Genomic DNA, 72,089 nt, shown 5'->3' with positions numbered 1-72,089 from the left:
GACCCGCTGAGGGGGTGTCCCCATACTGAGGGCTCCCCCACTGCCCTTTTTGCTCTTGGATCCTCTGGGTGGGGAGATTTTCCTGTCATAAGCCTGGGAGCAGTTTTTTTTAGGGGTCACCAACCCCCAGCTGCTCCTCTGTGGGTCTTTTGTGGGTGTGAAGATGAATTTTTCAAGGAGTTACCAATGGAATATTCATATGCACTTATGGGCTGTCCTGAATAGAGCCCGAAATTAGCCACTTTTACGGGGAAAATAAACAAAAAACCAAACCAAACCAAACCAAAACAAAACAAAAAAAAAAAAAAAGGAAAACTAATTTTACAATTTATTTTTGGCTTTCAATTGTCAGCTGGCAAGCCACTGCCCCTGCGCTTAAGAAATCTCAACCAGCTGTTATTTTTTCATCCTGCACAACTTCTACTTTTGCTGTGACAGGATGCAGATGTAAAATAACTCTCAATGATTGTCATATTCCCCTCAGTACCCCCAGTCCTGATTTTCCCTCCTCTGTCCTGCCTGGTCTGTCTCCAACTGGTGCCACTTCTCTGCCAGCTGCAGCTCCAGCGTGTCTGTGGACACTTCAGGAGATCTTTTGTGTCTCATGAACCACAGAAATGAACCTAGAAAATCCTGAAAGTCTCTACCCAGCATCACTCCTGAGGCATACCAAGCCAGAAATGAGGAACAGGGTCATGGAATAATCACAGAATCACAGAATTGTTTGGGTTGGAAAGGACCATAAGGGCTATCCAGTTCCACCCCCCTACTGTGGGCAGGGACACCTTCCACTACCCCAGGTTGGTCCAAGCCCTGTCCAACTTGCCCTTGAGCACTTCCTGAGATAGGGCAGGCACAGCTTCTCTGTGCCAGGCCTTCACCACCCTCACAGGAAAGATTTTTTTTTCCTACTATTTAACTTAAACCTACTCTCAGTTTGAAGTCATTCCCCTTCATGCTGTCACTCCATACCCTTGTCCAAAGCCCCTCTCCAGCTCTCCTGGAGCCCCTTTAGGCACTGGAAGGAGCTCTGAGGTCTCCCTGGAGCCTCCTCTTCTCCAGGCTGAGCAGCCCCAACTCGCTCAGCAAGTCTCCAGCAGGCTGTGTCCTGGAAATCCACATATCAGCCTTGTAGGTTTAAACAAACCTGGAGCAATGAATGCATCTCCAGGGCTGTTCAAGTGCTCCCAGGCAGGAAAACACTTTGCCAACATTATCCCCTGTAGCTCACTTCCACCTAGGATTGAGGGAAGGAGAAATGCTTAGCTCAGGAGTGTTTTACCCAGAAGGGAGTGCATAGCTGGGTCGAATTGGATATATTTCTGATCACGGGGGAAGAAGCTTTGCAAGGTTAAGGCTTCATTGTATTGCCTGGGACAGGGGATGTCAGCAGTTTGTTCCTGAGCATGGAGTCTCCTCCATCCTTTCTCCGGAGGGCGATGCTGCCTCCGGTCGCACGCAACGTCAGCGCTGAGCGCGAGCTGCCTCGTGATCTCCTTCTCAAGGGCAGGAGGGCTCCTCTGGCAGAGCAGCCCTCCCAGAACTAATCCAGCAGATGTTTAATGCACTTAAATATATATGAGTTCACCAGGAGCTGACAGTGCAGTCACACCAGGCTCAGCCCTCACAAAGGGACTCTGTGTCCTTTAGCAGCAGAGAAGCCAAGTCAGGAGAAATTCCTGGGCAAGATTGTCCCACTGAGCAGCCTCTCAAACTGCTTTGACTTCTATCCAGCTAATTGCTCAGCATTGAAAAGTTATTTGTCATTGTCACTGTACCTCTGTTAAGAAATGTGTGTGAGGATGAGAAATGTTTTTTTCTAAATCTTTAACAGTAACACCCAAAGCAGAGACAGAAGACAAGTCCACAGCACCTGGAAACAAACCTCAGTGACAGGAATTGTGCTGGAAAAAGCAATAAAATCCATCTAAATTACATTTGGCATTTCCTTGGCTTGAGTTATTTGCAGAGAACCTGTTCTCTGACCCTTGGGTCTTCTGGTTTTAATTTGCCACCACTGCTGTTGTCTTTCTAATCTTGTGCCTTTCTTCCATAAAAAAAGGCTCAACCTTCAGGAGTTCAAGTGCCATGAATTGGAAAAGAACCACATCAATTATTGTCACTGGAAGTGTCAATGCTTCCCTCTTTTCTCCCCCTTTGTCTCTGCAATCTCTTGGCCTTCTTTGTGTGGCAAGCTTATGACATGCACAAAACTATCTCAAAGTATTCAAACCCTTGCTTGTCACAGATTGCAGTTCCCAAATACCCTTTCTGCTCCAATCAGATTAGTATTTGGCTGCATTAATTACACACAAATCTTAAAATAAAATTTCCTGGGAAATCAATCACCATCCTGAGAAACTCATCTGCTTTTACCATCAATGTTTTATGCAGGCAAATAGGCTCCTCTGATGTGTTTATTAGGAAATAATTATTTAACAGATCTGGACATTAATCAAGCATGATGATGGAATAGATTGGATTTTGCTGTGATACAGTTACATTTTTTTCACATAACTTGTATGGATTTGTGGTGATTTGTTGGATAACTTGCATTTTGGATTTGTGGTGAAAAGTTGTGTTGGTGCTTTTATGATGTCAAAGCCTCTTCTGCCTCTCACTGGAGGGGCACAAAGAAATCTGACGGGCACATCCAGGGCAGCTGGATATTCCAGATATTCCAGATATTGCTGGAATATCCCAAGTGACCAAAGGGATATTCCAGCAAACCATGGCATGCTCAGGATATGAAGCTGCACGAGCAGGAAGGACGGAGGGATGTTCTCAGTGGAGGATTTGTCTCACCAAGTCACTGTCACACATAATGAAGCTCTGCTTCCCTGGGGGTGGCTGAACAGCTGCCTGCCCTTGGCAAGTGGGGAAGGAATTTCTTGGTTTCCTTTGCTGGTGGGCACAGCTTTTCTTTTCTTTTGTCTTTATCTCAACCCACAAGTTTTCTCACTTTTACCATCCCATTTTTTTCATTGCCCCATCCCAGGAAGAGGGGAGGGAGTGAGACCTCATGTGTGGCTCAGCTGCCCACAGGAAACAAACCGTGACATGGGAGAAAAAATTGTATAATCAAAAAGCAAATATTATTGTGTACTTTAGTGCAAGGTTCAAGTATGTCTCAATTTCAAATAACATTATGCAGCACTGTCAGTTCTGTGTCCCAGGAAAATTTTCTGCTCTCCCCAGAGTACTGCAAATGGGAGCCTAGGGCAGTATATTTATTTGTGGGAGGAAAGATCACCTATCTGAGCATCAGATGTAAGTATAGATGTACATGTGGCAGAACAAAAGAAAAGCTATCCATCAATAAGCCTGACTGAAATGTTGAGCTCTTTGGATACGTGGAGGTCGACCTTGAAATTTGAAAGTTATGGAGCTTTTATGTGCACAGAGATTCTGCTGCAGATGAAAACAAAATAAAAGGCTTGAGGATATAACTGAGTAGTCATCTGGGGTTTAAAATTTTCCTCTGATGCCTCTTTGGCTGAGTGAGAGAAAGAAGAGTCAACTCAGAATATCAGGTAAATTGATAAATCAATCAGATATCTTTATGCCTAATTGCTAATGACAGGTTTTCCAAACAAAGTTGTAGCTTGTATCCAATGGTTGCAAAGGACACAGAGATCAGCATAGGAATAAAGCAGGGAATTCAGAGAGACTTTTTGAGCATTTACCTCTCCAAACTGTGGCATTTGAACTGCCACTGGGGGTGGGTGAATTGCTGGCAAAGGGCAGTGGTTCCAGGTTCCAATGTAATCTTTTCCTATTTCTTTTCACTGAAAAACAAAACCACAGCTGCACCTGGAGGGAAAAAAAAATCCTGCTTAGTGCAATAAGTTCAAGTGCCCCGTTTTTCTCCTGGAGTAGAAATCACTTCATCTTACAAAGTCAAGTGAGACCTTGAATTTAAGGGTTTGTAGCTCCTCCAGACCTCCAGTAACCTGACCTGAGACAGCCCTAACAAGACAGGATGCCCAAACATCTAATTCTGTCAAAGTTACCACTTCACTTGGAATCAATATCTTTAGAAAAAATGTACTTTTAGTCACAGACTTGAAGGGTAAGACTCAGAAACAAATCTGATAAATTTGGCAGTCCATAAATGACCTGTGGGATGCCACCTTTGGCTGCTACAAAGTCCTTCCAGCCCCATTTGCTTCAGTATCCAGTACACTCTGATTCTTAAGTTCACATTTTAGCTGGCACTAAAATTAGAAAATCATTCTGTAATTCCCAAGCTAAATGCAGACTCGGTTTCAAGCAGCAAGAGGAAACCATCGGCCTTCAGAGAGCTCTGATTGACAAGAATTATGTGACAGCGCAGGGCAAGATGATTTCGTGATTTGCTAAAGAGGAGAAGAAATTACTGAACTGTAAAAGCCATGAACTGCCAAGCAGACATTAAACCAGAGTAAATGTGTAAGAACAGACACCGAGATCTAACACTGCAGCCTCATCAGATTCTCCCATCACAGATGGTGCTTCACGACCTTCCTACACAGACAAGCCTCACCAGGAGAGACACCTGAGCCAAGAATTCCTGCTGATAAATCCCAGATAGTCCCTCTCCCCTTTTACTTGTGAGGTAACTGATGGGCTGAGCAGGGGGAAACACAATTCACCCTGCTGCCTGTAGGAATGCCTTAAAAGGCAGATAAAATGCCAAATAATGGAGGTTATCTGTTGGGAAGTGCCATGAATAAAACATGTTTTGCTGTCTGTGTGCATTTGTCCTCCCTGCCCTTCAGTGAAAGATCCCTGTTACACATCACAATTTGGAGAGCAGAAAAAAGGACCTGGGTGACTTTGCCCTGACTCTGCCAGGGCAGGAGCAGACACTCCTTCCCTGAAATAAGACAAGACAATTTCTGACCCATGGGCCAAAGTTCAAAGGCAGAGACGTTTAAGCACATTTAAGCTGACAATTCCTATCTGAATGAATAAGCCATTAAAATTAATGGGACTTAATAGCAATCAGATTTTTAAATATCTATTACCTACTGAACACTTATGTGGTTATGGACTTTATTTTGAAGGTCTTTCTATGTTGCCCAACCCTTAAAATCTCTTCATTTAATTTCTGGTCACATTATTTCAATGGAATAGAAAAATATAAATGAAGAAAAAAGTGTTGAAAATTTGGAGACTTTTTGGTTTTTTAAGCAGAAGGAGGGTAGATTTAGATTAAATACTAGAAGTTAATTTTTCTGCCAAGAACAATGCAGCAACTTCTTGTTCCTTCTTTCCCTTTTTTTTTTTTTTTTTTTTTTTTTTCTCAAAAAAATCTGCAGGTCTTTCACAGGTGGTTTTTTTTTGGTTTTTTTGGGATTTTTGGTGGGCTTTTTTGGTTTTTTGGTTTTTTTTTTCTGAGGGGGAAGCTGGGGAATATTTTTAGTTTTCTTCATTTGCCTGTTTCTTTTTTCAAGGAAAAAAATAAGCCCTCCACATCATTTTATCAATAAGAATAAGATATCTTTATCATTTATCACACCAGTTTAAGGTTTGATCCTCTCTTGTGTATAAATAATACACAGAAAGAGATAAAACTGGTTCATTTATTCAGTAATTTATTGTGTCTTTTGACATGGACGAAACAGGTCATGTAATCTACAGCATGAGAAAGATAGAGGGAGGGAAAAAATATGTACCATATAGATGGCTTTAAACTGAAAGAGGGTAGATTTAGGTTGCATATAAGGAATAAATTGTTCCCTGTGAGGGTGGTGAGGCCCTGGCACAGATTCCCAGAGAAGCTGTGGCTACCCCATCCCTGGAAGTGTCCAAGGCCAGGCTGGATGGGGCTTGGAACAGTCTGGGATGGTGGAAGGTGACCCTGCCCATGGCAGGAGAGTGGAACAAGATGAATTTTGAGGCCATTTTCCAACCAAACCATTCTATAGATACTGAACTATGCACCAAAAGACAGAAAATAACCATTGTAGCAAGCCTCTGTATTCTGCCTGTTCCTGATAAATCACCTTAAACCCAGCCACGGTGTAAGCACCCCTGAGAAAGCTTTCAATATGTAATATAACCCAGGAGCATCTGTTGATTTTGGGACAACAAACCAGTTAATTTGATAACTCAGAGTGTCTCCAAATGTGGAACAGTACCTTACAATATTTCTAATGTATTTAGAGACTGTAAGTCTGAGCCAGCTGAACACTCTTTTATCTATTTCTACGTTTATGATCACATAAAACTCAAACACAACACAAGATTTTGCTCTCCTGAAATGGCAGGTTTCTTTATTTGCTATTTTTGTTGTGAAAGTTTTGCAAAGGCAAGGCTTGATTTGGGACTTTAGGTATGAAATAAGTAAATCAAAGCTTAAAAGTGTTTTCTATGACCATTTACGTCCGAGGCCACCAGAGTTCCAAAGATGTCATAGGGAATTAAAATTGTCTTTAGAAAGGTACAAGACATGGGGTTTGTAAAATGTGAAAATTATAGGGGTCACACAAGGAAAAGTGTTTGGAAAAAAACAGCACAAATTAAGCAGGGTGTGCTTTTTTGAGAAAATTGCTCAAAATATTTAATTATGAAATGTTTCTTCTTCTTTGAAGTGATCCAAAACCAAGTTGTTTTTTTTTTTTTTAATACATAATTAGCCTAATCAATACAATAAAGTGCTTTGTTTTTCTACAAAGAGTCTTTAATTTTTACTTCATTGGGTTAATTTGTTTCATCAAGATATATGTGAGTTGAATATCAACAATTGGACCCAAAATTATTTATTTTGTCTTGTGTGCACTGGGAGAATGTGGCAGGTTGGTGGGTTTAGGTGGGTTTTTCTCCATTTTGTCCACCAAACCTGATATTCCATTAGCTGCACAATTCTTATCTTGGAATCATGCAGAGGTTTGGGATATATCACTTCACCCTCTCTGTTTCTGCCTCTTAATCTCCTTAGACTGTAAATTCTTAGGATCAGAACTGATTTTTTAAGAATTTGTACCAGCTCCTGAAGAAATGGTTCCCCAATCTCTAGTAGAATCTTTAACTACTTCTGCAACAGAAATAGTAAAATAGTGAGAGGAGCAATAATAACCACAGTGCCTGGGAACCAAAACTGATTAGGAGGCATCACTCAGTGTCACCTGGCAGTTGACCTTTATCTCAAACAGACACAGATTTTTTAATATATTTTTTTTCTCCCACTCTCTGTTATTGCTGTGAGGCACAACTGATATGTGAAAGCTGCTGCTGGAAAGCTACTCATTAAATTGTAATTTCAGTGTGCTGACATTTCAATGGGAGCTTTGCTCCCTGTGTGGCTCAACAATTTAGATTTGCAAAATATCATGCAGGGCTTTATAAGCTTGGCTGTGGAGTACAGCAGCAGAAAATATGGAGAAAAATGAATGGCTAGAGGTTGTTGTAGGGCTCTGTGTTCTATCAGTCTTCAAGTGAATAGAATTAAATTATAATTTATGCCTCTGATCAGAAAGAAAAAAGTTGCCTTTTCTTCCAAGTCTGAAAATCTTTGTGGAGTTTCCTTCACACATCCTGTGGATTTTGTGAGGATGAGGATGCAGATCCACTGCCACTGAAAGAAAGGATTTCTTGAGTAACTGGTAAAGGCACCCTAACTAATGGAATGCTTTTTATGAATCTTCTGAACTAGAAAATGTTTCACCTCAGTCCCTGTCCTGAAGACAAGCAGGTAATAAGGGCAAGGACAAAATCAAGATTTGGGCAGCCTTGGGGCAATTCCTGCTTGACTCTGCAGAGGGAGAAAGGTGCAGAATGGTTTGTAAGGGTATAACAGAGGGGTTACACTTCCAGTGACTGATCAAGCCTTCAACCTTGCCCACGTGGGGGGTATTAAACCAAGCTGTACCCCTTCTCTTTCATTACAAACCAAGGGTCTTCTATTAAAAATTAAAATTCATAGTGATCCCATATGACAAATGCCACAACGTTCCTGAGCATGGAAAAGGAACTTCTTCACATTTGCCCATATCTTGTTAGGTGTTTAATTGATCTTTCTCTGAACAGCAAATTCCAGAGCATCTTGCAGTTTTCTGCACAGCATTGAGAAGCAGATTGTTAAACAGAGACCATCTCTAACCTTGATGGCAGCAGCTCCAGGGCACAGAAGAAAAACTCTTTTGAATTAAAGTTGCAAGCAGCCGTATTAACAAGCATATGATTACAGTACAAATTGCCCTGAATAATTCAGGAAGAGGCCTTTCCAAAGTTTGATGGTAATCACAGCCTGGGAGAATATTATTAAAAATGAAACCTGCTATCAAGGGAAAAAAATCTCTCTTCTCTTCTCTTCTCTTCTCTTCTCTTCTCTTCTCTTCTCTTCTCTTCTCTTCTCTTCTCTTCTCTTCTCTTCTCTTCTCTTCTCTCCTCTCCTCTCCTCTCCTCTCCTCTCCTCTCCTCTCCTCTCCTCTCCTCTCCTCTCCTCTCCTCTCCTCTCCTCTCCTCTCCTCTCCTCTCCTCTCCTCTCCTCTCCTCTCCTCTCCTCTCCTCTCCTCTCCTCTCCTCTCCTCTCCTCTCCTCTCCTCTCCTCTCCTCTCCTCTCCTCTCCTCTCCTCTCCTCTCCTCTCCTCTCCTCTCCTCTCCTCTCCTCTCCTCTCCTCTCCTCTCCTCTCCTCTCCTCTCCTCTCCTCTCCCCTCCCCTCCCCTCCCCTCCCCTCCCCTCCCCTCCCCTCCCCTCCCCTCCCCTCCCCTCTCCTCTCCGATTCAGCCAGGAGAGAATTGGAAAATCAAGCACTCTTCACTCAGTTCACTGCATTTTTCCTGTTGCTGCTGCTTGATAAACCCAAAATAGATGAAACAAATTTTGTCAGCCACCAAATCCATTGCTTGTCTTAGAAAATAAGTGTTCATTTGTGCCTGTGGATATGGACCAAGGATTGTTTTAGCAATCCTTGTCTGAATAGCAGAGGTGATGCTGGAAGTGCAGGAAATCTCTTGGGTATTTATGGTGTCCTCCTTTACTCTTTTATTTTTCCTTTTTTTTTTTTTTCTTGTTTGTTTGTTTGCTTGTTTTTGGTTTTTTCTTTTCAAAAAAGGACTAAAACCAAATAAACTCTGGAGGGAGGGAGGGAGGGAGGAGCCTTTATTTCCCCATGGCACAAACATAACACATTGCACAGCTGCCCCTTGCTGCCATGGGGCATCTGCTCACACCAGTGGCTGAGATGCAGAGCAGCACAGTCCCCACTGTATAAAAATGGCAATGAGGGCTCCCCAGTGCAGAGCTGGGGGGCTGAGGGCACCAGGAGGGCTGAGATATGAGGGGATGGTGCTGGCTGGAGGTGAAGAAGAGGCCCTGGTGTGCCCAGGGTGGGACATTGAAGTGGTGCTTTGAACACAGCTCTGTTTTCTGCTCTGCTGCTTCTCAGTTTCCAGGACTGGGCTGAGTCGTGGTGTCAGCCTTGTCTCTTCCACCATCTGTGCCTCTCTGTTTGCATTGAACGAGCTTTGGGGACAATCACTATTATTTTTTTTTTCCTTTCTCCTTTGTGCTGCACTTATCAGCAAAAAGCCCAAAAGCTGAAAGAGGATTCTGGGGGAACGTCTGTAAGTATAAGAATATTCCTTGTAAAAGGCAAGCAAGCCACAGAAATGCTATCTGACAACCTGCACAGACCCGCCACTGCATCTTGTCAGACCTCTTGGGCAGCAAACGTTATCTTAGGAGAGTCTTTTCTCAGTCACAGAAACTCAAAGGAATTCCCAGGTCTCCAGATGCCTCTTCACAGGCAGCCAGGGCTCAGCACAGCTTGGACACTTTGCAGAGCTCAGACAGTGCCCAAAGACTTTCTGGTGAGATGTTGCTTTTCCTGCAGGGATTCCTGTGACAACTTTTTGTCCTTTCTACCCAGCAACTCACTACAAGTATAGGAACAAGATGGGTTTCTTTTTTTTTCTTTTTTTTCAGGATAATGACTGACAACTCCAGTGACAGATTTTTGAGTTCCTGACATAAATGTGGAAGGGGGTAAAGGAAGTGAAGCATAAAGCAGTGGAATGTGTGTGCTTGCACAGAAAGTGCCAAGCACCACAGCCTGAAACTAAGTTTTGACAGCCTGAGCTGATGGAAGGGAGATGGAGACAAATGTGTCTGTGTTGGTGAAGGGTGAGGGCTGCTGTAAGCAGAGAAGCAAAACTCAGCAGGCTTCACTCAATGGTTGAACAGGATTTTTCCCTCTGCTCTGCATCCACATGTACAGCTGTGTGTTTTCATGGCCAACAAGGCAATACACTAAAATAATGAAGCTGTTAGAAAAGAAATACTCTAATAATTCTAATTCCTTTTCATCTCCTCAGTTTCTCATTTCCATATTGAAGTTTCACACAAGACACTGTCTTGTTAGCTTTGGGCTTGTTTTGTGTCCAGTTTCACTTTCAGGTCCTCAGATCTCAACACTGCAGTATTGGGTTGTCAAGGCTGAGAGAACCATCTAAATTACCCTTATTCACTGGTCTGCCTTGAACAGAAAAACCCAGATTGATCTAATTTGCTGAATTTTCCAATTAAAATTTAATTTTACAGAAACCATTTTTCTTGCCATTACTCTCCACCAGATTTAATGTCAATAGCTCAGTTTAGATTAGCTTAGATCCCTGCATTAAGAGCACCTTGTCAGACCCACTCTGGGACTCATAATATTTACCAGAATTGCAGGATCTCTCCCACTCAGCCCTAATTTACCAACTTTTAAGCAGAAAGCACAGCTCATACTCCCAGTCAGAGGGCAAAATTCAGCAGAGGGAGAACAAAAACTACATGACCAATTTTAAATGAAGTATATTGAACAAGTGTTTCATTTAGACTAGAGGAATCACTCACTGGGTTCTGAATTACATTAAAAAAAATTAAAACATGACTATGCAAGACTGCCATCAGATTGTATCTTGATTAAAAGTCAATAGATTTGTTTCAACAGCCATTACCATTTCTGGAATGTGAAATAACTGTTCTGGATGTATGGACACAGTGGATCCAATGCTGGATTGAGCCCAGCATCAACCTCAGCTGCTGCCCAGTGCCTTACTGGGAGGGGCAGGAACTCTTGGACTGGCATTTATATGGAAAATGTCCTGCAGAGATATTTGTAGCCAATATTTCAGACCAGTTTTGCTCCTGACAAACAAAGTTCCTGCTCCTGTGATTCATCCACCCACTATGGAAAAGCAGCCCCATTTTCTACTTTTGTTACAGGCCTGCTGTTTGGTCAGCATGTATTTTATTTAGCATGATAGGGTTTTTTAAAAGGTCATCAGAAGATAAAATGCAATTCCAGATCAAGTCTCAGGGGAAAAAACAACACAAACAGAACCAAACCAAACCAAACAAACACACACAATAAAACAGCCCCAAAACAAACAAACAAACTAAGCACAATATAAAACAAAAACAACTAAACAAAAGGCAAGAACAAACAAACAAACCCCACAAAAACAACCAACCTGCTCAATTTAGCTAAATAATGTGATTTCCTCTTCTAGATCATAAAAATAATGTTGGTTGTACTGACCAACATTAATCATGCTGTGTTTGTGATTTAAAAAAAAAAAAGTAATTTTGCAGTAATAAGTTTTTTATTTCTTGTCTTTTGGCCCCTTTGAGATCCCACCAAATGGCAGAATCAGAGTTTTCCTGACTGACAAAAAAAAAAAGAAAAAAAAATCATGGAAAAGTCAAAAATTTATCCTTGGTAAACAAATGTTAGGGGTCCTGGTATCCACATATTGAAATGCACTTCCAAATACACAAGATTTATGTGTTTCTTTAAGGTTTAACAGATTATAGTTGAAATAAGAAGGTGTCTGGTAGGGAAAGAAGGGAAGGGAAGGGAAGGGAAGGGAAGGGAAGGGAAGGGAAGGGAAGGGAAGGGAAGGGAAGGGAAGGGAAGGGAAGGGAAGGGAAGGGAAGGGAAGGGAAGGGAAGGGAAGGGAAGGGAAGGGAAGGGAAGGGAAGGGAAGGGAAGGGAAGGGAAGGGAAGGGAAGGGAAGGGAAGGGAAGGGAAGGAGAGGTTTTGCACAAAGGTCAATATGAGCCTCCAAAGAGTGAGGGCCATGGACATGTACATCATGTTTTAACTGAAAAATTATTTTTTTTGACCAGGAAATATCTTCTACCTTTAAGTCACAGAGGAAGACTGAATTGTGAACCCAGACTTGTTATAAATAGTGGTTCATAATTATTTGCAAAGTCCTTGCTGAAGAAGAATAGGGCAGGGCTTACTTTGAGAAAATGAGACGTGATACTCAGACTTTCCATTTCTTTTAATAAACAATTTATGTAAATTTAAATACATTGCATATGCATGCTTAGATTTGCTGCTCATAATGATGACAATCTCAATTAAGCTCTCTGTTCTCCTGGCAGTAGCAACAATACAGAATGAAAATATATAAATTATAATAATAATAAATTATGTTTCCTGTGACCTTTTTAAAAATTTGTGAGTGAATTGCAAAATCAATCTTTTTAAAAAATCTGATTTTGGTAACAGCTTAATAAACACATGCATTTATTTACGAAATTTATGTGTTCCCCTGGGGGAAAAAAAGAGGGACAAAATATACAAGAAACCTATTTGCAAAGGGAAAGGCTAACTGTGAACATAAAGAATTTTCCATTGTTTAAATTATTTATATACTGTCTATAAGTTGAGTCTTATGATCAGTGAAAGAGAACTGCAGTTAGAGCAGTGATGCAAGGAGGTAACACCTCTTTCTGTGAGCTAACGAAGTTCATACTTCAAATGGAATTGCAGACACAAAAAGGAGTAAAAACCTACTCAAATTACATTGAGCAGCTTTGTTTCCAGGCCTAATTTAATGACTGGAAATGCAGAGTGCTTGGATTATTATACATTAAACTTCTTATGCAAACATTTCTGTCAGGTAAGGGAGGGGATTGAGAGTGGATGAAGAAGAGAGGAAGTGCCAAACCAGTGACAAATGGTTTGAAATTCTCCTCCAGGCTCCAGCCAGGCTGACCAGGGAAGAGGAGAAGTGGCCCAGTTGATCCTGTTTACGCCACACTCTCAAATTACCCCATCCCTGACTTTCAGGAACTGAATCCTGGTTCATCCCACCCTGAGATCTCCAGCTCCTTCACTGCTGCCTCTCCCTGTCACTGCTGCAGGTCATCAGCTGCCCACACCCATTTGGGCTCATTGGGTTAATTAAGCCTCCCAGATCTGTTGATAAACTTCCTCTGAAGTTCAGCCAAAACCTTTGTTTTGTCATTCTGTGGCCATTCCATTGCCCTTTCTAGAGAAGAGGATTAATGAATATTCATGTTTTTGGAACACTTTGGGGGCATTTTTCTTCTAGGTATCTAGTTGTGAGTTCAGATTGAGTCTTTTGTAGCTCCAATCTGGAATGAGATTCTGCTGAATAAATAAAGACATTCCCCAATTTGCTTTAAGGCAGCTGGATATGCCTGAGAGTAGTGAATCTTGGGTCAGACTCCTGGTCTGGGATAATTGGAAAAGTGGGCATTTATGCCCAGGAAGCTGTCCTATTTGTTCCAGATATTTTATTCTGTGTGGTTTTGCCTAGGAGACAGGCACGAGGGAGCATCCCAAACAAACAAACATGTTTTTCATTAGACGTGTTACATCCTCTAATGGAAACAAATTCACTGAAATGAGAGGAACAAGACTTTCTCATTGATTCCTTATCTACCTGCTGACACGGAAAATTAGCCGTTTCCAGTGGATCTTTCATCTGCTAATTATCCTCATTGATTTTGGATGAGGAAACTGTAGTGTCTGAATTCAACTCTATGTTCTGCCAGCCAGGACCTGTTTGCATTCTGACATACAGGGCAAAGTTGGAAAAAAAGAGTCAGGAATCCAATTTTCCTGCCACTTCCTTGCCCAGAGATGTTGTGGGCTCCCCACTCCTGGAAGTGTTCAAGACCAGGGTGGATGGAGCTCTGAGTAACCTGGTCTAGTTGAAGGTGTCCCTGTCCATGGCAGGGGTTGAAATGAGATGATTTTAAGGTCCCTTCAAACCCAAACCATTCTGGGTGATTCTGGCATTCTATGATCACACCTTTCCTCTAGGATACCTGTGAGACCTTTCCATTTGACTGAGGAAGTAGTGGCTCCTTTTGATTGCAAGAAGAATTATTTTTACTGCATTGCATGAATTTCCTGTGGCAGTGACCCACAGAGCTAGAAAATTCCAGTGGTCAGCCTGCAGGAAAATCAGAGGAGAGACAGGTAAAGAGAGGAGAAACCAGAAAGATGAATTGGGGGTGAGGAAGAGATGCTTTTAACCAGTATTGAGAAGTTTCACCAGGTTGCTCCATTCAGTGGAGAAAATAATACACCATTAAATCCATCATGATGTTGTTTAATTTTGTGCATGTTTTTGGCTAAGTGTGGCTCAAACTTTCTGAACTCAGACATGCATGGCAGTGCAGAAAGGAACATTCAGAAAAGCCTATTTAAAAAAAAGTTGGAATATTCCTTATTCTTGCTGTACTAAATTTATAGCTAAGGAAATTGCATTAACATAAAAACAAGCCTTGTCTCTTCAGCAACACAACAGTGCCAAACAGAGTGAATCCAGTGTATTAAAATACCAACCCAGATTGTCTCCTGAGCTTTATGGCTGCAGCAATTGAGAATTAGTACCATTAATTAGCTGAAGCTATTTGTTTTACAAATTACAATTGCATGTCTAATCCTGTAACTTTCTGTCCCTGAGGAGTTACTTAGTGAGGGCTCCACAGCAGAACCACAGAATGAATGGACTTAACTTCTAGGAGCATCTGAGATAAGAAGAAAAGAACAAACTGTTATTTTTATTTCCCACTGCTGCCTTCTTTCTTACAGTCTAAGATGAGAACAGAACACCGCCACATCTGCCTTCTCTAAGCCATTAATTATTTTCCTGAATTCAACATGTTTTTTCTATTTTTTTTTTTTTAATATTGTGATAGTTTCTTTTTTTCCTTCACTTACAGTATTCAAGCTTTTGCAGCTCTTTAATAATTCCCACTGGTTCAGTCCATCCCCCTTTCTTTATATAAATAGTTCCTGTCTTGATTTTACCAGTTGAAAGGTCTGACTCTGGGAAGCTGCAATACTGATTTGAATTAGGGAATCACTGGATGGGATGGTCTTTTTGAGGAATATTTTATGTGGTCCCAATATATGTAGTCCGAAACAAATCACCACCCTGTCTTCAAGTGTCTCCCATGAAACTCATTCCAATAAAAACTCTCACTTTGACAAAGGAGTGCATAATATTTCTCTTGCAACTCTGCAGAAGGAAGTCAACAAGTTCCCTGGATACATCAAGAAAAGAAATTATTTCACAGAGGAATGGTAATATTTTAAAAGATGATTTATGATCTGTTTGTTTTTTTTTTTTTTTTTTTTTTTTGCTCGTGAATACCCAGCCTTGAAGTCCACTTGAAAATGATTTTTTATTTTAGTTGTTGTTGATAAATGCTTTACCATCATAATAAAGTCCACAGCACATGAGGGAACATCTGAAATCTTGGACATCTATTGAACAGAGACAAGACTGCACATCCATTTCTCCAGTGATTCATGACCTAGCCACAGACTGATGGATGGCAACTGGGTGTTCCTAAGGAGCAATCTCAATGTCTTATAGTCATGGAAAACTGCAGCCAACTATAATTTATTTATTGAGAGTGTGTGGTGCTTTCAGGTCTGACCACATTACCCAGGGTTAACAAAAAAAAAAAAAAAAAAAAAAAGGCAGAGAATACATCTAATTCTCATTTGAAAGAGTTGGTTCTTTTCCTTCACCTTATGTTGACAATGGCAGGTGGGTCACTGAGTAAAGGTGTGTGATAAATGGATGCAAAGACAAAGTTTTTTACACCTGTGTTGAAAGTAGAGGACTTACCTGAAGAGGCTTTTGGAGATCTCAGCTGAAATGTGGAAACAGGAGTTTAAGCTTTGCATTAAGCTCAGCCACAGATTTTGCTTCCCCACGTGGCTCCCTGGGAACCTGAAGCAGATGGTCCCACCACTTCTTTGGAGTGGAAAATGACACATTTTATTGGTTTAGACCCAGATGAAATTCTAATCTTGATTCTGAAAGACCTATTTTTACAGACATATTCCATTCTCTTGTTTTGCATTTCTTTAAAAACTGTTTAAAATCATCAGTATCTCTTAATATTTCTTCTTATTCTTTTCATTATATTGAAGAATTTTGGAGGTTTATTTGGTTTTCGACAGAATGATAGATTAACTGGAGTGTGAATTAAGAAAAAAAACACTTCTTCATGGCTTGGATTTCTAAATTTTTCCTGTGTATTATAATATCAAAGCACAGTTAACAAGGTTTATTTGCAACCTATTGTTTTTGAAAATGTTGCTTTTACAGAAACTTCCAATAGTTTAAAATGTTCTTTGTTAACAATATATTGAAAACAAAGTATCAGGGTATTTTTTTTTTTTACTTTAAACCCAAGGCTATTCCTGTAAACAAAATAAGTTTATTCTGGAAGGTTTGTGGAAAATACTATCTTATGACAAATGTATTTGACAAAAGGCATATACAGTCAAATCGCTGAAATGTGCCTGCAGACAGAGACTCAGCTGAGATTAATCTCATGTTTGGGTTGAGATGTATCAGGGAAGAACTTTCTGCTCTTCCATGCAGGAGATCTGCAGCAGAAAGATGCCACTTGGCTTTAAAGATGTTATTCCAGAGGGACGTTCCTTGGTGGCAGGAGCAGGGCCAAGGGTTTGGTGCTTGCCTGGAAGGAAGGGATCCCAATTCTGAACAGGATTTCTGCACAGCTCCCTGTTACAGGTGAATAAATGGTCTTGATAGGCAATGGATATTTATGTTTATGAGTCAGACAGGATCATTATGATCTAAGTTGTTTTCTTGTATAACACAAGCCAGAGCACTTGCATGCTCATTCTGCTCCTGAGAGTGTGCGTTACTGATCTCTTCATGTAGAGGTGAGTTGATTGCATCTCTGCATGTGGTAAATTGTTCTCCCTGTTGAATATTTGGGTTTTATTTATAATCTGAATTTATCTGGTTTCAAATAACAGCTCCTACATTTGACTACTTCACTGAGTTATGCACAGTACCAAGCTGTCACTTATCAATAATCTGTCCTCTTAGCAGTGAAAAAAAATCTTAAAATTTACATCTAGACCTTAATTAAGTTCCTTGCTAATCTCCTCTTCAACACATTCAAAATGTTTCACACTCTGAGGAAGCAGAATTACTGTTTTATAAGCCCTTTGTAGTAATCTATTTTTTTCTTCAGTGTGGGTTTCAGAAGTGCTTCCACATTATCTTTGTATTGCTAATAGCAATTTGCTGTTTGACATCTCCAGTGATTATATTTATCACCATATTGCAGTCTGACTTAGAGAGCTGACTGGAGATCAGGGCAAAGCAGATGTGCGCTGCACTTCAGGTTAATTTCCCCAGTCCTAAATTAGCACATGCTCTGAACACATTTATGATACATTAAATATGTCTTCACACACTTCAGCTTAGTAATCTTCATGACAGTCCTGCAAAGCAAGGCAATAATGTCACCCATTTTTACTGAGACAGAACTGAGACACAAGTAAAAAAAAAAAAAAAAAAAGAATCCTAATCCTTGAAAGGCATTTAAGTAGGTAAGACAATAATCATATTGGAAACTTTAATATTAAAGACACATGCAAGACTATTGTGGGGAATTGGCACGTGTGTCTCAGACTCAATACACAGGGTTGTAAAATCAGGGAAGAGAAAGCATGGCTGATCAGAGTAGGAGCAAATTCTACTGTCAGCCATCAGTCACACGAAAATATTCCTAAACTGTGGGATTCAGGATGTCCTCTCTGCTTTCTGTGGGCACGTGTCAGCCAAGCTGGGAATTTATGTTTGGGCTGGACCTGGGCACACATCACCCCACTTGCCACCACAGAAATTGCCAACACCCCCTTTGCACCACGGGATAGGATAGAATGATGTTGTGATTGGGTAAATGGGAACAGGCAATTCAGAATGTCCCCATACATCAGTTTACATTTAGCTGAAGGGTGGCCTGAACACCCATGTGGATTACCAGCAGAGTTTGGTGGGACCAGAGCATTTCCCACCTCCCAGCTCTTATCATGGAGCTGCTGCATTGCAAATTCATTTTTCTTGTGGGTCTTTCCAAGTCACTCATCAATCAGAATTTTGTTCATTGAGCCCATAGGTAACAAATCCAGACCCCCTCTGACAGAATGGCCTGGGGACATCTACCTGATATCAGACCTTGGAGGAACTCCTTCCTCTCTTGGTTTTGGATCCTTTCTTCCCTGAACTCCATTCCCTTCCCTCAAATGGTCCTACTCAATTTTCAGGCTTACAGCACCAGAATCAAATATTTGTGGTTAAAACATCCAAGTGCTGTTCATGAGGATGTTTGAACTCACGTGGGGTATGTAAGTAAGATTCTCAGACAGCTCAATTCAGTTTTCATCCTTTGAAGGTTTAGTTCAATGAGTTATGTGATTCTAGGCAGGAGCAATTTACAGTAACATCACAGCTAATTTGGTCATATTGAATTTTACTGTTTAATTCAGGAATTCCATAGGAAATTTTAGAAAAATAAAGTGTAACATTTCCAGCCTGATGTTGTGATTCAAGCTTGGGAAAGTATTGCTTAGATTACTTATTTAATTCAGCTTTTTACTAAGCTACTGTTTATACTTCTGTTGGAATAATCAGAAATCACTGATGAGCTTGTCAGAGATTGTTTAGACTGGTTCAAGGTCATAAAACAGAGTCAGGTGGAGGAGTCATGGTGGGGGAATGCAGAATGAATATCATGGTGAGTTTCATGTAAGGCAAGTTAAGCTGGAGAATGCATCGATTCTGTAATAAATCTCCCTTTTAGAAAACAATGAGCACAGATCTGCCCACAGATTTCTTTATTTTCTAGACAGTAGGAAAAAATTGTGTAAAAATCTACACACATATATATGATCCAAAAATGTCTTTAAGCTATTCAGTAAATTTCCTTTATCTTATTTTCAAGCCCCTCTCTGTCACAGAGAATATCAGAGAAACATCTAGAATATTCATGTATGAAATGTCCCATAGCTCTGAGAAAACAGTGAGGAAGGAATTATTCAAAAATATCAATGTCCTTGAATACAAAGGCAATGAGGAGTAGATAATTCTCCAGTAGGACTGTGAGACCTAAAGAAACCATCATGGGATTATGGAATGGTTTGGATTGGAACATATTAAATAGTAAGACAATCAAATATTTTGATTTTTGTAGAAAATATTTTAGATATTACATCACTGAGTGTATGAATCTGTGTATAATGAATTACATTATTAATGCAGGGAAAAAAGAAAAAAATCCCCAAATATTTCAAATCTTATTCTGACATTTTAAATTGTAATCAAAGCTTATTTTCATTTGTGAAAATTCAAATATAGCTACATTTTGTTACTGTGCCATAATCATAAGATCTTCTGGAAAAGTATTCATGATCTTATGAACATATTTATTTGCAAATAATTAACTCCACTTCCTTAGGAGCTTAAGAGATATGGTTGTTTGGGTTTTCTGTTGCCAAGATCTTGTAGAAATACTCAAATTTATATTGAAATTTTAAAAGCTATATCTGATTGTAATTTATTTTTCTATATTCTCACCTTTGTCTAATTTTCTTCTTCACCTAAAGCTGTAGAAGGTCACCAATCAAAGTGACTAAGATTTTATTCTCATGTAAATAATTAGGTTTAAAATAAAAGAGTAAAATCTTCAAATTACCAAACAACTTATTTATTTCCCTTATGCTTCTAAAATTTCCAACCAAAACATGGAATTTTTGTTACTACTGATGTGTGCGTGGAGGTCTCATTCCTTCACTGGAAAATGTCTTTACACTCCTTTTGTTCAGTTGTTTTATGCACTTTACTTGGATTTGGCTTTAGCAACCCCAGAGGACGTGGGAGGTTTTGGAGCTCTGTACATGATCTATATTTTAGCTCTGAACAGATTGCCCAGGGAGGGTGTGGAATCTCCCTCCCTGGAGATATTCCAGAACTGTCTGGACACGATCCTGAGCCTGTGCTCTGGGATGACCCTGCTGGAGCAGGGGGGTGGCACCAGGTGACCCCACTGATGAGGTCACTTCCAACCTCACCTGTTCTGTGATTCTGTGAACATCAAAAATTCATTAATTAATTAATAATAACAAAAATTATACATCCCAAAGAATAGCACTAACCTTAACTCATTCTGATTTTAAACCAGTCTATATTTATCTGGTAATAATGTATTAGAGTGCTCCTGTCAAAAGTGCTGATCTCATCTCAGCTGGGCAGTGAGCAGCCTGTTAAATGATTTTCAAAAAGCAGTAAAGCCACGAGGCCTGGCTGGTAAAAGGAGAAGAAAGGGATGATGAAAGCTTTAGGGTTCAATTCTCCGTGGTCTCTGAGATATGATGCTAATTCAATATAGTACAAATTACTATTCAAATTCATTAGCATCACACTAAGCAATATGCAATCACAGCCAAGTTCACAATTAGCATTAATGATATTCTCCAAGTGGGGAGAAAAAAATCAAGGATTGAGTTTTACACTCCAGACAAGATAATACAAGGGAAATAATGCCAGGGATTAGTGTCTAAGACAGGAATTTATTTCCAATGTGTTTACAAGTCTCAGAGCTCAAGGAGCCTGAAGTTAACTCACTGATGGGACATTTCTCTCTGCAGGTGTTCCCATCCAGCTGCTCCCACTTTCACCTGATGCCTCAGTAGCTACCAAACAGGACTTGGGGCAAAGCTGGAGTTCCTCTAAATTACCTTTGCCTTGACTTATAGGCCAATTCCTCACCACATCTTTGTTAGCAGCTTTTTGGAAAATGAAATATTCAGTTCTGGGTGTCCCTTTATCTCTGCTCTGACTGCAAGGAGAGTCTCACACAATTTCTAAAAGACCAGCTAATGAAATTTAGACAGATGTAGCTGGTGAAAAATAGTTTTTTGGAGTCCACATCCATTAAAAAAATATTTATAGATTATTGAAATTCAAGAGATTGTTATTTATACTTTCAGAAATTATTATTATCTTGGTTGCTGCACCATAAAATTCACCTGTATGGCACCTGGACTGTCAGCAGCTGGATTTGCAAGGTGAAATTCTTACCAGATTTTTTGAACTTGTTCAAAATAGAATTATTCTTACACAATCAGTGGCAGAGGCTGCAATTCAGATTAGCGTTGTGCACCCTGAAACCATGGACTGGTTTATTTAGAAATCATTTTTGCATTAATTAATGTAAGATTTTAGTATGGAAGGAGAATCTTCTGAGATATAATGCTTTTTAAAATAATGCAAATCTTTCATTGCTGAAGAGAGTAAAGTCATCATAGAAATTTGAGTAACAGTTTACATGAGTCCTGTGTTTGATAAGGACACTGCTGGTAGCTTTCCTACTCTGGCATATGACCTCTCTCTCTCTTAAAAAGTCAAATGTGACTTTTTTTTTGTTATTAAAGAAAATCTAACCAATAAACAGAGTGGCATGCAACTCTCAGTGTGTGTGTGACCTTCTTCTTCACTTTTAATCATCATTAAATTAACTAGGTTATATAAGACGTGTTTTAAAAGGCTAAAAAAAACTTCTAGGTGAAGAGCAAACTCAAATGAAGAATTACAGTGGGCATCTATAACCAATTGCCAGGGAAATTATTAAAATGTGAGAGATAAAACATTCTGTTTCTGACAAATCCAAACTGATACATAATTCTAATATCATAAACCCACTATTTCATTATTTGGAAGATGTCAAACACTGTTTTATCTTTTCTTTGTGGAGGTCCCGCCCTTCCTTCTGCCTGAGAATTCATTGTTTTGGGAAAAGCTTCTTAGTCACAAGGCCCCATTTTATCTTCAGTACATCAAAATACTTGCAATTGTAAAAAAAAATTACTTATCCAAACCAAATGATTCAATCCATCTTCATGGCTTCCTGCAAAGAAGATGAACTGAGAAATCAATTTTCTGAGGAATCTTTTTCTGATCTATTCCCCCTCACCCACTTGCTCTAGAAAAATGCTCACCTGTTTAGGATGGACTGAATCACCCTCCAGGAATGTCATGTTTTATCTCAAAATGCCTTGGACCTTGACAGCAGTTTAATATTCATAGAAAATCATAGGAATGCAATGGTAAAAACTGAGATTCGTGGATACAGTTCTCTGGAGGAGAAATCAAAAGACCATTTCTCCCTGTTTCTGACCTAAGGCAGGGTCAAACCTTATCTAAATCATTCCTGACCTGGGACTGACTCTCCCATTCACAGCAGGGCAGGAGGAGACCTCATGCTGACAAAAGCAGAGTGCAGGGGTGACTCCCCGGGCTGGCTGAAGGTTTTTTCCCTGATATTCAACCTAAGGAGTATTCCTTGAACCAAATAATTGCCTGCTGAAATGCAACCAGAGTTCCAAGTACAGTGGCACTCCTTGTTATGCAGATGGAGAGAAACTTGACTGAGCACCCTCTGACCTGAACTGTGCCCTGGATTATCAGGATTACACCATGGTTCCACTATAGGACAATTTACTGAGGATTAAATAAAAACCAAAAAAGTTGGGTACAGACTTTTATCTGCATAAAATGTCTAAAGATCTACTTTTCTTATATATCAATCTAGTGTTCCTATGGAAGCATGAAAATGTAAAAGATATTTTCTGGATGTCTTCCTGCTTTTCCAATATTGAATTGGTGCTGTTATTAACACCAACACTAGAGAAACAAAAAATAGTCTCTTATTTGTGCTTGGCATTGCTGAGGCTGCATCACTAATTCTGGGTTTCTTTCAGCCCCATCACTAATTCTGGGTTCAGTTTTGGGCCCCTCACTAGAAGAAAAAATTTGAGGTGATGTAAAATGTCCAGAGAAGGGAACAGAGATGGGGGATGGTCTGGAGCTCAAGGTTGGTGAGGAGCAGCTGAGGGAGCTGGGGGAGGTTCAGCCTGGAGAAAAGGAGGCTCAAGGAAAATGGGTCAGACTCCTCTCCCAGGTAACAAGAGATAATACAAGGGGTAGAGGCCTCGAGTTACACCAGGGGAGATCAGATTGGATATTAGGTAAAATTTATTTATTGAAAACTCTGTCAAGCATCAGACCAGGCTGCCCAGGTACATGGTGGAGTCACCATCCCTGGAGGTTTTTAAAGGAAATGCAGATGTCGCACTAAGGGTCATGGTTTATGGTGGACTTGACATTTGGACTTAAGAATCTTAAAAGTCTTTTCCAACCTAAAAGGTTCTGTGATTCTGTTTCCTTAGAAATTTCTTGCCATGGACCTGTGAAGGTTTCCTGTCCAGCAGCTCACTGGAAGTTGAAATACTCTCAGAGTATACTCTATAGGTAGAGGAAGAATTATATTTTCTGGCCAAGCCTTGAAAAACTTCAAGGATGGTATTTGGTCACTGGAAAGTGTCTGGCTTAGCCACAAGGGTCTTCTGCTGGAATTCCCAAACTTCCTACATAATGGGACACATTTCCTCAGATTTCTTTGCAGATCTTCTGACTTACCTTATTTTCCTATTGAAGTTTCTTAGGGAATCCTGCCAGGAATCATCATCTGCTCTCCTAAACCCACTCCTGCCTCATTTCCTTGCCTTCCCAGCCTTCCACTCCATCAACTCAATCATCTCATCTCCACTGCTGTGGCCACATTTGCCAGCAGCTCTTCCCAGCCCAAGAAGAGCATCACCCCTGACTGGCCCCTCGGGCATTTGTAAAAATCAGCTCTGACCAATGCCATGCAGAAAGTCCCTGCACGTCCTCCCAGTGCTAATCTGCCTTTCCCTGGGATGCTGGATATGTGAAAACCCTGGTGGAATGCAGGGAGCAGTGTCTGAGACAAGGCTCTTGGAGTCCAGGCTGCTGTCTGTGTTTCACAGCTGTTTTCTAAACAAAGTCTTCGTGCTTCAAGTATTCCAGCCTCTGCTGACTGAGAGTCTCTCATCAAATTTGAGATAGACAAAATAGCTAAAATATCAAGAGAAGGATTCTTTCCTTCTGATTTCACTTCATTTTCCTTCTTATGCTTTTTTTAGAGGGAAGAAATGGAGCATTTCAGCATCACTCCTTACCCCATAGGTAGGATACTGTGAATCAGGACAGGCAATCAAGGGGTGTGAGGTCTATTTGCAAATATGAAATTTAGGTTTTTCCCCTCTTCCTTTTTGATTTTGAAGTCTATATATTCATTTTCATTTAAGTTAATGCTCTTGTTCCACTCTATTTAATTTATCTGTGGAAGAATCCATATTCATCTGGCATCTCAAATAAGAAAAGCAACAAAATTAAGATTGCAACTGGAAATTTCACACATATATACAAACTTACACGTGATATATATGCAAAGTCTGCTATATATGCACTATAATGTAATACTGGTGTGCGTCTGATCTGATTTTATTCTAGGAAAGATGGAAAAGGCTCCAATTTTTTTCCAAATCCACAGGAAATCTTGTCTCACTGCTGGAGCTCTGTTCTTCAACAACTGAAAGAATAGTAGACAATAAAATTATTTCATTAACATCACAAGGAGAAATGCACTGAGGAGAAGGATCTGTAGTCTTCATACACCTGAGGTCAGAAGTTATGGATTCATTCCTCACTAATTTCCATAATGAAAGATAAGTGGCAACAAAAACGCAGTTGTTATCACATAAATTATTTTTTTAAAAAATTAATCACGATATGCTCTAATTACTACCCTTTTATCTGTCCTTACTTGCACTTTTGCTTGAGGCTTTTGGCAGATGAAATCAAGTGAATGGAGAAGTATATTTTAGCTAACAAGCTTCCTAGCCTAAAAATTCCTCTCGAGTGCGTGATTTAAGCAAATTAGGAAAAAGAGGGAGAGAGGGAGAAGGAGAAAAAGGAAATGGTAGACGATTGCCTTGCTAATTTAATCCTTTTGGTACACAATTAGCACACATCAGGCTGGTCGATGGGAGCCTGCCCCGCAGGTCAGGATTTCGCTCTGAAATATGTGCTGGGCTCTGCTGTGCTCCGGGGAAGCTGCTCGGAGCCTGCACCTGACAGCTTGCCAGAGAAGAGCTGTCAGGAAAGTGCCACTCGGAATTTCCTCTCTCCCTGATGGCTTCTATTATCTGGTAAACAACAGCCAAAATGTGTTATTTTATAACTCCCTCTCATCGTCAGAACGCAGGGCCAGGTTGGTGCACTGGCAGGATGGATGCTGAGCAAAGCTCATTCATTTTGGGTAGCTATGGAATAAAAAAAAAGACACACCTCATGCCTGTTGTGCATCCCTGCAGCAGAGTAGAAAAATTGATGAACGACTGCTGGAAGCACATCCTCACATCTCTCAGGCTGGAGGCTGGACAGTGAAATCCTGTGTGGAATGGAAAGCAGCTGGTTGATGGGACTTGCTGCTGTGCTCGAAGTTCAACTGCTACTTAGATTTGGGGTCAGAGGAGAATGTGAGTCTTCCCTCCAGGCTAAATTGGCAGGCGGGATTGTTTGTTTGCTTTTATGTCTTCCTCTGCAGGCAACTCATTGTCAGCTTTCAGTAATCACCGGTTTTTATTTTTTTCTCCTGAATTGTCTAATTGATTAACAGAATTACGTTGTCACAGCAATTTATTCTTTAGCCCAGAGTTTGCTGCTTCTGCTGCAAGCCTAAAAATGGGAACATGCAGAAAGTCTTGTCTTTTCCCAATCTGGTGTTATATAAGATTTTCTCTTACTCTACACACCCAACTTCACTGTGATACGGTACCACAGACCCCTAATTCGCTGCATCTCAAAATGGATTACACTGCTAAAATTAGTTGAAATAAATTCTGCAATGCAGGAGCCTGAGCAGTCAGCTCTGTTCCTTTTATGGTGCCAGTGGATAGGAACAGACGTGGCACATCTGATCTATTTTAGATGTCAGATATATCACATCCCAGAAATGTCTGTTTCTTTTGGTTTATTCCTTTGATTCTGGGAAAAGAGTATAAATCTGGGTTTGTAGCTCAGAAATATGCAGTTGTTTTGAAGCAGGAAAAAAGTCCATTCTTAATTTACAAATAATTTTGCCTTTTTCTGTTGATTTGTTTTCTTTATGTGGCAAGAATAGATTCAGACGTCCAGCAGATGCTGAGTTGAAATAATCTGCAAAGCAGAGAATTCTGGAAAAATATAAAATATCCAGGTTTTCCATACCAGGCATATGAACCATCTCTAATCCCTTGTTTCTGTCCAACATATTGGTGTTTCTTCAAATACAGTACCAGGGCACTGTAGGAAAAGTTGATGGGAGAGCTTCTGATAATTTATTTCTGACATCATGAGAAAACTTGGGGCATTATTAGCAAGATCACCAGTAGCCAGACACTTTGAAAATTATATTTCTGTGCCTGAAACTGGATTTTTGGGGACCAAAGGATTTCTACATCATAAAAAAGTGATAGCAATGAGACCTTACATCACAATAACTGCAACAATGATAATAATAAAATAGGAAGGAGGAAGGAGGAAGGAGGAAGGAGGAAGGAGGAAGGAGGAAGGAGGAAGGAGGAAGAGGAAGAGGAAGAGGAAGAGGAAGAGGAAGAGGAAGAGGAAGAGGAGGAGGAAAAGGAGGAAAAGGAGGAAAAGGAGGAAAAGGAGGAAAGGAGGAAGAGGAGAAGGAGGAGAAAAAGGAGGAGGAGAAGGAGAAGAAGAAGAAGTAGAAGAAGAAGATGATGAAGAGGATGAAGAGGATGAAGGTGAAGATGATGAAGATGAAGATGAAGATGAAGATAGATGAAGATGATGAAGATGAAGATGAAGATGAAGATGAAGATGAAGATGAAGATGAAGATGAAGATGGAGATGAAGATGGAGATGAAGATGAAGAAGATTTTTGTACAGATGGATAAGGTGTCTGATGTCATGGAACACTATCAATTATTTCTGGGAGCACCTGGAAGCTAATTGTACTAGTACTTCCAAAGAAATAAATAAATTACCTCTCTAGGAGTTGATCATAATATATTGTATTTCTCACAAATCTGGAAGAAAAGATCCCACCACCAATAGAAATAACAGCAAAAGAATGTAACATAACTTTATGTAACCAAAAAAACCTTTCTGATTTCTGAGTGTGAAAGTCTAGAAGTTACTTGTCTGTGTGATTGATACAGCTGCAGAAAACTCATCTTTGTTTTTTCAGTACATTATCCTCTATATTAGTTCCTGTTCTGAAACTGTAATCCTAAAGGCATTTTCTTGGATAAAAAATTATCTTCAGTTGGAGATATTATCTGAAATTCTAGGCAAAAGATCTTAATTCAGAACAGAAATGCTCCTCAGAACAAGTGAATGCCAATATCCCCTGAGCCGATGCGAAACACGGGAAAATCTTGCAGTGCCTTTTTGATATGCTGGGCCAATCAAAGATCCCAGCAAGATAATAATGCTGGTATCAAAATTGAAGACATGGATGGATTTCACACTCTTTCTGAAAATCAGATCTCTCTAAATTGCTTTACATTATATATTAAAAACTCAGAAGCAAAACAAACTAGCAGTCCTTTGAAAGTCCTTAAAATGACCTTCACACATCCAGTAGATAGATTGCTAATAATGCCTGAAAAACATCTGAAAAATTAGTGTATTTTTGGGTGTCATAATTATCCAGAAATATACCAGATGGTGCAACTGAAATGATTGGTTTAAACTTCCCCACCTCCAAAACCATATTTTAGACACAGACTCAAATGAGAACATAAATGATGTGGGGAAAAAAAATAAAATAAAAATCCCAGAGGAAAAAAAAAATAGAAAAAATAGTCAATAAGGACTAAAGAAAATTGCATTAATTATTAAATAAATACCTAGAGGTTTGTAGCTGAGTTATTCTTTATGTTATATTGACTATACTGACCAGATCTCACACAGAAGGAGGCAACTTCACATATACACCTACATTTAGAGATATTAAAGTGGGATTTCACCTGACCATAAGGGAAATTTCCCTTCACCGCTGTATCTGGTGTATTCCAGGCTGTCCAGGAGCTGTAAACAACAGTGGATCCTTGAGGGAGCCTCTCCTTCCTGGAGCAGTGGCTGGGGCTCAGCTGGAACTCCTTTGAATGCTTCAAACAGCACCAAGTTATCTGGGAGTCTTTCACATTCCCTGGCTCTTGGAAATGCTCATAATGTCCTTTTCTGACCTCGGTCTTCTTAGATTATTTGCCTTTGTGAGAAAGGATTTTCTGTTGTCATGACACCTCATTCCTTGGGTAGATCTGCGTGTCCAAAATGTTAAATAACATGGAGCAAAAGAGACAATGCAAGGGATGTGAAAAAGAAAATTACATCATTTGTCAGGAAATATGCAATAAGATTCTGTTTTATAATATTTTATCATAATAATTATTAAATTCACATAAAGCATTATAATAGATGAGTATTTGGAATAGAAGGAAGAAGGTGAGCTCTCCAAATTCCCTCCTCATCAGTAGGAACACAGTTAGGAATAGGGTGAGAAAGGACATTCTGTAATACTGATAATACTTTATATTCCCCACTGCCTAAGGAAATGTGCATGACTCAAAATGGGGCCCTCCAAGGTATGAGTATTTCCAAGCCTGCAGCGTCTCTGAAATGAGGATGCTTTCAGGACATCTTCTTGCTGTAACAAAACTTTAACCTCAAAGGATCTTTCTGATCTTTATTTTGGGAGGAGAGTCTTCCAACTAATTTATGGTGACATTAGAGGATAACAACATGCACAGTAATGAATTCTCTTTAGCCTTTGGGCTGTAGCTTTGTTTTACTGTCTCCAGGAAAATAAAAGTGGATCCACAGAAATATTCAGGATTTGTGTTTTAATTTCCCCCAAGAGTCTTAACTGATTTGTAAAGAATGCAACTTGTAATGGTATGAGAAAAGAAAAGAAGGATGTTTTCAAGCTAAGTTCTTATAAGAATAAGAGGTAAACTCCAGCAGCAGCAGTGAAGTTCTCAAAAACTGAAGATAATTAGATTTATTACTGTTTAGGGTGAGCATTAAGAAGAAACACACAGAAAGGGTCAGTTAGTCCTGGACAGGACAAGAAGGAATGTAGAATGGCATGTGCAGGATGAGACAGATTCCCTTTCCATGTGTAAAAATCATATGGCTTGCAGAAATTTTATAGGATTTCTTAGCTAATTTATTATATATATATAAATATCTCTACATAAATGAAAGGGTTTGAAAGGCAATCAGAAATGATAAGACTTTCAGATTGCAGAGCTGACCTGCATCCCTCATGTCCCTTGTAAAGCAAGTCAAAGGTGATAAGAAAGGAATAAAGTTGCACTGTCTTAAAATCTGCTTTCTATTTTGGTTTAATAGGTTTGACTTTGACCTTTCATCAGGCATCACATGTATTCTGAACAGTGGAAGATTATAATTTGTTTGAGCAGAGCTCTTATGATTTAAAGCGATACTGGTACCAATATTTTTCCTACCATTAACTACATGATGTTACAGGATTTCCATGCAGTCATAAGCACTGGGAAGAAGGAAAAAAGGAGTGTGAAACATAACAGAACCCACCTTTCAGTATGCTACCTCAGGCCAAAATAAGAAGCTTGTCTAAGAACCTGATATCAGACAGAGATAAAAATCCTCCTATTTAACCAGTTCCTATTTCTTTTAAAAGGGATGGAATGTATTAGTGGAAATGGAATGGATTTTCCCTTTGCTTTAATAGAGTGGAACAGATTACCCCAGTCTGGAGGCCAGAGCAGGCTCCAAATCACAACAAAGTAGAGATTGACATTTTCCTTTTTCTTCCTGTTCTTTGGGAAAAGTTGGGAGTGCAATTGGGGTCTTGCCCAGCCAGGCTGTCGCTGATGTGCTGGCAGTTCATAAGGCCAGAGTTGAGGGACCAAGGTAATCTCATTGATCCACACAAACCACCCTGTGACATTTCACAAACTCCTCTCCAGCTTTCCAATTTCACTTGGATGTGCCTTCAGCTAAATGAGTTACTGTTTTAGGGGATGCTTCCAATAACCAAAATATATTTCCCTTGGTTCCCAAGCCACAGCAAAATATGGCATTATGGGTTAATGGTACCACTTCATGAGCTGAAGAGACAAAACTGGATGTCACAATGATCCATAGCACCGGGGAAAAGTTCCTTCTCTGGACTAACCCAGTGTGGAAATTTCCTTGCTGCAGGAACTGCTGACATTTGATTCTTATTTGGCAGACAAGGCAGGGAATGGAGGGCAAAACAAAGGGCAAGTGAAAAGAAGAAATAAACCACGGGAAGAGATCTGAAAGGAATGCTATGTGCTCTTTGGTGGGTTATGTGATTAAGGGTCATTCTTTCCAAACTCAGAGACCCGGGGATGAGTCTGAGTCCCTGTAACCTAATCAGTGAATTCAGTCCAGGTGGGTGAGTCAGCCAAAAACCACTTTCTCAGGAATGCCTTGAAAACTGGAGGAGTTCCTGCCTGAAAAGGATCACGGCTTAGTGTAGAACACAGAAGCAGAAACAATTGTGCAAAAATTGAATGTTTAGCAGGAGTAAAGGCAACAGAAAGGAGGGGTCAAGATGGACCAGGAAGAAAAAATGAGTGGGAAAATAGATGGAAAAGGGTTATGGGCAAACTGGGTTATGGTCTCCTGGGCAGGATGTTTGTCTGGCTGAGCCCTTCACCACAATTTACTCTGTCTTATTCCTAAATCCTGCTGCTTTCTCCTGTGCTAGTGAACTCACTGTTGTGAGCCAGCACATGAAGGCGATGGGCTGTAAGCCAGGCTGGCTGTGAGCAGGATGGGAGCTCTGGTGCCAGACTGGGGCCACCAGAGGTCTGAGTCCTGGTAAAAGCCTCAGGCAAGGACTGGGACCTCAAGGCCAGCTGTTCCAAAATCTGTCTTAGTCCAGCTGCTGGAAAAATCTCTACTGTGTCTATTCCTGTAGCAACTTCAACCCCAGTTAGCTAAAGGAGGGGAGGAGGAGGGCAAGTGGTGGTTGTGCTGTTCATGTTTGAGTGCTGTGTGAGTTTATGAGGAGCTCTCTGTGCTCTTCTCTGTGGCTGTTTGTGTGTGTATTTGTGTGTGCCCTTTTTGGGGACACATGTTCAGCTTTGCAGCTGCTGGACCTGGTGTCAGAGCAGCCTCACAAGTGGATGGGAGGGACCTGCCTGGTTCTGAACCCCACTTATCTTGGCTACCTTTAACTGTGCACAAAAGGCAGAAGATGGCTAGCCAGAGGATTAACCCAAAGTACACCATTGTTGCAAGTGTTTCATGTCTTTAATTTGAAAAATAGTAGGTTTAGATTAGATATGGGGAAGAAATTATTTCTGTGAGGATGATGAGGCCCTTAAACAATTTGATGAGAGAAGTTGTTGCCACCCCATCCACAGAAGTGTTCTAGGCCAGTTTGGATGGGGTTTTGAGCAGCCTGGGATGGTGCAAGGTGTCCCTGCACATGGCACGGGGGTGGAATTGGGTGAACCTCAAGTTCCTTTCTAACCCAAACCATTCTGTGATTCAATGATTCAATCACAACCTGGTGATGGCCTGACTTCTGTGGCTTGGATTCGGGTGGTCACGAGCTGAGGATGTTCATTGCTTTTTTGTGGCAAATGCAAACACCAAGTCTTCCATGGGGGGAGTGTGCTGAAGGAATCACACCTCTCACCCCATGGATACACAGCTTTGCCACAATAATTTTGTTCTGCACTCTTGGCTGCAATGGAGCAGTGTCTGTTTAACCCATTTTCCCATGTAGAGAGGCACTTTGGTTTTTTTGGGGTATTTTTGTGGACCAGCATTTACAGATTGTTTACATCACCCTTTCTCTATTATCCAATTTTCCTTGCTTTATTGCTGGATCTTTGATGCTGTATGAAGTCATTTTGCAAGGCTTTAAAAGGCAGTTAAAAGGTGAAATATAATTGATTTCCTCCTGCCACCACCACCAAAGGCAAGTAACTGGACAACACCCGTCCTTAGCAATGATCATTACATTCTGGGATTGTTAATGCCATTTCTTTGCCTACTTTTAGTTTGATTATCTAATTGGTTTCCATTTACATTTGGCAAGAAAATCCAGTCTAAATTTTTTTAATAAAATTTCCACCCTGCTGGTTGACCTTTCTGTTGACTTCCAAAAGCTTTTGCACACAATAAACCAGGGAAGCGGACAGAAATAGAAATGGTTTGTTTTACCTTTGACACTGGGTTTTATCTGCCCATGGAAAAGAGCTCTCACATATTGCCTTGCCTTTTCTATCTTCCCCCACAAAAGACTATATCTTGTATTTTTTTTTTTCTGCAGGAAACCTTCCAAAATAAGATCTTCTTTGTTTTAGTTGCATGTCTTGAGTTTGACATGCCTAATCTTGGTTGTCAGCAACTTTTCAGGCTCATAGTGTAGCTGAATTTGCTTTCACCTAACTTAACTATCTAAAAGCTCAATGCTGAATCTGAGCCAGATGTCTAAACTTCCTTTATATTTATTAGAGACATCACAGGTCTGCCTCACAATGGGATGAAGCAACCTCTGGTGCAGAATCTATCAGTCCAGCAGCTACAAAGGGAGCCTAAATCATCAGCTTAGACTGAGCACATTACTTAGGGGCAGATACAGTAGATGAAAAACAATCTGTTTCCTGAAACACAGCCCTAACAGGAGCAGCTGCATCTTACCCAAGCTCATCCAAACCAATCTCAGTGCCCTGTCAGGGGGTGGGTGCAGACATTTCACATTTGGAAACTCCTAATGTGTTCAGAAGCATCAGCACAGGTGATGTGGTGCCTACAGGCATAGAGGGACTGGGCTTGGTTCGTCCCTTCCAGTTCTAAAGCCCTTATTAACAATTCAGTCGTGTCAGCTTTTGTCAGGGCATAAAAATGGGGTTTGTGACCTCAGCTTGGATCTGAGTGCCTGACCAAAGCCAACACCCTGAGCTGGGAAGCAGCAGAAACAGTGAAAGATAACTTGCTATCTCTTTCCTGCTTAAAATGTATTTTCAGAGGAATAATTATAGGAATCCATCTTATCTTTTCTTGTGCAGATAAAGGGAAGGTTTAATCACTGAGAATCTAACACAAACCCACATCCCAGTCCCCTCAAAAAATGTCCTCACAAGCTCTCTGTATTTTAAAGTCATAACTCTTTTACAGTTCACCTGATTAATATTGTGCTGGGTAGCTCCTCAGTTTCTGTTTAGAGCTGATCTTTACAGCAAGACCTTCACCAGATTATAAAAAAGTAGTTTTCCAAAACTCCAAGTTGCTGTCATTTTAACCAGGACAGCAATCAGGTTCTGGATAGTTTTAGCAGAAATAAGTTAAATGGTATCTATCTGGCTTTTTCAAGTGCCATCTGGGCACATTCATTAGCTTCACTTTGGCTGTAGCATTCAAAAATCCCCATATTCTTTTATGCTATTAGAAGGCTGTTTTTTCTTTCTCTGAGAGAAGTGCTTGCAAAGCACCAGGGGTGCAATATGATGATTTTTTACTCCTGGGCAGAATGTCCAAATGTTGCATTCACTCTCTAATGAAAGGAACATATTTTCTTCAGCAAGTTAAGAGGCAAAACATGCAGCTGCATTGCAATGTCCCTGTTTGGAGGGGATATGTTGGTCATTCCATTGGCTGAAGCTTTTGAAACCACATGAACTTCAGCGGAGACAGGGCACTGCAATTTGTAGACTAAATACAACCTTGTGCTTTAACATGAAGACAGTGGAGAGGAAAAGGCAGGGGAGAATGTGATTCCTTCAACCCACTTGAACATCGGCATGAATATAAAATATATCTGTCCTCAATACCTCTAATTCCTTCATCCAGCTATTCCAGAAAAATAAACAAAGTTGAGCTTTGTGTCACAAATGTGTCACCATGAGAGAAAATTGTCTTCCCACTGAGTCCTCACACTCTGGGCATTACAGTGAGTGATAAAATCATCAAGGTTAGAAGAGACCTTCAAGACCATCCAGTACAACCATCAAACCAGCCCCATAATTACTCCCAACCCGTATCCCCAAGTGCCTCTTGGAAACTCCCAGGGATGGTGACTTCAACACCTCCCTGGATCACTTAATCCAATTCCTAGCCATATTTTCAATGGATTTTTTTTCTTGATACCTAATCTGAACCTCTCCTGGTGCAAGTTAAGGTCATCTCCTCTCATCCTTTCACTTGAGACATGGCAGATAGAATGAACACTACTATCAAGGGTAGAGAGCAAGGAGGTCCCATCTGAGCTTCATGTACTCCAGGCTGAGCCACCCCATCTCCCTCAGCTGCTCCTCATCAACCTTGTGCTCCAGCCCCTTCTCCAGGCCTCTTCCCTTCTCTGGACTTGTTCAATGTCCTTCTTGTCATGAAGGACCCAAGACTGACCCAAGAATTCGAGGTGTGGCCTCCCCAGTGCTCAGCGCAGAGGGACAGTCCCTGCCTTGGTCCTGCTGGCCACACTAGTGCTGACACAGAAGGCCAGAAGGTCACTGGGCTCCTTGCCCATCTGGGCACACATCAGCCCATGTTCAGCTGCTGACAGCCAGCACCCTCAGGTCCCTGAACACAGAATTAAAGATGGGCTGAGCCACTTTCCTTGCCCACAAACCACCATATATTTGGGATGCACTAGGGTTTAGGAGGGTAGATTAATCATGCTCACTTCCTATTATTCTGGAAGAAAACATTGGAATTCCAGGCTCTAAACAGGCACAGACATATCATAGGGCAGGGAATGACTGCTCATTCTCTCAGCTTATTGGTATTAACTAAATGCCAAGCAGATTTCTTTTAAGCTTCTGAGCTCCTGTGTTTTTGTCTTGCGTGTGATGCTTTCTAGTAATGTGAGTTCCGGGGCCAGGAGAGTCACAACATTATTGCTGTTTGCTGAAAACATGCATTTTCACTCAGATCCCATAATTGAAATTCAAGCTGCACATGATGCAATTTGACATTAACTTCAGTTATTTGTGTCTGAGGTTTGCCCCATCCAACAAGAGACGACAGTAAAGAAGAGCACTGGAAATGGAAATACACAGCGCCATTAGACGCAAGGCTTGATTTGTAAATCACTTAGATAGCAATAAAACTGGGGATGGAAATAAAAGTGGCAAAGCTCAGCTTTCTAAGTGTTAAATAATTCAAGAAGGAAAGGGTGAGGGGAAAGAGTACAGAGCAAGAGCTTTGTATGTGAAAACAATGGCATCTGAGCAAATCTGAAATTTCAAGCTCTGACTAAATGTAATTTCAGTTCAATTAAAGCATAACATCAAGATTGTGGGCTGCTAAAATCTGGGATGAAGCATGTCATTGCTGTGTGTAATTCTAAAAGATTTACAGCAAAACCTGGATCTAGGAGAGATATTCTCTGAAATGGTGCTGCAGGGCTCTTTATTGAGCAGACAGCTCCTGTACAAAACCAGGCTGTGGGGAGTCAGAGCAAGCAAAATTCATGATGAAAATAATTCTTGCCCCTTTCTGTATTTATTTATTTATTTATTTATTTATTTATTTATTTATTTTCTCTTTGGGAAGTAACACAGTTAGCTAACCAGAGGAACAGATACCTAAAGAGAAATCTTTTGTCACTTGAACTTCACAAATTTGGAGTTGAGGGGTTTGTTGTTTCTTTCTCTTCTAAAGACAGTCCATGCTCCGATTACAGGTTTCTGATTTCAGCACAGGAATTGCAGAATGAAATTTTATGCTTTTTGTCTGGCAGGAAGTTACTGCAATACACTGTGGGGAGAAGAGAGGGTCGGCAACAAGAAAATGTAGGCCAGATTCAAGGAAGCAGATGTGAACATCTGTTCCCCTCTTCTTTCCCTGGGAGAGATTGGAAGTGTTTAAGCATCAGATGCTGCCTTAATAGAAAAACATTTCCTCCTGTGCTCACAAAGAGTCTGATAAAAAGCTGAGAAGCAACATTATCTCAAGATCTTAAGGAAATAAAGGCTTGGGAATGGAGGTAAAAGATATACATGTTACCCAGCAGGGATCTTGTTCCTGCTATTGTGGCCCATCCTGGAGAATTCTAAACCTTGGCCTGATTTTAAAACAGTTGGATTCATAATAGTTTCTTTTGAATTGCAAATTTAATCATGTGTATTGCCTGTGAGCCCATCTGACCTCTGGATGCTCAGAACTTTTCTGTTGGATGAGAGGGACAAGGGAGACAATAATTATGGACAAACAGCTGTGACAGAGAGGAGGAAAAACTTCTGGAAGGCATCTTGAGAAGCCCTTGGGTTGCATCATGAACCATATTACCAAGAGTTTGGATGATCCACAAATTGGTGAAATTATTTAGGAAACATCTCCAAGGATTCTTTGGCTCACATCTAGAGCAGAGCACATCGTGGCACATTTTTGGATGGGATCTGCCTTGCACCCGCCACTAGCAAATCTCCTGGATAATGGAAGGATGGGAAGTTTGGATTAGATACTTGGATAATTATTTTTCCTGTGAAGGTGATGAGGTCCTGGCACAGGGTACCCAGAGAAGTTGTGGCTGCCCCATCCCTGGAAGTGTTGAAGACCAGGCTGGATGTGGCTTGGAGCAACCTGGGCTAATGGAAGGTGTCCCTGTCCATGGCAAGGTGTTGGAACGAGATGATCTAGAAGATCCCATCCAACCCAAACCATTCTTTACTATAAGTATTTTCTTTTAAGCAGATAGTTTAAGCAGAATAATATTTATTATTTGTTCTATAGTAAAAAAATAAAATCTGCAAAATAAAAAAACATAAATTGCATTTTCTCCCAGCTCCTGAAAGTGAAGCTTCAGCATTTTGATTTTCTTGAGTCCTCTAGTGTGATCACTGAACAAATTCAGTATCCCAAATCTGAAGGGATGGATAAGTAACCTAGGATGGTACCCAAAATTGTTTCCATCTTGACACCTATATCTGATATATTCCTCTGAACTCCCTTTAACAAATGGAGAAAAATAAGACCCATCAAGTGTGACTCATCTCATCCCAAAACAAATATCCAAGTAAGAAGACTTGCACCCAAAAATCCCATTTTTTCTGCTTTGTCTGGGAGATGAGTCAGCTCCGATGGAAACATCAGTGCACTAGAAATAGAAAGTGAAAGGAGATGTGTTTCCTGTTGTCAAGTAAACAGAAAACCAAAGGTAGGAAAAGCATCCAAGCACTGAAACATCAAACCATTTGCCCTGGGTGTCAGATCTTCACCCCAAAGTTTTTACAGCAAAAAAAAACTGTTGAGTACCATGTCCCTCTCCAGGTGTGTTGTACAATTACACAGGAAAGCCTTGGAGAAATGAAAGATCAAGGAAAACTCAGAGCAACTGTTTTCAAGCTGAATTTTATTTTGAAAGCTGCTGTTTCTATCAGAGATTTGAAAAAAGGAGTTGAAAGCACCTGTGGTGGTTTTGGTTTTTTTCCAAAGATATCACAAAATATATTTCCTATTTCCCCAGACCTTGCATCACCTCTGTTCACAGCTACAAAAGGACCTGTATAAGTGTCAGAACAGTAATTTTTCCTACCATCTTTCCTCTTCAGAAATAATGATCTCCAAAGGTGAATATTCTGATAAAAATTTAGGAAAGGTGACAATTCTGCTGTGAGCGATGCTACCTGTCACAAAAGGTCAAAATGTTTGCTTCAGACAATTTTTAATGAACTCATTATAATCAAACCCAAATCATGCTTGCACTGGAAGAAAATAATGCTTAAGTGCTTGTGTTTATTTGGTCTTTCATTGGCTCACACCAGAACACCCCAAACAATTGTCTGTGAAAAATGTTTTACAGAAGAAACAAAAGAAGAAACAAAAGGAAATATTTTTCACTTTTACCCATTTTCTAGTTGTTCTCATAGTCTGCAAACAGCATGGGAGGCAATTATTTGCCAACAGCTCTAAGAAAATCAGCCACAAAAGTCCCTCCTCTTTCAGAAATGTTAATTCAGTCACATTCCTGTTGTGGCCAAAAATGCCTTTTCAAAGCCATTCCAGGTCTGCTGTGCTCAGTGCTTGGTAAATCTTTGATCTGACACTAAGAATACAAAAGATTTTATAGAAAGACATCCAAGATCTACATATAACTATCTCATGTTTTTCTCTGACTGGAATATTTCTTCCCAGAGATGATAACCAAATACTGCAGCTATCTTTCATTTATTTACATATGTAACTACTTTTTTTTTTTTTTTTTTTTTTTGTATATTCATCTTTGTTGATGTTCAGATTCTCTAAGTCTTAAAGTGTTATTAAAAACCATTGTCATAAAGTGTTTTCTGGCTGAATCTTACAATAATTTTCTTGGAGATGGCTGCAACATTCACCTCTAACATTCAGTAGTTTTTTATTTTAGGGATGTTTTCCACCCAAGCTCTTATTTTCTTGTATTTATTATTTTTTAGATTTTATTTCTCTAATCCTTGAAAAATAAAGTATTATAGGTTAAGCATTTAATATTACAAACCTCTACTGCTAAAATAAATTCCAGCATATTAACTCTAAGAATTAAACTTGTGCACTGAGTCAGTGTAGTCTCACCTGGGTACAAAGCAGGGCTTCCAAAGTGTCAACAAAATGATGAAGTTGTTTTCATAAAATAAAATAAAAAAGTTGAAAGAATATGCATTTTCAACAGTACAAGCAGTATATAACATCTTCAGCTGTTTCAGTATAAAATGTGGGAGCCTTCAGAGCAGAGGAGGATAGATCTCACTGACTGATCGAGTCAGAATGCCTGAAGTCATTTATTGTCTGAAACACACACACACACATCTCCCCAGCCAGTTAAAATATGTAAACTTCAGTGAAGGAAACAGCAACACTAAATAAAACTTCTCAGCTCTGCCAAGGTCAATAGCAGCACAAAAAGGCCCCTGGAGCTGGGGAAACAGAGCAGACAGAGCTGTATTATATCATCTTCTCCCACACTGACAACTACCTTACGCTCTGGATGATGGACATAAATTGGAGCTATTTGTTGAGTAACTCTGCTTCTCAGTCTGGATAAAGGAAGGGACAAGTTGATTGCTGGATGTAGTAGTCTTGGTCTGGCTATTTTTGAGGGAACAAATAAAACAAAGTGAATTAATTTACTGCATCAGCTGGGAAGACTTTCAGGTGACCTTGGAAAGAATGGGGGAAAACAAAGAAATGACTCAAGGGAAGAAATGGACAACTGGAGAACAGCGCAAGGAGAAAAATGAAAACTCCAACTGTCTCTGCAAAAAAATTTATTACCTTGAGACACAATGAATAATGAATTCTGGAGCATCCAGCAGATTGTTTCAGATGTTGTTTTTAAATGTCCTTTTTAAATGACAATTTTACATTTTTGTTTTCTTCTTCAAAGGCTGGATTTGTTGATCTCAGAGGTCTTTTCTGAGATTTTGTGATTCTGTGATTCCCAAACCTCGTTAAGATACTTGAGAAATGTCTTAGACAGCTGTGAACAGTCAAATTTCCTAAATTGCTTTGAGCATACTGTGCCACACAACTGTAAGCCTCCCTCAACACTATTTATATATTAATATAAAGATAACTTTATATTAATATATATTATAGAAGTGGCTTACCAATTTGTTCTGGGCAGGTTGGATGGTGTTTGAAAAAATCTGGTCTAGGGGAAGGCATCCCTGTCCATGGCTGGGGAGGTGGAATAAGATGGTCTTTAGGGCCCCATCCAATTCAAACCATCCTGTGATTCCATGAATTTACAGTGGTTTTCATTCTCTGTTGAGCACTCTGTCTGGAATAAGTTCTAAAAATCACAGGTGATTTATTCAAGCAGATTTTAGGGTTTTTTTTTCAGAGAGAGTAGTGTAGTTCAAAGGTGTCAGTGCTCCTGGAAGAGGTGAAAGAACAGAGCAAATTAACTTGTTTATTAACAGAAAATATAATAAATGATTAACAACATAAAATATCTGGAACTCTCAGAACAGGATTTAATGAAATCCCTCACACCAGGCCTGGTTATATGTAATTTCTCTCTTTGACTGTCTAAATATTGCATGGGCATTAACTTTCTCCTTTACAAAGTTAATCTGATGTCTTGTCAAGGGAGAAAAATTACTTAAAATGTGTAAAAGCTACCAGCAGGCTGATGGTTATTACTTTGTGCAATACGATTTGAAAACATTAATCTAATGGGAGATAGACACAGGTCTTTCATGACTAAATGGGAAACGTGTCCATCCTCCACTGCTGCAGTCTGAGGAGCTGAGGGAGCAGCAAATAGCAAACACAAAGTTAAAAGAGAGAAAAGAAATTAGTGCAGTGCTAATGACAAACAGGAACTCGTGAACAGCACATGACCTTCTCTCACATTCTCCCCTTTACGAGTAAAAAGCCCTTTTAATTCCTTCCCATTTACATTATTGCAAAATCAACCAGATGCAATATGAATGCTTTTCTTTTTGTCTCCTTTTCCCCTAATTCTGCCCCCAGTTTTCTCTCTTTACTTCCTGACAAAGCACATTCAAAGCAGAAGACATGTCTAAGTGGTCTGATTCAATAAAGTATTTCCACTGGGCAACCCCAGTTTGCATAAAATAATTAAGGGACTTGGGATGAGAAACAAACTGGCATGATGATGGAACTGGCAAGCTGGAATAAATTAGTTCAGTAATCATCAGTGAACAAGAAGAGCACATGTGGTCTTTAAAAGAGACTGAGAGCCAGAGGGAAAACAGCAAAGTCACATTTTGGATGTCCACAAGGATTTTCCAGGACATCATATAAATGTTTTTGAAGAACAAACTGTTTACTGATGATCTAAAGCATTCAAGGCAGGATTCCATTTCTGTAGTGCAGTAATCACCTTCAATTTTGACTGTAATTATCTTCACAGCATCTTTCTGGTCCTGGATACTATTGGATTATTTTAATAATTCTAACAAAGGCTTTGAAAGACCAGGAGTTGGGTACATGAAAGGATCTGGGAGACTGTAGCCAAATTACCATTTCAACAGAACTAAAGTGGAATTAAGAGCCTTGTTGGTTATGATTTGCCACTGAGTAACCCTGGAAGTTTTTGGAGCTTTCAAACAATGAGCAATTAAGAAAATCTTCTCTCAGATAAGAGATGAACTAAACAGGAATTCTGCACCAGAACTGGTTGCACAGCAAAATTGGTTTTGTAATGAATTGAGAAGCACATTCAGACTGTGATTAATTTGAATTACCACAAACTTCTTTTGATGAAGAATCTTGCCTAGAACTGCTAAATGACAAATCCCTTTTTGCTGCCCAGACTGGGATATCTGAGGTTAAGCAAAAGGGATAGACTTCACCCAGGTTTCAGGTTCCTCCCATGGATCTGCACTGTACAAGGCCAGAATTACCTTAATGCTTGGAGCATTGAATTTCCAATAGTTGCCTCAAAAGGAGTCTTTCCTTTCTGTCTGTAGTCTTTAGATCCCAACATCTGAGTTTTCTTCAGAGTAAACAGCTTCAGGAAGTCGGAATCATGGAAGGGTTTGGGCTGCAAGGACCTTAGAGATCCTCTAGTTCCGATCCCCTGCCATGGGCAGGGACATGATGCAAATTAACACTGAGGGAGGAGCTGATATTTCTTCTCTGCCTGTATTTAATGTTTCAACAATTACTCACCCAGCCCAGGAGGGATCTGGGCTTCTGGCCCTCTCCCAAGCATTGTCGCCAGTGAACAGTTTGGACCTGAACATACATCCAATGATTTAATAAGCTGCTCCCACTGCCTCCACTGTGGTGAACTTCATGCCTAGAAAATGGAAAAACAACATTAGGAAAACAGGCCATCACTAGCAATGCCAATCACTAATTTTGTAAAAAGGAAAATAGAACCTGGTAATAGAAATTGATCCTGGTGGTTTGTCTCTGAAGCAATCTTGCGGATGTACTCTCACCTCTCTTTTTTCATATTTGCCTTCTCTGAATATTTTTTATAGCTTTGATAGGAAATATGTGTGCTAATGCCTTTACAAACAATTCCATGGGTGAGGGCATGGATGTTAATGTCTTTGAAATGGATCTTAGTGTCTCTATTAACGTCAAGGGTTGTTACAGAACTCAGACAATTTGACTCCTGAAACAAGTGGGTCTGCACAAGCCTGAGTTTCTGAACTTTGGGGTAAAATTCCAAGTTCAAGGGGGACTATGGGGTAGGCAGTTTGGGAAGGCTGCGCCTTCCTGGTGCCTGAGGCAATGGGGAAAGGCAGAGGGCAACATGCAGCTGGGTGTTGCAGTAAGGTAGAAAAATTATAAAAGAAAGGCTTCATAAAATCAGTCCTGCTCTGTTACATCAATGGCTGGCCTTGTCAAGCTAACACTTTACAAGTTCCCATGTGAAAGCAACCCTGGTGTGAACAGTTTGTTAACATAATAATCTATTCCTGGGTGAAAAACAACTAGCACCTGCATAAACATTAAATCTATCCCATGAGAACCAGTGAATAAAATGTGTACATTTAAGAGTAGAGAGATTTGATGGACAAGTAAAATGCCTTTTACTAACCAATAAAGTAATTGGCAAGAAAGCTACTAACCAATTGGAGTCACACATGAGGTCTGTTAAACTGTATGAGAAAGAGTTATGTGGATAAAGAAAGGGCTTTTTCCACCATCTCATGTGATTTATTCCTTTAGCTGGGAGTTTGGGATAAAAGGAGGCTGTGCCCTACAAAACTGAGAGAGAGAGAAAAACTTGGGAGCTGTGCCCCAGTGGACTTCCTGCCTTCATTTGTATAAACTTGCAGGACTCCTCTGTCTCCTTTATGGACACTGGCTTCTCACAGCATGATTTTCTGTACATTTTCAACTCAAATTTATAATATTTGCAATAATTATATTTTCTGACTCAGAAACAGTGTAACAGAAGCAGGTGCCAGTTACAGAAATAATTAATAAACTACATAATATATAGGTATAATGTTCCCAAAAAACACTCAGAAATCCAGACTGCACGGGAACAAATTGGAACAACATAAGCTGCTTAAACTCACAGTATAGGTAAGAGAATTGCTAAGAAGTATTTATATTCTTGTTTAACAACCAGGAAAGGTTGTTTCCTTTGGAGGTTCTTTTTGCTCCTGGTGAATCCTCACTGGAAAGCAGAAATGAGCAGCAGGAATTGCAATGGAGATACTACATTACTGTGATATCCCAGATCTCACACCTCAGATCAGAACTTCTGCCCACAACATCCATAAAATAAAGACAGGCTCTGTCACAAGATAAAACCCTGTTTTGTCATTAAGCTCAGGTCTTTCTTGAATTTAATTCCCAATATGGAAATATTGATTGGGAAGACTGTAATATAGCTACCTGGGGAATGTGGAACCTCAATAAATAACAGTATGTGTATCTCCTTGGACAATTTGTACACAGCTTGAAGAACTGAACAGGTCTGAGCTGCTGTAAGGCTAATGCTCTGAACCACACAGAAAAGTTGGCTGCTGCAGAGAAATGGGTGGATTTTTTGTGTGTTCTCATCCCTCCAAATACATCCAAAGCTGTAGAATACCATGGGAGAAGTTGTAGTTCCAAACCCCTTCTTCTGCATCATCTCTGTGTTGCTCCAAACACTTCAGCTAAAATCAGCTGGTGGATGGTTTGGGGGAAAATGTCAGTCTTCTGAAACACATTTCATTTTGTAAGTCTTCATTTCCCTATTTTCAATCTAAAAATGATTTAAAACTGAAAGTTCTACTAATTACCTTGTACTATATTTCAATAAATAAATAGATAAATGAATAAATAAATGTTCTTTCACTATGTCAAATACTTAAATGAAAAATAATGGAACAAAATGTCATCATGAGACAGGTAATATCCCAGATATAAGACATAACCTAGAATATTGAGACCAAGAAATGCCCAATTTCAGAGCACCTTTAGGACCAAGAAAAACATTTTTTAAGACCTGAGAGTTAAATCTATACGAGGTATCATTAAACTATTGTTTATGTGTTCCCAGGTGGGGTGCATGGGAGCTCCAGGAGATCCTTCTGAAAACAAGTTTTTCTAAAACTGGCAAGATCTGCTCCTTGGTTGAAATGGATCCATTAAAAAAAAAAAAAAAAAAAAAAAAGCAACTTTTCTTGTTTTTGAAGAATGGGGCATTGAGAGACTAAAACCCTACAAAATGATCCTAGTCATGTGGAACTACTCACAGAAAAAATAAACCTTGCTTCTCTCTAAAACATTTAAAAAGTGACACAAAGACACAAACTGTGTTCAACTGTGCCAGCAGACTCTAAAACATGAGTTCAGCCTTGGTTCTGCCTCTGTCTTTGATTCCTTTTGGAAAGGAATTCTGCTTTTGTTGCCCTGATTGAATCCCTTCTTGGAAAAGAGATAATTATCCAGGTGAGCTTGCTCTCTCGCAAGTGCATTTTGCTTCACAGTCAAACTACCTATTTGTTGCAGAAATTCTGTTTTATTTTTTTTAATTTTCAGGGAGCAATTGTCTGTAAAGAAAGATTGGAGTATGTTGTCACTCCCACCAATAAAATCCAGATGTTACGGCATTATTTTCTCTTCTGGAGCTTTAGGGGATGGGAAGACTTTCATTAAGAGGAGAAGAGATAAGGAGAAGCAGTTATGTGGTCCCATTTTCAAGAAAAATAATCTTGTGTGCAACAATGACAAGTACACAAATGAGAATAATTAATCCTAGATGGGTGGAGACAACGCTGAGCTGATAGTTTGATGCATACAGCTTTTCCTGAAGAAATGTATTTGATCCTTGCCTTATTATGTGCTTTACAGCAGCATTTTGTAGTTCTTGGCATTCTGCTGATCAGGCTGAAGCCAGCAGGGAAAACAGAGTTGCAGAGCTTAGTTCATTTGCCTAATGATGCACCCAGCATGATTGGAGATACCCCAAGGTACTTGAGACATTCACAGGGGATTGGCAGATCTGACAGAGGTCCTACAGGATGCGTGTATATTTTTGGAACTGGGACCCACTGCCCTAGAGAACTTCAGATTTCTCCAGGTGCTTTGTCAGGAATTAATATGAAACAATTACAATAGCTCATTAATTGATAAATTAAATGCAACATAAATTTGAATTAATAATATAAGATCATTTTCATTGTGTCCTAGCCTGGAGAACAGGGTCAGGGAGGACCTCATCCCTCTCTACAACTCTCTGATATCAGCTTGTAGCCAGGTGAGGGTGGTAACAAATGACATGACAAGAGGACACAGCCTCATGTTGTGCCAGGGAAGGCTCAGGCTGGACATCAGGAAGGATTTCTTCAGTGAAAGGTTGGGTAAGTACTAATCAACTTCAGTGAAAGATTGTTTAAGAACTGGAGGGTGGTAGAGTTGCCATCCCCAAAAATATTCAGGAAATGACTGAACATGGCACTTAGTGCCATGGTCTAATTGACAAGGAAGTGTTCCAAAGACTTGGCTTGATGATTTTGGAGGTATTTTTCAACACTAATGATTTTCTCTTCGAATAGGTTTGGTCCCAATCACCCCAGAAACCAGTGTCAGAACCAGGAGCAGTGCCCAATTCCTCCTGATTGAAGCATGGAAAATATTCCCATCTCACCATGTGCTGATCCAGGGATGCTCAGGGACAGGCAACACCAGTGTAAAGTGAGGCTCTCTCTTTTAAAAACAAAATCAGGCACAGGTGGCTGCTGAATTCACTGTGACATCTCCAAGTGTTACCATGGAAATTTCTAGGGAGTTTGGTATCAAGCATATGCAGAGGAACTCAGCCTGGGAACTGCTGGGTGAGGCATATAAAATATATAATTCTTCAGTGAGCTCAGGATGGCCAGAGTGACAGCTTTGGATGGCTCCTCTGCTCTCCTGCTGAGCTCAGCTCCAACTGTGACAGAATTCCAGCCCAGCACAGCCCTGTGTTTCCAAATGCCTCTGTCTAGACTTGGGTCTGGACAAAAGGTAATTGATGCTTTGAGCAGCAAAAAGCTTTAGAACAAATTTCACTTAAACTTCTGAGTCTTCAAATTGCAGAGCTGGGGAGAAGGGAGTATGAAGGGAAGCATGAGCTGATGCCATGTGTGTGTGGGGGCAGGAGGGAGAGGAATCCAGGTTTAAAATTGCAGAGCTGTGTCCTCTAAGTAAGAGCTGTGTATCCTGCAGTCCTCTTGCCCAGCTGGAAAATCCTGGGGGGAAATTCACAGTTCTTGAATTTTGGCACCATGTTCATTAGGATAGTCTTAGTGGGGGGAGGGGGGGGGAAATAAATAAAAAACAAACCTTCCTGGTCTGTAAAGTTTTTATTTTGAGTCACTTTGCACCAGTTGTTCATTAGCAGAAGCACTTCAACAATTAAATGCAGAAGTACTGCTGGCAGTGGGAACAGCAAGCTGAACACTGCCTTTTAGCTGGAAATGCCATGGATTTAGCTAAACCTCAGCATTTATGGCCTTCTTGCACATAGTTAACCTAGCAGGTAGAAGAGTATTTTGGAGATTTACAATGCATATTCCAAATCATTCAGTAATCAAAATGTGCAGGTGGCTTTAGGGTGCCACATATCCCTTTTTTTTTTTTTTTCAAAATGCAGAAAAATTTCCTGTCCCACTAGTGAGAGAAAATTGATGCTTTCTTTTTCCAGCTGAAATAGCAATAGGACTTTTTGAACAGCAATATAATATGGAAGATAAAGCTTGTTGTTTCATAGAACAGAATTGTGTATTTATTATTTATGGTTCATAACAGACAGGCAACTCCATGAAAAACCTTAATCTCCTTTTTAGACATTGTGGAGAAGAATCATAAAAAATCTTCTTGTTCTGTGGAGGGAAAGAAGACAAACAGAGAGGAAATTAACTTTCAATATTTCCATTTTAAGCTGCAGAGTACAGAGAGCTTTGCCCAAGGTCTGTGAAGTGTCTGTGGCAGGGTCAGGAGCTGCAGCCACAGCTCAGAATCCCAAATAACTTTTCTCACATAAGTTCAAGTATTGGTTCAATACTTGCTCATAGGCTTTTCTATGCTCCTGCACACTGCATGAAAAACAAGGTGTATCCATCTAAATTCTCTGAAAAAAACTTGATTTGAAGCTATTTACTCACTGTGCTCCAAATGCCAGGCTCTTCATCACACTGATGTTGGTGTTCTGATTTAAGATCACAACTCCCTGCACAGGGATGATGTCCCAGGCTTGAGCTGGTGGGGAAATATCAGACTTTACCCACTGGCTGTGACCACTTCAACCAGGTGTCTGAATCACATAATCACAGAATAGTTTAGGATGGAAGGGACATTAAAGATCATTTAATTCCAACCCCCTGCCAGGCAGGGACACATCCCACTAGAACAAGCTGCTCAGAGCCCCATCAAATCTGGCCTTGAAAAATTCTAGGGATGGGGCCTGTACAACTTCTCTGGACAACCTGATAAAATAGAGGCTGAAATACTGTCAAGAAAACAAAACTACTGTATATTTCGTCACTGGTACTTGATTAATGACTGAGAGTGAGAAAATCAGAGTCAAAATATGAAGTATTTCACTGCTCAGTTAAGTCATGAAAGGAAGGCTAAAAATGTTACACAATAAAGCAAAACCTGCCTCAGATCACTGCTTTCCAGGAATTGGATCCCAAACCTGATATTATCAGCTTGGCAGTGGAGATGGGATACGGTTTTAACTGTAAAGTTTTGAAAACTTTCTGAAATTCTATTTTAATCCAAGTTTTATATGTCAAGCCATTGAATCAATATATTGTGAAGTTGTGTGGAAAGACTTCCTCTGGTTCTATCCTCCAGGATAAAAAAGGTAGACAAGAAATGCAAGAAAAACAAGAAATGTCAAGTTTATTTAGTGCCTTGGGATGAACCAATACAAATTCCTGGGGTCCTCTTCCCACTGTTAAATTGTAACTGCGGAAGAAAAAGTTTATTTGTCTCTTCCTGGCAAAGCAGAGTTTATTTTGGATGACATTATGCTCAGGTCTCTTCCAAGGAAATATGAACATGCGCTCCCTTTATTGGTCAGCAAAATGGAATGCATAGTGAAAAATCACTGAAATTTTACATAACCTATTTACTCAGTGAAGAAAAGCCACAGACCTACTTTGCATAATCCTCTACACAAGAAATCTTTGAACAAAAAAACATTTGAATATAAATTATTCTGAGGCCTATCCAGTGCTCTTGTTTAGAGCTGCATCTTTACCTGCTTGTGACGAGAAAGGGCATGAGCACCCGCAAATCTATGGCTGGTAATTCTTTCTCTGTCTTTTGGACATTTTCATCTTCCCTTTCAGGCCCTGGTTTCTCAGGAAAGCAGGATGATTATGCTAATAGGTGCTTTTATTTTGGCATGAAAATTACATTGTTTTTTTCAGCTTGGTTTCTGTCATTTAGAAAAGAGTTTAGAGAGAAGCAAAAATTAAAGAGCAGTGATTTCAGAATAAGAGTATTTACACAAGTCTGTGGTTTAGAATTACTGCTTTGGATGTTTTCATAATGCTTGTCTTGTTTTGTGTGCCCAATTCAGGTGTTTTGGGTAGGAGTCTCATCTCCCTAAATATCAAATTATGAAAGTTTGCTTCAAAATTTGCCAGTTATTTAATGACATTGATCTTGAATACCTGTAGCACTTTCAGAAACACTAGGGAAGACTTTATCCAATACCTTAATTGGAACACAACCCATGAGATGTCCACCCCAATGTAGTAACTCCACCATTCTTGGTCTAATTAAATAAAAATACTGTCTTTTCTCTTGGTATCATTAAAGACTAACACAGTCAGGACTAATATGGCTATTCTTCACAATGATTTATTTTATTATTTCTTACCAGAGATGCAGATTGATGAGCACTCAGTAATCATGACACATTTTGTCAGGGTTTCATGCTGTTGACAGAAAACACACATGAAACTCATCATTTTCTGCTCCAAACAAAACGTAACTCTATTTGTCATCTCTCCTTTACTCATAAAAGAACAAAAATGAGTGCAAAGAAAGCCTGCACAGAAGGAAACATTCTCCTTTCACTCCTCACTGTAGGAAGAGGTTCAGAGAAGATAGAGAACCTGAGCTATGGTAAGGATGTGACTTTTCCCACTTTGAAGAGAGGTGTAGATGTCAGATTTGTGAAACTTCAGAGCTGTAACTGCATAAGTACAAAGATTGGATGAAATATTAATCCAGCCCATAGTTCCTGCCTCTGGCAGTGGCCAATAATGTAAATTTATGGGAAAATGATAGTACTAGGAGAATGCAAACTGTCTGAACATGCACATACTCATTGAATAATAAATACCAGTAAGAGGAAAAAAGGACCAAACCTCGAAGGATTGATAAAGTCCCGACTTAGGCACTTGCAAAACCATGGAAATTGGCATCCTGCTGGCAGCTACTCAAAGAATGCCAAAAAAACTCTTCCTGCATGCAAAGCACCTGCTGGATTCCCACACAGTACCCCAGTAAGAAACTTTAAAATAGTGCAGAAATTGCAGTTTGGATAGTTTAGTCATCATCCAGAGGAGAATGAGAATATGAGGCAGCTGCATTAAAATTCCCAGGAGATCCGATATTACTCCTTTGATGCAGACATGGTAAAACTTGGGGATTTTTTGTGTGGTTTTTTTGGAAATAAAGCCTTGGGGAATTTTTGTGCATTTTCCACACAGAGATCAAAATGTGTTCCATCTGGGGCTGTGCAGCAGATTAGATCATTAATCCATTATTTTGCATCTAACCTCAATGGACAGTTGCTGCCACTGGGCTTGAACAACGTTGTGTTACCCAAAGTTTTTCAGTCTGGAACACGTCCAGTGCTCCTCAGCTGGGTGGGGAGGCACAGGAGGATGGAATTCATGTTGAGCTCCTGACTGAGCTCATGTAGTAGAAAAGTGGGATCTAATCTCCCAAAATGTCCATCAGTACAACTGATGTGACCAGGGCAATCTGAAGGGCAAATATCAACCCACAGAAGATGGACTAGGGACTTCTTTTAAGAAATCTTTTTGATATTCATCTTCATGAGCACAGGGCTTTCTTCCAGCCATGAGGATGAAGCTGGATACTTCTAGCCTAAGATCTCCCCAGCAGCTTTTTTCAAGAGCTATGCAGATAATCAGAAGTTTGCAACAGATTTTTCAGAAATAATTATGCGTAAGATTCCATATGGGGTGGGCCAGCTTGTTTGTTCAATGAAGGAAATGTTACCAAATCCTTCTGCCAATGCATTAAATATTTAGTGTCTTCTGCTTAGCTCCTCTGTATCAACAATTTAACTTCCCATTCTCTTATTCATATAACAATTTAGCTAGATTAAGAGAATTTAACTGACATGTAAGGCAAACAAAACTCTGTCAAATAGATTTCTTGGTCTCTTTGAAATATGTGCACAAAACCTACAGGAATACAGGACCTGAAAATATTTGTAAGAAACTGTTTTTATCTATGCATGAAAAAAAAAAAAAACAAGCATTAATATTTCACACTGCAAAATGAATATAGCAAATATAAAATTTATTACGTAACAATTTCTTTTGAATGGAGGATCATGAAAAGTTTATAAACATTCATAGATAAAGGAAGTTTCAAGGTATTTTGCAAGCAATATTATTCAAAATGACAAAATCTCCTAATGCTGTTTGCTTTTCAACATATATGAAAATGTTTTGCCCAAATACATGTTCAGGGTAGATGTATGTGCACTGCTGTCTGGGGCCAGATGTGTGGGGTCTGATTATTTCACTGAGTTTGACAGAATTAACATAATTATGCCTCTTCATTGTTACTTTTTTTATCTTTACAATGTTGAAAATTAAATTAAGCTTTGTGACATTTTCATCTCTCTTTGTATTTCAAAGAATATTTTTTTTATTTTTTTTCCAATCATTTTCTGAAAATTATTGAGCATTACTGACAAAGCAACAACATTTGCATCCTACTTCCACTGTCTTTTTAGAAATAGTTCCTCTTTTCTTTATCCCCATGGTAAAACAGTAATTTAGACCACCAAAGTCATAGTAGTGATATTTTCCCTTTCCAAAATACTCCAGCTTAAAAGGATTTCAGATAAGATTGAGATCAAATAGAGAGTATTTGGTAAAATGTTTTAATGAGAAAGTTTACATGGTGAATATTCTACTCATCTGCAAAGTGGTGCAGTGCTGACATTGTTTTGGAAACACTTAAAACCATTTCAGAAACCTGGGTGTTTTGTTTTTCAAGCTCAACTTTCATGAACAACATGCTGTGTTACTTTGAAAGTATCCAGCTTACTAGGAACATAGAGAGGCTTTTAGGACTCCCTGGCATGGCTGAAGGTTTGAAAGATTCTCCACTTTCTCCAGTATCAGCACAGCCTTCAAGTGCAGGTGAGAGATGCCCCATTGTCACTTTGCATCTCGATTAATTGGAAAATCTTCATTGTCCCAACTCAGACCATTAAATTCTGATTCCCAGTTCACTGTTTTTCCTCAGAAATAAAGGCTGTTCCTACTTTAGACCAGCAGCAGTGGGTCTGCACCAAAGAAGAGTTGTTTTTAAAGTCCATGTACCCATACTATAGACAAGTTTTTGGCTTAATACTGGACCTAACCTAGTGGTATGGTCTTATTGCAGACTTACACCTTGATTGGTTTGGGTGAGCCCCAGACTTATTCTAATTCCTTCCAAATTGAGCTGAGTTTGGTGTCTGACAAGCTCTGTGACAAAAAACAAAATGCAAGACATAAGAATTATTGTGAGAGCCCTCAGCACTTCTGATTCAAGCTAACTGATCCTCCTCCTTCTCCTGATTCAAACTAAAACCCTGATGTAGGAACACAAACTACTGTGATGACATCAAACCTTCCCTCTACTCTCTCCACAAATATTTTGCTAAATACCAAGATGTACAAGAGGTTTATGGCATTGTCTCTGGGATACTTTATAGCCCAAATCCAAGCTGGCTACCTACCTATAGTGTCACCTGGAAGTTATGACACGATATTCAAGTCTGAAGGACCCGCCCTGGTTGTTAAATTCAAAGTTTTGTTTATGGGCAGAGAGGAGCACACCTTACCAATAGATTAGGTAAAACCAAGGGTTTGCTGGTGTAATTTGCATCTAATTTACAGTCTAATAATTCACAGTCTAATTCAGAATCATCACAAGTCCAGTTATAAAGAAGAGAAGATAATAATGCAGGTGAAGTGCTTATGTACAGAGAAAGTAATAAAAATAAAATCATAGAAAATCTCCAGCTGGAAGGGACCCACAAGGATCACAGAGTTCAACTCCCTGCTCCTCACAGGACTTCCCAAACTAAACCCTGTGACTGAGAGCATCATCCAGGAGCTCTTTGGTACCATAAGCACTTTCCTGAGGAGTCTGTTCCAGTGACTGACCTCCCTCTCAGTGAAGAACCTTTCCTTAATATCCAATTTGAACTTCCCCAATGCTGCTTCAGAACAATTCCATGTGTCCTCTTGATCACCAGTGAGAGATCAGCACCTTCCCCTCCACTGCCCCACCTGAGGAAGGTGTAGGCTGTGATGAGGTTCTCCAAGCTGAACAAGTTAGTTAAACCATATAATTAAAATTGTTAATCCACACACTTCTTCACATCCACCCTCTTTCCTGGCACTCTGCTGACCCTTCCACAGCTCCTGTGGAGCAATGTCAATAACTCTGCAGGCAATGACTCTCAACCTGGAACAGCAGACATCTCTATTTCAGGAGTTAATCTCAAAAGAGAAGAGACAACTCTTGCTAGAAAAATTGGCAAGACAAAGTAATTACATTTCCAAGGAAGCAGAGGCCAGCACAGTTCCTCACTCTCTTCTGTGATGTGGAAGACAGGTTTACAAAAGTAGAGTAATGGTAAAAAAATGAGATCAGTAACCCAATAGGTTTTATCTCCAGCACCTCTTTTTGAAACAGAGTACTGCACACAGGTAAAGCAAAAATAAACTTATAATGAAGTAAAACGCTGCCATGGCTGATGGTTGTCTTGAGGAGACCTTCAGGAAGAGATCAACCATCACATGACAAATGTGAACAGTAGCAAGTAATGCATGGGTGGCTAAATGTTTCTTTGAGAGAGGTATCAGTTATTCAGGCTCAGGATTGTCTGGGGGTATGTTCATGCATGAGAGAAGCATGATAAGCAGCCCTATTTCATGCTTAATAGTGTCTCACTCCCACCTTGCAGCCAAAAATACACTCACACTGGCAAGCACCCTGTGTGTCAGATTATGAGGAGGCATTTATTGAACAGTATCAAAATTTCTGTTATTTCTCTTTTATTTATTTTCTACTTCACTTTGTGAGGAAGAGATAGAAGAGCAAACAGCACAATTTTGTTGACCAGCAGGTATACAGGAGGTGAACTCATATTTTTCATTAAGACAGATACACTATTCAAGAGATTAAAAAAAGCTTAAGAAGGAAAAGCAAAGAGCAGATGCAGGAGTTTACAGTCCCCAGGGCAGCAACAAAAATAAGAGTCATACAGGACTCAGATAGTGTTAGAAGACCTTTCTTCCACCATTAGAATGGGCTCACATGATATATTTCATGTTATGTTTTAGATTTTAATTTGGGTCTGACACAGGGAAAGACCACTTTACAAAACTTTGAACAGACTGCAAAAAAAGGAAACAGGCCGAGATCTCTAATTGAAAAAAAAAAAAAATCTAAAATAAAGGGATTTTAGAGAAAAGTAAAAGAAAAGCTATTAGGAAAAAGAAGTGGTTATCTCTTTGCGAAAAAAAATGAATTGAATAATTCTCACCTCAGAATATAGATTTACACAGGTTTGTATGAAATTATTCACATTCCAAGATCTGGCAACTATTCATGTTCTCATCTGCAAGCTGTAGCTTAACTGCTTAACAAGATCAAAACCAGAGTATGTGTAATGGATTAATCATTCAAATCTACTCAGCTGAGAGGGGAATATATCAGAGAGAGACACAAATTATTTTGGATATATTAAAAAAGGTCATGCATTAGAAATAGGAATAGAAATAGAAAATAAAACAGAGATAGGAATCTGAAACAGAGAAAATGCCACCTAAATTTTAAGAATTGTTCCTGATAAGGATCTGAAGACTATAAAGCATCTTCACTGGAGAATCAGTGGCACTGTAAGCACCTGGGAAGCTGAAACAGGAGGGGAGCAGCTCCAAGGAGCACAGGGAGGGGACTGCCAGGCCTAAAGGGTCTTTTCTATCTAGTGCACCAGAACTGTTCTTAATAAACTTGCCAGCTTCTCAAAAGCAAAGCATGATCTGAATCAACTTCAAAATGTACCAATAATAGGGATGAAAAATGCCAAAACCCCATTTCAAGGTGGTGTGAGTAGGATTGTCTAAACAGGATGAATTCTGTCAGTCAGGTCCATGGACTGAAATACAGCTCATAAAATGAGTGGTTGGTCTCCACAGCAGTACCATTTATCTCTCACCTTGATTTGGACATATTTGATCATGTTCAATGCAAAAAGAAATGTACTGTTCAGTGTTTTCCAAAACCTACCATTTAAATTCATTCAGATATGGAGACTACCTAAAGAGGAGAAAAAATCCCAGTTATGTTTCAATTTCCATCACAAAACTTCTGTTGCCTTTGCTGACAGAGGGAGAAATATGGTTTCTGTTCATCCTGTAATTCCAGGTTTTATCTGAATAGAAACCAAAGACTAAGAGAACAATTCTGGTCCTGCTAAATGTACCTGTCTGCTTTACTATCAATTGAACTTGTCTCTCTAAATATTTTACAAGACATAACTTTTTTCTTTCATTTCTCTTCATCTTTCTTTTTACTTCATTATTTTTCTACTGGGAAAAAAATGCCAGATTTGTTAGAAGTCATTACTTTCCCTGTGGGTCACCTCTAAGCTTTTTTTATCATGTACTTTTTCCTTATTCTGACAGAATATGAGACATTATCAGATATGCCCTCTGCTTATTGAGTTCTGCCTGGATCTGTAATTGTAATATACATGAGCTAGTACTTCATGCTTACATTGTGCCTCACATTCAAATATCTCGTAGTAATTCAGAATGAGGTATAAAGTATTAATGACCTGTATAAAAGGAGGGGAAATATAAAATGAAAAGAAGAGTGGAAAAGGAAGTAAATTTGCAGCCATATTTTATTTTGGTTCTTCAGAAAGGAGACAGTATTTCAGCTCAGTGGAAACAAAAATAAAAAAGTATGATTTTGTTTTGAATGAAAAAAAGTAATTTTAAACTTGAAGGACTTAGAAAAATTTAAATTTTGAGACATTACCTGTTTGAAAGCCTGCAGCCAGTATTTACAAATATCATCCAATTCATTCTCAAAAGAACATTGTCAGACAGTGATATTCTTCAGTTTACAGAGATTTTGAAAGCTGGATGTATCCGAGAATGCATTAAGCCACACATAAAATTTGAGGAAAAGGTCAAAGAAAGAATGTAGGAGTCCTGAATACAAAAATCAAACTTCATCCACACTACATGCAGGCTGACACATGCATTGTTTGCTGCAGCCCCAAGAGGTAATTCTATTCTAGAGCAAAATTTGGAAACAAGCACTTGGAATTTGCTACTTACAGATCATTACTTGGTATCTCCTTTGGGAAAAAGCCACTTAAATATCAACTTTAAATGAAAAATAAAGCAAAAATTTTGACCTATAAGTGTCAACTCTGAAAATGTCTCCGGAAGTTCTCAAATAGAAAGAATACTGCATTTACAAAGCATTGTAATGGCTTCATTACAGTATACATACAATGTTCTGGGTTTTGATAACAGTCCATCAATATTTTTGTCACCATGTCAGAGTTTCCCTTCATTTGGACTTGAAATCTAAGGTGGACATTGCAAATATTTTTCAATGCAAAAGCATGTTGATTTCTAGAACCATCAATTGTTTAACTGTGGCTTTTTTTACAAACTGTTACCACAGAGATGAAAATGTTTAGTACCACACAGGTATTATTGAAGTGATTTTGACAGCATTTCACACCTCATTTGCTGCCAAACTTATTAGATTTTAGTCAATGATCAAAGAGTCAATTGACTCTAAAGGGCTCCTTTAAAGCACTGAGGCATGAAATTAGAACAATGTAGAAATTATCTTGATCTTCATCTTGTGTTCAAAGTAGAGATGCCCATCTCTTCTAGCTACCTCCCCATTTATTTAAAAGGAAACACTTAAGGTTAATATAAACCTTCAAATTGTGCCATTTTTAAGTGATTTCTGGCAGTGGAATTATTTGGAGGGGTAACTTTGACAAAGCAACTGTTTGAGTGCAGAGTGGCTGTTATAACTTCCAATGACAAAAACCACAGCTAATCTGGAGTGAAGGCTGATTAGCAAAAAGTGCCTTTCCCAAGGATGAAATCATCAAAACTATAGAACTTGCAGAAACAGGGAAAACAAAGTTCAAGGAGACACATCCTGTTGATTATCCTGTTAACTCTTTGATCTGATGTACACATGACATATCCTATCACCTCTTTTATACCTGTCTAAAAAGACTATTGTGCTTTCATAGCTCATAATTCTACAAGTATTTAAAATTCTGCTTCTAGGCAAAGTACTTTCAAGATATTTACATCACCACTAAACTCTGTCCCTAAGCACCACATCTGCATGTTATTTGAAGATTTCCAGAGATGGCAATTTCACCACTTCCCTGGGCAGCCTTTTCCAATCCTTGATGACCTTTTCAGTGAAGAACTCCTGATATCCAACCTGAACCTCCTCTGGTGCAATGGGAGACCATTTCCTCTCATCCTGTAATTTGATGCCAGGGCAAAGACAATTACACACCTGGCTGCCTCCTTTTGTCAGGGAGATATGGAGAATGAGAAGGTCCTTCCTGAGCCTCTTTTTCTCCAGACTGAGCCCCCTCAAGCTCCTCCTCATCAGACCCTTCCCCAGCTCTGTCGCTGCTCTCTGGACACCTCAAAATCTTTCTGGTGGTGAGGAACCCAAAACTGAGCTCAGGATTTGGGATGTGGACTCACCAGTGCTGAGTCAGGACAATCAATCACTGTCCTGGCCCTGATGACCACACTATTGGTGACACAGGATGGAGGTGAAAGTGTCACAGCTCTTGCTACCTGATCCTTTGTGGAAGATCCACTGTTTTATTCAAGGTGAGGACCTACAGCTGCATCAGCCTGGCTCCCACAAATCAAGCAAGACATGTTTGTTTAAGATCTACACAATTAGGCCTCCAGTTTTCTTGCGTTGTCTCCCTGTAGAAATTTTATATTTCCTGGAGTAATTCCTACAACTCAGGGCACTTTTTGTCAGCAGTGAGAAACTCCTGACTCAAGTCACTTAGCCTCTGGGAAGTTGTCTCAACATCTGACCCGGTTCCATGAATTTGCGTTACCTAAAAAAAAGAGATTTAAAGTGGTCAAAACAGTCAGGGTATCCCATTTATCTTCTTTGTGATACTGATTTGGTATTTGAGGACACTCTTGTTCACATACAATCCCAAGACACTTTCTAGGAAACAGATTTCTGTGCCTGATGGTTTACTCATGACAAAGTATCTTTGATTTATTCCATAAAAACTTCCCAGCTGAACTATTAGGTCTCTTCGTTGGAACCAAGACGCCATTGAAAAAGCGTGACTTTCATTGTAAAAAAAAAAACAACAAAAAAACCCTAAATAAACTCCTTTTTTTACTCCTACAGAGTTGCAGGAAGCTCTTCAGTTAAATCAATTGCCGGTAATTAGAGTACTACTTCTAACTGTGCCTAAATCCTATTTGATTGGAGCTATTGTGTTAGGGTTTCTCTTGCCATGAACTGTATTTCATTGCATCTGAATTATTCTGAGCGATCCTCTAATCCCCTCACTTTCCTTCGATTCAAAGATGAATCTTTGCTTTCCACTACTGTATTATCAAAACCTCCTCTCCAGACTAATGCGCTAGCAAGAGTCATTTTTCATTGAATGTTAGGCCTGACAAAGAATTATTATTCTAATGTATTGGGGAGATTAGCTCATTTTCACTCTCCTTCTGCCTTCCCATTCATCACTCTCCTGCTGTTGGGACTTCCAAAATGATTTATTTAGGCAGAAAACTTAAGTATTGCGGAGGAGAGCTGAAAATACACAAATGGCACAGGAAATGCTGATCCTTTCCACTCCACTCTACTAAACGTGACTCATGAGTGTGTCTCTTCCTTTTAATTTCTGTAAACTGGGAACCTTAGGGAAGTCTGTCTTCTTATTCCTTCTCATCTTTACTGGTAGCATTTACATAATACATATAAAATAGTTCCTCTCTTCTCTATCAGGTCAATCAAACCCACCTTTTTATTGCCCTTTGTTAGCATCAGCCTGAATTGCTGATAACTCACTCTATTCTAATTACATTTCAGTTTATTTAATGCTGTCACAGGGCTCAAAAGATGGCCGTGTTTATCCCACGCATCATCTAGACAACAATGCCATGAAGACATTAAAACTATGAATTTAACTAATGTATTTATGATGACTTAGAATGGCTGACAGAGCTCCCTGTGTTGTATTTAGTTGTCCTGGTCAGTGGTATTATGGGATTCTCAGCTGATGAGGAGCTCAGGATTAGAAGATTTTTCTTGAGGTCACGTGGAAAATAAGTAATTCAGGATGATCCAAAGGGATCAGGATGCCATCCATGGAGACCTGAACAAGATGGAGAAATGGATTTTTTGGAATCTCATTAGGTTTAACAAGGCCAAGTGCTGGTTCTGTACCTGGGTCAGGGCAACCCCTCATGTCAATCCAGCATGAAGGGATTGTTGCCTGATATCAAGGTAAAAAGTCTTGCTACAGTATTAAAAGGGTAAAATAAAAGGCAGACCTTTATTTGGAAGCTTCTGATTGTCCCAGTGCTCATGGGCGCATCCAGCACTGGATTTCTCTAATTTTATAAGCTAAAACAAAATAGCATGTTTAACAGATATTGTCTAATTAGGAGAACAGTTGGTTAGGTAATTTTTCCCAGGGTACTGCCTAATTGGAGTTATTCCAGGGTTTATTTGCCCCATTTTCTTGTTATGTCTTCTCAGATTCTGACTGGAAAACTAAATGTGCTCCTTCTAGGTTCTCTTCTTGAAAATAAGACTAAACAGTATTTCAGGAATGTATTAGAAGGTTAACATATTGTTCTAAAATCTAAGAGAAAGGGTAGGAAAAATATTAGGAGCTACACAACCATGTAATAGTATTCTACGAGCCATTAATATATGTGCAAAATACGTAAAAAGCGAAACTCTTTAGGCATCAAGATGAGCAGATCAGGAGCAGCCTTGGGGTGAAGGACTTTGTGGTGCTGGAGGATGAGAGGCTGGACATGAGCTGTCAATGTGCACTCAGAGTCCAGAAACCCCCGTGTCCTGGGCTACATCCAGAGCAGTGCGGGCAGCAGGGCAGGGGAGGGGATCCTGCCCAGGTGCTCAGGGGAGACCCCACCTGCAGAGCTGGGTCCAGCCCTGGGGTCCAGCACAGGAAGGACATGGAGGTGCTGGAGTGAGTCCAGAAGAGGCCTCCAAGATGATCAGAGTGATGGAGCACCTCTCTTATAGGAAACACTGAAAGAATTGGAATTCTTCAGCCTGGAGAAGATTTGTGGTGTCCTAATGATGTCCTTCCCAAACTTGAAGGGGGCCTACAAGAAGGATGGAGAGAGATTATTTGCAAGGGCCTGGAGTGGCAGGACAAGGCAGAATGGCTTCAAACTGGAAGAGAGTAGGTTTATATTAGATATTAGGCAGAAATTATTTTCTGTGAGGATGGTGAGGCCCTGGCACAAGTTATCCAGAGAAGCTGTGGCCACCCCACCACTGGAAATGCTCAAGGTCAGTCTGGAAGAAGTTCTGAGCAACCTGTTCTAGTGGAAGGTGTCCCTGACCATGGCAGGGGGTTGGAACTAGAGGATCTTTAAGGTCCCTTCCAGCCCAAATTATTTTATGGGTTTATGATGGAGTGTAAGGGAAAAAAAGGGGAAATATTGATGTAAGATGACCTAAATGCACAAAACAGACAAGGAAAAGAGGACATGAGTCAAAGCATGAGAATGAGGCAGGCAGAATAGCAAAGATTTTGGGAGGTTGCAATTAAATCAGTAAGGAAGCCCAAAAATATATTAAGATTCAGTGCTATTTGATCAATGAAGAAGATGGAAATTGTCAGCAATTGTTCCAAAAGAGCTTATTTGAGGAAAGAAGACTGGCAAAGATCTAGCAAATCTTTTGTACAATATGTGTATCTTAAAATTTTGTAATGTGCAGAAAGGTAGCACAGTTTATGTGCAGATCAAGAAATTTCTTTTTATTGTATCCACTGATAGTCTAATTAAATATTATTCCTCTAATTAATATATTTTATGAGTTTACAACAAAAGTGTCTGTCTCTGGGGTGTCAGGTTGTTCAGTCCTGCTCTTGGGGTCAGGATCTATGCTACTCAGGCTTCAACTGACCAAGTGTGGATGTCTCTGTAAGGTGACACAGAGACACTATTTTATATCCTAAACTGCACTTACTCTATTAATTAGACTTTTACTTACTGCAAAGGGAGTCCATAGTGCCCTGTTCAAGTCTGTGCTATCAATGTCTTCATTGAGCCAGGCAAATCCCAGCCCTGAGGAGCTGAATTCTACTCAGTCTTGTATTATCGTTGTTTCATCACCATCTTGAGAATTTTTGATAATTTTTTACCTCACACAGTAGCTGAGCCAACTTTACCTGCACCAACTTTCTCACATCCTCATGTTTTGGAAGAGGATGTAAAGCTCATCTTTCTGCTACTGAAGTTCTTCTTATTTTCTTCCAAAAGTGCCATCTGCCCTACCTCCTGTTCTAGTGGTTTAGGTGGAGTGTTGTCATCTTTCATTAAGGTGTTTGTGTAGGAGAGGAAAAGGTGCTCATTAATTAATTGTGAGGAAGAGACTCCTCTAGAACAACTCTCTTATGCTGTTTTTCAATTTTGCTCTCCATGACTAACTCTGATGACCTCCTCATCATAATCTGCACTAGGTGGAAGATCCTGACACAAGAATCCATAATCAGGATGTTATTAACTGTATATTTTTCTTCTTAAGGCACAGACTGCCTTGGAGGCATTTTTAAAAGACTGACTAGCTAAATCTAGATCAATGTAGTGTAAATCCGATGTTGCGTATATTTTGAAAAGGTGTTCGCCTATTTCACCTCAAGATGTTCTTTTCATCCTAACTAGAACAAGGAATTAAATTCCTCTGAGGTAAGGAGGGGAAAAGGAGAAAACCATATAGATTAGGGTTAGACCTTACAGAATCTGGTCATCTAAGAATTACAGAGAAATTCTTCATGAGCAGAAAGGTACCTTATACTGCAGCAAGAACTATTTTGGGATTCATACACTGGCTTTTGCATTCAGTATTAGTCTAACATCAGTTTTCTTCCAAAGGTCTCTCCATCACCACCATCAGAGTTCAGACAACCTTCCCAAATATTTTCTATATAGCAAGAAGAGAGGATTTCTTTAAGACATTCCAATATCCAGAAAAATCATTAAGAAGGGAATCTTCGTCTTGAATATTTGCAGCTTGCAAGAAGCATAAACTGGGCATTCAGCACAGAACAAGAGTGTATAGGCTGTTGCCTACACACTTTTTTCTTCTGCTAAGTGACACACCAACACAGAATCAAGGTGAGCTCCTGTGTTCACTAGATGGTGCTCCAACATTCAGATCCAGTGTTTCTGGATCTTCCCAGGACATTGAATTCTCTTGTTCACCAGGCTGTCTCTGCGCCTGTCATTGTTTGTAATCACAAATTTTCCATGGGCTGGACATGCTCATTCTTTACAAGCAGCACCCATGGCATGCCAGATGAGTCTTCTGCATAGATGCATTATCGATTTCTCTCAGTTTATCCTGTTTAGTTGAGCATACTCATGGTAAAATGTGGTCTTTTAATGCAAGGTTTTGGGTTGTCTTCTAAAATAGTAAGACAAACATGCAAATAAGTGTCTCATCTGAGCATCAAATAGTTTCATATCTCTCTGGTACTCAAGTAAAGTGATATTTTTGTGTGTGTGAGTGGGATTTACCTGTTTGAAAAGCCTGTGATAGTGTAAAAACATGTCACAACTCACTAGAGAGACATTATTATAGCATGACATAAAAAGTACATGGTGCTTGCCTTAGAGCTGGGCATTAAGGGATCTGGTGGGTATTTGGGAGACCTACAAATTTTTGCATTAGTTTTGGAGGATTTTACAGGTGTGTAGGAGTTACAACTGGTGCAAGCTTTACTACGGTGCCTATAATAAAGGGTTCAGAGAGCTGCCTATTCCCACAAGCAGTGTAGGATCCTCTTTTGGGGAAAAATAATTTGTCTACTGCAAAAATAAGCATGGAATGAACTCACATATAGGCTGTGTATCTGGTGAGGGGACCAAGACCTGAGTGGGAAGAAAGCATGAACTTAGACTTCTGAAGCACATTGATCAAAAAATTGGGGTGTCCCCCCCAATGCAAAAAAATGTTAATGGTGTAGTACCAAAGGTGGGGTACCTAAGATGGAGGCTGAGGTATTAAAGAGTATTAAAGGACATAAGTTGGCAAAATCAGTGCTTGCCTGAAGGAAGAGGATTATGTCTGAGCCTTCATCACCTATTTACCAACAGACCTTATAAAAATAGATTGTTAAATGCTGTAAATGACATGTTCAACACAGAATAGTTTTATTTTAGTTCTGACTAACCTAAGATAGGAAATATCAGGTCAGAAGTTCATCATCATCTCCTCCTACAGAGTGCAATGTCAGTTCTGCTGGATTTAGAATCATGGAACTGTTTAAGTTGGAAAAGACCTCAAAAATCATCAAGTCAGACAGTTCACCCTACAGTGACACATTCAACACATCTACATGTTCTTTGAACACTTTCAAGGATGGTGAGTCCATCACTTCCCTGGTCAGCTTGCTCCAATGCCTGACCACCCTTTCAGTGATTAATTTTTTCTGATATTTAATCTAAGCCTTCCTTGCTGAGGAGGCTCCATATGGAAAATATGGTCCAAAACGTCCATTAATTGAGCCATGATTTGTATGGTTATGCAAATCTAGGCTTCTTCTAATGGCCAGAAACTCCTGTGGGTGATTGTGGCCAGTGTTCAGCAGAGCACTCCCACAATGTGGAAGAAGCAGGAGGCAAATGCCCATGGCCAGCCCCGTGAGGGGCAGCCGCTGCTGTACCGGCGGCGGCACCAGGTGAGGGCCGGGGATGGAGGGACAGCCTGCAGTGGGAGCTGGGGGAAGCCCTGGGGCAGACACAGCCAGGCCTGGCACCAGCTATGCTCTGCGGAGGGGCCGGTGCTGGGATGGCCCAGGCACAGCAATGCCCCAGAGGCAGCGAGCCCGGCTGGGAACCCGGCCCAGCCTGGCTGCCGTGGCCAGCACCGGCCTTGGGGCCAGGCCTGGGCTTGCAGGCACGTGGGGGACACTGTGCTCACACAGCCGCCTCCATCCCGTGCCTCCTCCTGCTCCCCACAGGTGACCCCCAGGCAGCCACGGGCGGCACCTCAGGTCACCTGGACGACCATCACAGCCATCCCTGGGGACAGGCCCACTCTGTCCCCCAGACCCATCCACTCATGGAGCCCCACCTGGTCCTGCACACGCAGGGGCAGCCAGTGCGGCGGGCACTCAGTGCCCCGCAGCAGTGTCACAGGGCCACAGAGATTGTCCGTGTCGGACTTGCCGCCTCTCCATGGCCCTCCGTTGACACTGGCCCCTCCACACCAGCTCAGTGGCCAAAGCTCAAGGGCGTCCACTGACTGCGTTAAGCTGCCCCCTCTGCCAGCAGCAGCAGCCTCTGGATCCTCTCCCAGGGGCACAGCACATGCTGTGGGAGCAGCCTGGGACAGTGTCAGGCTGCCCCCTCTGCCAGCAGCACCAGCAGCAGCCGCTGCCTCTGGGTCTTCTCCCAGAGGCACAGCCCGTGCTGCGGGCCCCACGGCCAGGGACCATCCAGAGCATGTGCCACCTCCTCCATGGGGCACTCTGGCTGCAGGCAGAGCCCAGGGAATACCAACCCTGGAGAGCAGAACTGGAGGGCTCTGGAATGGGTCAGTGGCAAGGCAGGGCCACTGCCTGCCACCCGTGACACCTGCACGCGGCGTGCCGCTCTGCTCCGGGATGCGGCCGGCTTGGAAGCCTGTGCGGCACTCTGTCTGTGAAAACTCACAGCCCTGTGTCACTTCTGCAAAGGAGCTGGAGAAAAAGTAGTAGGAGGAAGAGCTCCCAGAAGCACAGGCTGCAGGAGAGTGGGACCAGGACTTGCAGAGCCACTTATTTGCCCTGTTGGAGGAGAATGAGGTAGAGGCAGAAGCTTGTGCCCTGGCTGGAGATCCCAGGGATGAGGGTCACAGCAAGCTCTTCCTCACACCAGAGCCTGAGGAAACCTCAGGTTTCTCAGCTTCTCCATTGTCTGGAGGCCCCTGTGAGGAGAGGACAACTCGGCCAGCTGAGCCCACTGCACTTCACCAGCAGCAGTGGGTGAGGCCTGAAAATTTGCTTCATCTTATGCGCCAGAAGAGAGAGGAGCTGGAGAAAGTGGAGGAAGAGAAAATGTACGCAGAGCTCTATGAAGACATCTTCTCTTCCATGGGCAATGAAGAAAGTCCCATGACGTCCAGCTGCGACCTCAGGGATCCATCAAGTGCCACCCTGGAACCAGCTGCAGAGCCCTCAGTGCCACTCAGCACTTGCAGCATGACTGAAGAGGCCACAGGAGAGGCACAAAACCACACAGAGCTTGTGTCTTCTGAGGTGTTGGCAGACTTGGGGTCTGACTCTGAGGATTCGCTGTCACTGGAAACTCTTCTGAATGATTTCCTGGAGAAGTGGGAGCAAGAAGAAGCAGCGGGAGAGTGGGACAGAGAGCTAGAGAGCCCGCTGTCCATCCCACCAGGAGACGAAGAGTTAGAGCCAACACCTACTCCTGACAGCGACCTCAGTGACCAGGGGCACAGCGAGCCTCTCCCCAGGGCGCTGCCCGAAGAGCCAAAGGGCTTCGCGGTTTGCGCCTCGCCTGCCGATGCCGCGGAGGAGGCCGGCGCAGCAGGCATGGAGGCTGGCTCTGCCCAGGCAGCCCCTCCCCAGGAAAAGCCCTGTGGGGATGAGCCGCCGGCAGGACCTTGCCCGGTGCCTGCCCAGCTTCACTGAGAACGATGCTTCACAAAGTGAAAATAGGAGCAAGATGCATTTTACTGTGCCCTGAGCAGAAATCTCAATATCTTCTGACTTCTAGAAAGCAAGGTTGTAGTCAAGCAGCAATGGCTCCCCATCTGCCTTCTATTTCCATTCATTATGCTCCATTCTTTTTTTCACCCCATAAAAATGGGACAAAAGAAAACTAGAACCTTGCAATGACAAAATGCTTCCTGGCATCTGGAAAAGTCCAGATCAGTTCAGAGAGCATCCCTGTTGGCTGAGGGAAAATGGAGGAGTTTGCGGACTGAGTGTTTGTGGCAGGGATATTTTCCTTCCCCTTGCCTAGATTCAGCTGATTAGATCACAGCATAAACAGGAGAAAGGGAGCACACATAAACTGACCTTGTCATCCTAAGTGGTTGTGGCATTTCCAGGAATGCTCACCCCATTCCAGCTCTTCATTTCTAGCTGCTTTCACTTTGTTTCACAAAAGTTTCTGCAACAGTAAACAAACAAAGAAACAAATAAATCCTATGGGAAAACCTCCTTCAATAACCATGCCACTGTCCAACACTTCTATTCTTGCCACTGCCTTCTTTTAAACAACAAATAAATACTTCACTGCCTGGTGGAACTGTTCCTACTTGATGTGAAAAAGACCAGGATCATGAAGTGGTTATGGTTTATGACCCTGAACCCAAACCCACAGCAAGTGAGGGAGCAGAGCTGGGGTCACAGATCACAAGGTAGATGCGAGGCTCTGCAGGCAGAATCTGCATCAGATAATCTTTAATGAAATTAAATATTGGATATTTAATTGTACCAAGATGGGAAAACTTGGTTATGTGGACAAAATAAAACCAAAGCAACTAGTTCTGGTCACCCTTAGAGCTGTCACCTGTTTTCAGGGAATTAAGCCGTTCCCTAGCATCTCACTTTGCCTACTTTTCAGATGAGCATCTCAAATAACAAAGCTGTAGGATTCATTAAATTTATCTCCTCTGTGACTCTTACAGAGCACGCTGCCACAGGAATAATTCCCATGTTTTACTGGAAACACAAATTTCATTTCTATTTTTCCTCAAGCAGCCAGAAGTTTATAGTCTGTGTCTCTTTTCCTCCAAGAAAGCAATTTGAGTGCCACAACTTTAACTTTTGGTGCCATTTGAAATATCTTGGTGTATCCTGCCTGACATCCATTTGCAAACTCAACCTCAACACAGCTCTGCAGTTTCCATGCTCTTGTCTACTCACTGATAACAAGAGCTTTTAAATTGCCTCTAGACATTTCTGTGTAGGCACCTGAATTCTGCCCCAGACATGGACAAAGTTTCTTGGAACCCTCAGTTGACTCCGAAGAATTCTCTTCAGGTTAACATAAAACAAAAGCAAACAAAACCAGTCCAAACCACCCTAAAGCAAACAAACAAACAACTAAAAATCTAAACAAATCTAAATTTCCTGGGGTAGGACAGTAAGACATTGATGGACTGGAGAGAGAGAGATCATCCTTGCAGCCATTCAAAAAGTGCAATGTTTAGTTAAATTAGAATATGAAGAGTGTATGAAACGGTCAGCAAGCCCATTCACAACCCCATTCACAAGTTTGGGTTACCCTCTGTGCCCTCATCTATACTTAAGAAGAAACTAAAATGAAGATTTGATACAAACTGCCCACAATAAGATTGAAAATACATTCAATACCTCAGTCCAGAGACAAATTCTTGTTCAAACAATTTTGCTAGAAATGAAACAGAAAGATTGCTTATGGATACCATCAAAACACTGAACATACTGAGCTGGAAGGGATCCATGAGGATTCATCAAGTCCAGCTCCTGGACCTGAGATGAGTTGAAAAGGAAATGGTCAGATCCAAAACAGGCTTGTGCACCTCAGAATTCCTCAGAACACAGCCAAGACACAGCAACATCCTCAAAGAATTCAGGGATGAGCTTTGTTTTAAAACACATTCAAATGCAAAATCCATGCTGCCAAACTAGCTTTGTGCTAGAGCTCTCCCCCAGGCTCCTGCCTATATTCTCCTCTTAGTACATGGTCTTAAAACCCACCCACTCCAGAAGGACAGCTTACAGCCAAGGTGGGAAATGCTTTTCTTTGCTCCCTTTGCACCCCTGTCTCTTGGAGGAGTTCACAGAACACTCAGTAGCTTGTGTACTGTACACTTGGTGTTCAGACCACTCCCCAGGCCTTGCAAAGTAGTCTCCACTCTCACAGTATCATCCATTTGTTCTAGAAGGCCAGTCTTGATTGTTCAAACGCTCCCCCACTGAGCAGACAAGATATGAAGTCATAATTCAGATCTTAATCAAGCTCAAGGACGTCAATGGAAATAATTGAACTGACTTAAGTACCCTTTTCCTGTGATTGATGGAGTTAAGGGCTGGGAGACCTGGGCCACATGTTTATAATGAACTCCCTGCTCTCCACTGATGCTAAAAAGAATTTTCTGTTTCTGACAGAGTTCCCAGCAGGTCTCCCTTCAGGACTGTCACCCAAGCACAGCCCTGGAAGTGTTGCTGCCCTCTCTGATGTACCTGAGCTCTCCCATCCCTGCAACAAGTAACCTACACAAAAGAGAGCAAGAAATCTCAGTTCAAATGTTTTATTCTAAGCTTGGATTTTCTCTTTTCTTCTCATCACAAATGGTGATTAAACTATCTCAGAGGTATTCTACGTTTGGAACAGTGTTTTTTAGTAAGATTTGAGATATGTGCACTTGGCTCACTGGGGAGTAATACTGCCAGGGTTTCATGTTTAACATGGAGATGTCTGCATTGCTGATGAGACAAGGGTCACTTGGGGCACTCCTGTGCTCTAATTATGTGTGCAAATTGCACATGCACACTCAGCCAGAGTAATGCAAGTCCCACTTAAAATTCCTTGTTCTTGTATTGTTTTTTACCAGTTAGGTTTTAGTAGGAGCTGCAAGTGGCATCAGCTCGTAGCAAATGGGTCCAGAGCTTGGAGATAATACTTATACAACATTTACCATGTTATTTTCCCTGAGGCACTCTCAAATGATCCATGACTTGATAATGTATGTAAAGTGGCTGGAACACATACACAGAGCAAACCACGATTGCTGCCTTCTTATTAAATTTGGGATATTATTTCCCTAAGTGCTTGTATTAGTATTATTAGTAGTAGATGATAGGGCTTATTATGAAGAATGGTTACAAGTTTCAGTAATTGTTAGGACTGCTCCCATAAGGTAGTTTGTTCATCTGTCCATTCAACCTAGGTCACATAATATTTCAAATCACCAGCATGTATGGGTTTTGTTTTCTGCCAAAAAAAAAAAAAAAAAGAAATAAGAAAAAAGAAAAAAAAAGGAAGATACCGCTTACTTACACTTTGATGAATGATTACAATGCTGAGGTGATATAGAACACTTTGCACTTTGGTTAAACACAGATGTAAATTTTTCTTCTGCACACACCTACCTTTGCATTTTTATGCTCCAGCAGAAGTGGAAAATAGCTTCTCAAAAATTTTCAGAGGAAGGGGAATGTCAAATAAGATGAAAGAAGTGGTTTATGTCCCAACACCTCTCACAGTGAATAAACCTGTATTTAAAGTTTCATTTAAATTGTGTCAGTTCCCGTTTCTCACAACCATTTAACTCCTAATGCTGTTCAATTTGCCACCACTGTGCTCCCAATATTTATCATTTTTTTCATCATAGTGTTTTTATACAAAGCATGGAAATATGAGTTTTGTTCAGAGATTGCTTGTCACTTGTCTTCTAGAGAACAATCTCTCCATTGCTGCGCTTGATGAGAGCACTTCTGATGAGACTCGGGCTGGTGTGAAACAATACCACTAACATCCACTACAGGAAATTAGATTTACATTTGCCCAGGATTAAATTAAGAGTAATTTTGTAACCAGTGTCAGACTGCCAAAGCTTGGCCTAGACAGAGTAACCTTGCCCTTTCAAAGAGGTCAGGTGGGAGTTAAATCAGTTCATGCAGTAGAATCATATCTATGCCTTAGTAAGGAGACTTAAAATATTGTATTAATTAAGAACTCCATTTTAAGAAAAAGAAAACCATCCTGTTATTTCTTATGGCATTCACTTACTTCATTGCCAATTAAACATTTGCCTGATCATGCTGGCTTTAAAGAATGTATTTAAACATAGACTGGAAAAAGGATGATCTCTGGAGTAATTTATATCTCCATTGTTCAAAGAAATAAGAATTGGTTCTACTTCTCCAGGGCCAAGAATGCAAGGGTCAGAAACATGCTCAGACCCACACATCTCATGGAACCTGTGTATCTGTTGCTAAGCCCTGTAAAGCCATAGCACCTGGGAAAAGAAACACTACCTTCTCCTGTATCCCACTGAGATCTAAACTTTCAAACTCCCACTAGGTAAGGTCTCTTTGTAACTCTGCATTTTGCAGCACAGGCATTCATGAAAGCTTCATCACAGCAGATCTGTGGGCACTACATGGTGCCAGTGGAAATCCTCTGGTAACCCTGTGGAGGGGCACTCTGGGGAGTTCTTAGGCACAAGTGATCCCCAAAGAGTGTTGTAGCAAAAAAATGACATAGAATCACTGACTCACAGAATCCCCTGAGCTGGAAGGGATCCACAAGGATAATCAAAGTCCAGCTCCTGGCCCTGCACAGGACAGCCCCCAACAATCCCACCCTGTGCCTGAAAGTGTTGTCCAAACACCTTTTGACCTCCATCAGGTTGGTGTTGTGGCCACTGTCCTGAGAGCCTGTTTAGTGTACAATCAGCCTCTGGGGGAAGAGTCTTCCTGAAATCCAACCTAAACCTCCCTGACACAACTCAAGGCCATTCCCTTGGGTCATTCCCTCTGTTCCTGTCACCACAGAGAAGAGATCAGAGCCTGCCCCTCCTCTTCCCCTCATGAGGAAGCTGCAGACCCTGATGAGTGTCCCCTCAGTCTCCTTTTCTCCAGGCTGTGCAAACCAAGAACCCTCAGTCATTCTGCCAATGGCTTCTTGTCAGAGCCCTTCACCATCTCCATACAGAGACAAGTTCCATCTATAAGTGTCATTTATCTCTTCTTGTGCACAAGACGTTTTAGGGAGTTTACTCCTGCAGACACACAAAATCTGATTTCCAAAATTATACCCCACTTCAGGGGTCTCTGTGCTGCCATTGTGTTGTGTAGAAATGGTAAAAAGAGGTGCAGGAAAACATAGACCTGGAACTGGGAAGAACTGAGCCTCTCTGCTTTTCCCTCTGTGAATTTTACTAACTCTGTTTTTTGGCTCTGCATGTGAGTTTGAAAATTATCTTCCACATAATACCACAGAACATTTTGCTGTTGCATATTAGTTTGGCTGTAAAGTTCTGTGTCGATCTAACAAATTCATAGTAATTAAGAGAAAGAGCAAAGGAAAGAGATAGAGTGAAAGAGAAATTAAGAGGAAGAATAAAAGGAAGGGGAGGAGGAGAATGAAGAGCAGACAAGAAGGCAGGAAGGGAAGAAGTTTCATAATGAAGTTCTTCAGTAATTTACTTCGTAAATTATTTTTCCTTGTGAAATTAACTTAAAAACTTACCAATTCCAAAACATCACTAAACCCAGATGCTTCCATTGGAGTCAAACAAAAATGTTTTGTGAAATCAGGAAGCTCATTTTGCGGGACTATTTAACAGCAAAGCCTTTTCATTTCAGGGGTCTATTTCAATATATTCTCTCTTTACCAATATTTTCAGCTTGACTGGAGGATTAAAAACATTTGTACTCACTGAACTATCTGAAATTTTTAAGGTTCCCAGACAGAATAACAAGGGTCTAAAATTCAGACTCCTCCTTATGTATTACCTCTCAATATAGATTAAAATGTGAGAAATATCTTGTAATATTCATGGCTAGAGCATGGGCAAGTGTTCATTTTTACTCCAGGTGAAAGATGACTCCATTTTGCCTTAATGCAACTGCACTGTGTATACTGTCCAGGTGCTTCACCTTGTTTCTGAAAATCTCAGTCATCCAGAAGAAACTTTTCATGGTGAAAACTCCAGGACAAATCACTACATGATAAAATGTAGGATGAATTTAAACTTCCATAGGACTATTTTTGCAGAGTGAAGCAATGCTCTCTGGCCTGTTTTAATTTCCCATCCCCACTTGTGTGTCTGATCTGTGCCTACCATGTCACTTTGGAAAGCTCTGTATTTTCTGCCCCAGTGCCATTTTAACATCCTTAATCCCAGCAAAATCAATGACTGTCCAACCGGCGCTGCATCAGGGAGAACTTGAAACCTCTATTTGTTTGTTATAAACCAATAGTCTGGAAATCATGGGAGCTACAAATAAGAATTGATGTGCTGTACAGTCTGGCACAGAAAGAAAAATGGCCTTTTATCAGGAAACGAAAAATGTGGGATGATGCAGAGCAGTAGAGGAGACACTTTTCAGAGAACTGGGACTGGAAATACAATGCTGTATCCCTCCCAGTTTTTTTTGCTGTCTTGGAGCTCAGACCACTCAAAATTTTACCAATGAGATTAAAAAAAAATTATAGTTATCATCAAATATGAAAGAGAAGTGGTGAGGAGCAGGGAAGAGTTGTTTTTTTTAGTAAAATATGTTTACTTTAAAAAAAAGTTTGCTTTAAATAAAATCTTGTAGGAACAGAGGAGTTCCAAAGATTTAGCTGTTTCTCCTTTTCTTATCTGACTGATCATAGGAAAACAGATTTTCTTGTGAGAGATTTCACAGTATCACAGAAAAGTGATTTGGAAGGGACCTTAAAGGTCATCTGTTCCAACCCCCTGCCTTGGGTAGGGACACTTTCCACTATCCCAGGTTGTCCCAAGCCCCATCCAACCTGGTCTTGGACACTTCCAAGGATGAGGCAGCCACAGCTTCTTTGAGCAAGCTGGCCAAGTGTTTCCATTTGCAGGAAAGTGAAAGTAATTGTAATAATAATGAACAAAATACTGCCTGTTATCCTGAT

The 72,089-nt window shown here is 40.5% G+C and overlaps 1 long non-coding RNA gene across 1 annotated transcript; it reads right to left on the bottom strand.

Moving 5' to 3' along the window:
* Positions 1-15,414: 15,414 nt before the first annotated feature.
* Positions 15,415-39,543, bottom strand: LOC146768495 (uncharacterized). The gene is made up of 3 exons (XR_014953136.1): positions 38,542-39,543; positions 25,297-28,283; positions 15,415-24,538 (listed from the first exon to the last, which is right to left on the bottom strand). It is a non-coding gene; the product is annotated as an uncharacterized LOC146768495 (long non-coding RNA).
* Between the last annotated feature and the right edge of the window lie 32,546 nt (positions 39,544-72,089).

This window comes from Lonchura striata, chromosome 2, assembly GCF_050655825.1.
Source record: "Lonchura striata isolate lonStrDom1 chromosome 2, ASM5065582v1, whole genome shotgun sequence".
Classification (NCBI taxonomy): Eukaryota; Metazoa; Chordata; class Aves; order Passeriformes; family Estrildidae; genus Lonchura; species Lonchura striata.
The sequence above is the reverse complement of the archived record's forward strand: the minus strand, read 5'-3'. Positions and strand labels throughout refer to the sequence as shown.